General features: G+C 38.9%; 3 protein-coding genes across 3 annotated transcripts in view; all 3 read right to left on the bottom strand.

The window, feature by feature from the left end:
- LOC130101295 (uncharacterized) overlaps window positions 1–587 on the bottom strand; it is an 11,656-nt gene extending 11,069 nt beyond the window's left edge. The window contains exon 1 of the mRNA XM_056266968.1: window positions 1–587. This exon is cut by the window's left edge and continues 1 nt beyond it. Within this exon, the coding sequence (XP_056122943.1) occupies window positions 1–218 (218 nt within the window). The 5' untranslated portion in view covers window positions 219–587.
- A 38,201-nt stretch (window positions 588–38,788) lies between these two features.
- Window positions 38,789–43,892, bottom strand: LOC130099850 (uncharacterized). The gene is made up of 10 exons (XM_056265612.1): window positions 43,772–43,892; window positions 43,515–43,629; window positions 43,360–43,422; window positions 41,903–41,957; window positions 41,635–41,726; window positions 41,351–41,468; window positions 41,116–41,223; window positions 40,863–41,030; window positions 40,519–40,683; window positions 38,789–39,630 (listed from the first exon to the last, which is right to left on the bottom strand). The coding sequence occupies exons 1-10, from the start codon at window positions 43,837–43,839 to the stop codon at window positions 39,431–39,433; spliced, it is 1,152 nt and encodes a 383-aa protein (XP_056121587.1). The 5' UTR covers window positions 43,840–43,892; the 3' UTR covers window positions 38,789–39,430.
- Window positions 43,872–53,553, bottom strand: LOC130095800 (uncharacterized). The gene is made up of 8 exons (XM_056262542.1): window positions 53,207–53,553; window positions 50,589–50,745; window positions 50,373–50,486; window positions 48,920–49,002; window positions 44,548–44,726; window positions 44,322–44,418; window positions 44,091–44,229; window positions 43,872–43,897 (listed from the first exon to the last, which is right to left on the bottom strand). Exons 1-8 carry the CDS (start codon window positions 53,519–53,521, stop codon window positions 43,872–43,874), a joined length of 1,110 nt encoding a protein of 369 aa, XP_056118517.1. The 5' UTR covers window positions 53,522–53,553.
- Between the last annotated feature and the right edge of the window lie 18,536 nt (window positions 53,554–72,089).

The following is a 72,089-nucleotide window of genomic DNA, read 5'->3' as shown; positions in this document are numbered from 1 at the left end:
TCGATAACTGCTTTTGCAACTTCCATCTCAAGCTGGGAATCTTGCAGACGCTCTCTCTGTATGCCATGTTCAGCACAAAATCGACGTATGCTCACCTTTGAAGCACCCTTTGACACTCCACATTCAAATTTTAAAAAATTTGATATGTACTCATCCGAGCATCCACTTATTATCATGCTTTCTATCGTGTTTTTATAGGGAAATAATGTAGACTCCATAAAGACTAGACAGTAAAAGTTAGATACAGACAGGCTGCAGAAGACCGCCAAACTGAAGAGCAGACTAATGAATATTCATATTCTTCTAATGCTTTTTCTAACTGTACGGTGCGTGTAGCGCGCCTCCCCCCGACAACGCCAAAAATTGCGTTTAGGACAAAAATATGATTCAACAACACAAACTCTGTTTTTAGGCTACTCTGTAAATTTATTTTCCTTTCAAGTGCTATAGCCTACAAATTAGCCTGCTTTTTGCCATGGCTTGTCATACTGGCCAGAATAAACAATATTTCGGTAGTTTTTGTGAAGACGAGCAGTTCCAGTTTAGGCTTAAAGGTTTCAGTTCTGTTTTAGGCTATTGTAGTTTGTTGCATGTACCTAAATCCATCCATCCATCCATCCATCCATCCGTCCATCCATACATACATACGTTAATGCGTCTCTATAGCATGCATTGTGTATTATCGTGTAATTTATAAGCGAAAATTAGTTTTTACGTGCATTTGATACGCAGTTCATTTGCGTGTAATGCACGCACCCCACACTAATACCCAAACGGTGCGGGATGCATTTCATTATGTTTAAACTTGATTTTTTAAATAGATAATTTCTTGAATTTTCTAAAAAACGACATTTAGGCTACTTGTATCTTTAAAGTTTTTAGGAGGAAAAAGCTCAGTATAATAGAATAAGCAAAAAAGACTTCACATATTAAAAGAAATATAACACAAAACACAAGGTTAGATGCCAAATGCACCCTCCGACTTTTTGCCCCTTTATTAAACATTTAAAATATTCACAAATTAATATGGGAAATAAAAATAGATTTTACTGGTTTTCTAAGGCCAATGTAGAACCTGGAAATAATATTTTTCCCGCAGTGCTGAATGAGAAGAGCCGTTTCTGGAACAGAGATATGATTTCTAGGCTAATGATAATAAAGGTGTCTGAAAAAATAACGAGCCATTTTAATTGTTCGTTAAAAGTAAACATTTCAAGCTTTATATGTAGGCTATATTTAGTTTCAGTTAATTTATGAGATGCGCTCCAGTTCACGGAGATCATGAAAGCGTGCCTAGCTGATTGTTTTATTGTATTTTTCAAAAGCACAACGTTTTCTTGTGAGTTTGGACAAATAAAAGTAGTTGCGAATGCTGTATTATTCTTTTCTGTATGACCAGAAAGAGTATTTTAAGTTGTTTCCACTGTTGATAGTAAAATGCAAGTGTTCGCGCCCGCGCCTCCGTGCCATGCGCGCTCCACACACACGCATATGCGCCAAAATCTTGTGTTTATTTGTGATAATCTTAGCCCTGTATTATTATTGTCTAACCTGTATTATATGACTGACATTTGACGAATTGCTTTGTTCCTTTTTTGGATAAAAGCGCCTTCTAAATATGTAAAACCTAAATGTAGGCTACTAATAATTATATTATATTATTTGCGTTTATAACTATATGAGTTCACTGAAGACAGTAATATGTTAATCATAAAATAATTTATGAATGTTTTATTTTTATATAACCTAACCTTGTGTTTGTGTTATATTTCTTTTTTATATGTGAAGTTTTTTTTTTTTGCTTATTATATGAGCTTTTTCTTCCTAAAAAAATGGACTTTAAAGATACAAGTAGCCTAAATGTCATTTTTTAGAAAATTCAAGAAATTATCCATTAAAAAAATTAAGTTTAAACATAATAAAATGCATCCCGCATAAACAGGAGGCCTGGTTGGCACAGACTGGGGGTTTACAAACCCGTGGGAACGGATTGCAAAAGCGTGGGCACGGTTTATGAATTTGTGGGTATGATTGCAAAAACTGAAGGCACGGTTTACAAATCTGAGAGCGCGGATTAGGAACTCATGGGTAGGCTACGGTTTATTAATCCGTGAGCACGATTTGTTGAACCGAGGGAACAGTTTGAGAATTCGTGAGTAGCCTACAGTTTATAAACTGAGCGAACGGATTGCAAAACCGTCGCCACGGATTGTTTTTTTTCCACCAGGTGACTTCCCGGGCTCCGTACTCACGCACCCCACCACACCACTAAACCTGCCCTAACCAACCCATGCGTATCCTATGCACGTAAAAACTAATTTTCGCGTATAAATTGCACGATAAAAACACGGCGTGTCTGTCTGTCTTTCTGACTGACTGCTCTCGCTATATGAAAAACCTGAATGCAAACATTTATGCACAAATATCTTAAATAACAGTTTTTTAAAAAGGTGGTCTGTTATATTTCACAAAGGAAGCGCGCCGTTTGTGCGGTCGTTCGCGTTATATGAGAAGGACATTCTGAATATTAGCCTACTGTAAAATTAGCTGTCTTAAAAATGCGGATTGATCATTGCAGTTATTCCAGACGCCTCCCGGTGCTCGTATTAGAATTGTGTAATCACAGATTATGAACAGATGTTTTACACAACAAGGATTGGGTTGTTGGGTTTTCATGTTTTATGGGAACTTAATGATTTTTATACTGTACAAACGATCCCCTAACTCCAATGTAACAGTTATGGGTAGGTCATCTACGGACATCTAATGTTACGGATATATTATGGTACAGTTCAGCCTATTATTGATTTTTATTGCCTCTTCCCTTTGATCCAAAGAGACGGAACTATTTGCACGGTATTTACCAATGGAAAATACATGCTAAAATAATCTCAGCTACTGTCTGTGGCTCATATTAATGGGGTCGCTTGCAAGTCGCATTACGTGACCAGCAACATATTTCTGCTTCAAATATTGTGCGTAGTTAACAGTGAGTGGTGGTTTCAGACATCGTTTTATTAAAGTGCATTTGTCAGTGCCGCACTTGTGCTGACTCTTATTCTGCCTGACAGAAAGAAAAGCTCGTAATGAAGGCGGAGCGTTTTGACCAATCAGATGAAAGGGGCGTTTCAGCGCCGCCCACGTGTGCGAATGAAATATCGAACCCATAAACCGATTTGTAAACCACAAATTAAAAATTAAAAATCGAGCCAAAATCTAATTTTTCGTTTTTTAAACTAAACAAAAAAACGAATAAACGAGCTGGATTTCATTTCTTGTTATTCCATTCCAAACAGGAAATGAAATGACCAAAAGATACACGGACCCTGGAAGTAACGTTAGCTGTGAAACAGGGTTGCCGAGTCGGCATAACAAAACCCTCCCACAATTGCTGATCAAACTAGCCACAAAACGGCCATCATTATCCCAACTGAATTCCTGAGGTGTTCCCCTTCTAAAATAATAATAATACAAAAATTGTACTAACTTTCCGAGGGGTAAAATTTGCGTTTTTGTATGGTAAAGCGCGTTCCACTTCCAGGGAGGGAAGGAGGAATATTCAAGCGGAAAACCGTATACCTGGCAACATTAATTAGAGCGCGCGCACGACAATTGACAATTGCACGACAATTCGCCTTTGGCTAAGCTCCGCCCCCCTTAGTTACTGTTGCTACGTCCGACAAACAAACTTCATCTGGGCTCTGGTATCGACATGGCTTATGCTGTGACGGCTCTTCCTGCTGAAATTTTATCAAACTTTTATAAAGCAGCAAATAAAGTGTCCGATAGAAGTAGGCAAAAGCGGCTGCAATATACGTTCGAAGGCTATATTCGCGACATACAGGTGAAACGCAAGGAACAACAAGGCATCCAAATAGAGGCAAAAGCATACCGGTCACAGTCAAAACATGAACCACCGCATATCCTATTAATGGAGACGGAGGCTGGGACTAACAATATCAAGGAGGAGCGACACTGTTCATGCAAAGCTGGAGGTCTCTATTCACTTCTATAATCGTTATTACAAAGCAAACGGACTACGCGAGTATAACGTTATATTTATTAGAAGCGTGAGCTAGACGACACTTGTCAGGATTTGACTTTGGTTTTGGGAAGGGAAAAAACGGACACCCCCCTCCAACCTCTCTGGTAAAAGCGTATCTGTGTTACAAATGCCCCAGGCACAACGTTTAGCATATTTTTGATAAAACTATGACGGTAAAAGCCTGCCGAGACCAAAAATATGAGACGCCTGTGTTAAAGTCAATGGAGCGCTGTGAAAAAGTGTCGGACCTCTGTGGGAGCTCGTTCTTTTGCTGTGCTGTGATTGGTCAATCTACATTCTAGGGTGTGGCTTAGCCAAATGCGAATTGCATGACAATTGACAAAAGTCTGACAATTGCACAACAATTGACAAAAGTCTGACAATTGCACAACAATTGACAAAAGTCTGACAAGTGACAATCAACAGAGACAATTTATATACAATCGATCACAATGGAGAGTTTTGTGTTCTTTAGAGTGAACAAGCGAATCACTTTGAAAGAAAACGACCTAACAACTGACAAGATTGGCAGAATCTTTCAGGTAAAGTTACTGTAGACTCAAATACAAATGCCAATTCACGCTGCATTGTTAAATTACACCTCAAATTCCAGTGGTCTGGTAAATATCCTGAACTTGTTTATGTTGAAAATAAATATTTTAAAGGTCCATGCCCCCAGTGTGTACATTACTGATGACAACAATGTGGCTCTGTTTCCTGCCCTGATGGCCACATCAGTGTTCTTGACCTCACAGTAAGAGGGCATTATGAGGTGCACGGTGAGAGCATCAGCGTGGATACACCTGTAACGCCCAACCCTACTCGCTTTTCGTTCCACCGGCCAGTCAGTGCAGCAGCGGGTTCTGCAACTGGTTCTTCTGCAGTTCCAAGAGCAACTACGCCAAAAACTTTTCAAAGGTAATCAAATTAAACAATTGCTCTTTGTAAAAACTTGAAACAACTGAATATGTTACAACTAGTACATAATTTAAGCATAATAGTATATTAATGCTTTTTTTCCCCCAGTGCATTAGTTACTTTGTCATCCAGTCACACAAGTTAATTGCCAAAAACATAAAAATGCTGAATGCATGTAAATATATACCCCTGGTTTCATATACAATTACAATTATTCAATACAATTTTACACCATTTTTTTTTTTTTTTTTGCAAAATACAAACTGAAGCAAAATGTTTAATATAGTAATGTCTTTGTATTGAAGAGTTTGAACAAGTAATTTTAAATACAACAAAGTTCTTGGCAAAAAATTTACTTGTCTGTTTATTCAACTGATATTTGAGCATGGTGGCAGCTAAATACATGCATACATAAATTGAATCCATTATTTGTATACCCAGGCTGATTTTATAGACTTCACAGTAGGCCTACTACATGCCTAATTAATACTGCCAAATTAAGACGTCACTGCTTAAAAAAAAGAAGAAGAGAGAATTGATGTCACTTTTCATACATGTCTTTGGGTTACATTTATGAGGTAAAGCAATGCATCCTGAAAAAGGCTATATTCACTGTTCACTGCTTGATTGTAAAGTAGAGAGATGTCTGGATACTTTTCAACAAATTCCTGCCCTGCATGACATCTGTCCTCCTCGGAGGAAAAGGGGTCCGTTCCAAAGGTAGACATCCAGGTCAGTGACGATCCCAACTCCTGCTCATACATATTTGCCACAACAGAGGCATTAGGCAGCAGCTCATCAGAAATTTGATGGACATCCACTTGCTGCAAGTTCATTGGGTATTCCACGACCTAAAACAATTAAGCATGGTAAACAGCTATCAAAGTGAATGGCAGTGATTTTAAAGTGCCTATTCAGAAAAATATTGTAAAGTCCTCTGAGCATACCTGGGATCCTATGAGCATTCCCTGCCTGCACTACTCTATTTAGTCCAAATTGGCTTAACTGACATGCCAGGTTTGAAGTGCAGAATTTAGTTAAACTGTCCTCCATGTTGATGACTTCTTGGTCTTGCAGGTGCACCAGGGCCTGTTTTAATGGGTAGTTCACCCGATTGTTCACTTCAGGCCAAATCCTTTCAACTCTAAGATTCTGAAAAACAATATTTCATATTATATAAAACACAATGAAGAATGTATGAACCAATAAGGAAAATAAAGTGCCAGTTTGAAATGCACATATGTATTATTAATTACATATTTTTATATTGGTTGTAGTAGTCTAATAGTTGTTATCAAAATTGCAAAAACCTCACCATTGTTGAAGTTGTTTGGAGGTATGGTTGTCTGCTGAGGTTGTGTCTGTGTCTCGACAGCTTCTCTTGCATGTATAGGGACAAGTAAAATTCCCATGGTCAACCCTGAGCTGGTCCCACATGCCATAGTTAACTACAGCAGATCTGAAATAAAAAGATGTAAATTTGTTGTATGTGCACATGACAATTCTAAGGAGAAATGCAAGACATTAAATGAAAAGACGATTTTTAGTTGTTGTTTTTTTTTTGACAGCAATGCATATTCACTGGGTAGCTAACACTTCAGTATGGCAAACACATTTAACTTTTAGTCACTATTAATTATGCCTTTTAACTAGTTAAAAGTGAGAATTGGTCCCCATATTGAAATGTTACCATTCACTGCTTGTTACTTCCTCTGAACATGCTCACCTGTAAACTTCTTCATATATTACGAGGTTGTTTTTCAGTAACACCAATCTATGGGAAAGGACATGCCAACTTCCAATAGAGGTAGAAATCAGGAAGAGAAGATGGGGTTGGATAGGGCAAACCCTTCGCAAACCGCCAACAAACATCACCAGGCAGGCTCTCAGGTGGAACCCTCAAGGCAAGCGGAAGCGAGGCCGCCCAAAAAGCACATGGCGACGTGAACTCGACGCAGACGTCAAAAGGATGGGCTTCAACTGGAGTCAACTAGAAAGAATGGCCCAGGACAGAAATCTCTGGAAGTCTATTTTTGGCGGCCCATACCCCGGGAGGGGTGGAGGGCATAACTAACTAACTATTGTAGCATTGGCAATAATTTTGCTGCTGTAGCCAACAACTGCCAAAACGTGTGTTACACCGAACATCACAAGCTTTTCATTTTGATCCATATGTAGTTTGTGGCCCATATGTTCGGCATGAAATGGGACTGGGTTAAGATTACTTGCACCCTAAACAAGGGGGAAACATTTGGTTATTTCAGGCTTACATTTTGAACCCATAGCTCATGTATTTACAGAATGTTTTTTTTTTTGCTACAAGATAATTCTTATAAATGCTGGTTATATTTAATTAAAGGGTTAGTTCACCCAAAAATGAAAATTCTGTCAGTAATTACTCACCCTCATGTTGTTCCAACCCCGTAAAACCTTCGTTCATCTTCGGAACACGAATTAAGATATTTGTGATGAAATCTGAGAGCTGGATCACTCCTCCATACTAGTCCATAGACTTCTTCAGGGATTGAACTTGCCGGCCTCGAAAAGTTATTAAAGACATCGTTAAAATAGTCCAAGTGACTACAGTGGCTCAATCTTAAGTTTATCAAGCGACGAGAATACTTTTTGTGCGCAAAACCCCCCAAAAATAACGACTTTATTTCAACTATTCATTTCCTTCTCTGTGGGCCTCGAGTCAGTTCACTAGTGTAATAGCGTAAGCTTCTGTTGTTGTACGTCACACGCATCACGCACATGACCAGCGTCGGCCAATAGTGAACCTACGTGTGAATACAAGTGCCTTCTGTGTGAACGCAAGGTCATGTTGTGCCACTGAAGAAGGAGTTCCACCTTCAGATGAGGTGCAAAGTTGCATGTTATCTACTTGTTGGTGCCCAGGTGAGGGTTTGCACTGGAGTGCTGCCAGCCAGAGCAGGAAAAGACGTGTGCACATGGGTTCCAGGATGAACAGGGCTGAGTAGAATGGGGGTATGGTAGAAGGCAGGAACACTTGGAGGTGGTACCAGAGACATCAGAGGTCGCAGTACAGGCGGCCATACTGGAGTTGAGATGTCTGGTGGAGGCTCCATTTCCACAAAAGTAGATTGGGAAGGAGGGGTATTTGCCATGAGTGTTGGAGTGTAAGAATGTTGGGTGTAAAAAAAAAAGTAAAATAAATGTATCAGTAAATGAGATGTGTGTCAGTTTGTTTGTCCCCCCAAATTTTTCCAAAACAACAAAATACAACTTCACAAATGTTCAATCAATATTTTCAACACACACAAAAAAACATTAAGTCAAAAACAAAAAGCATTCAAAGTAAATCACCTTCAATTATCTCAATTATTGTGACTCCTTAGAGATAACACTCTAATTATTCACTTAACGTTCACAATTTACACACACAAACAACTAATTTCAGAAACAAACAATTTACAAGATTAAGTCAGACAATTTCATTGTTTCACTAGTTTTCCATCAGAAAATAAAGTTTACAAATCACAATGTTCCAGAGTTTTTTTTTTTTTTTTTTTCAAATGTTCAATAGTTCACAGGGATTTTCAAAATCAAATGCTCAAGTTTCAAGTGTCCAAGTTCAAATGTCCCTGTTCGGGCGCCACTCTGTAACGGTGGTGGTCGCCCTAATACTAATAAATGACTCTAAAGAAAAGTTTGGGCGCCAGACAGTATGAAAACCTGTCAAAAAATTCAAAAAACCCAGGATAGCCAGCAAAATAACCACCTGTTACACAACAAAATTCTAGTAATAATCAAGAAAGCAAAATCATTTCACCATGGATATTTATTCATAATACTACTATTAACACACCATACGTTCCACCCTAGCGGTAGATCTCATCTCTCACTTTCAATTCCTGCAAAACTTCACACGTCACATATAAATCTGAGCAGGACATCACTTCACAGATAAATCCGTGCAAGACTTCACTCGTCTTCAACTTCAACGCATCCCATCGCGTCACAACGCGTCACTAATCCACGTTGGCAGATTCATTCACAATTGTTCATAAAAAAGAAAAAGAGAAATAAAGTAACCAACTCATTCAGTTCGTTGTAAATCACCAACAGCACAAAATATCATTTTAACAGACAATGACAATTTATGAAAACAAACAAAACACACTGAATGTGCAAAAGTGAAATGCGAGGGGTGTATGCGTGTGTAATGATGTGTGTGTGGCGGCATAGAGGTACTGACCACATTCGCAGGCAAGAAACAGTTTTTTAGGGAGATCGAGTGTCCTCTTCAACACTGGATAGGCGGATGAAACAGCTTGGCTTGTTTTTACAACAGTTCCAAAATAGTTTTCCTGGGAATGCACCGACTTTCGCGACGCACCAGGGGCCTATACCATGAAGCCGGTTTAGGTGGCTAGCCAGCTATGTTTCAGCTTAGTTTCGGCCAACCCTGGGTTGGTTCGCTCTCGCTCTATCCATATCGAACGCGATTGGTTGTTCGGTGCCAACGTCACTTTGGTATGTGCACGCGCTCGTGGAGTAATCATAGCTTAAGATCAAAGCCTGAGTTGACAGAGAAAGTTGATGAGCTTCACATGGTACCCATAAAGCCTGATTGCATCGGTTTGGTTTTGTCAACTCAAAACTAATCCTGTAACTCCGAGTTTGTTCAGCTACCTTCATGGTACAGGCCCCAGACTTCAACCATATGAAACAACAGATCGGCAAGCGGCAGTTTCTCCCCAATAATCCATCATGATTCCCCTACAAACTTCTCAGTGCACAAACGTGTGACGCGCTCTTTCCAGGTATGACACACTTCCTTATATTCAATTCCCGTCCGTGATTAACGCTGATTTGATTGACATACTCCTCCCATTTTGCGTAACGTGACAGTGAAAGTAAACAATCAATTATGTGACTCGCGGCACAGATTTTCTTCATTGTCACAACACGACCCGGGATTGATGCCGGGATCAATGCCGGGTTGGGGACCTAGTAACATTGCCATGTTCAGACGCGGAACGCGCGCTGTGTGAACAAAAGCCAGAACCAATGCCGTATAAGGGGTGTGTCGAAGTGATGATTCACGAGCCTTTGCAATGACGTAGTTATCGTGCGGCTCAGTTACTCTAGAAGAAAGTTTGTGTTCGTCATCGATACAAGAAAGAACGAAAAAATGTCTGCAAACTGGACTGGTGCGACACTAGGATGGTTCACATCACAACACAAACGTCCGTGTGCTCGTCTGATTCAGAGATTTCGTCCAGGAGAAATTGCCATCGTTGAAATTCTCTGCAGCAGACGAACTCTATCTGTGTCCGTAGTGCACAGCGAGAGCACAGGCACCAGCAGTCCGCCCAGCTCGAGCCAGCCCGGGCTCCTCGTCCGCCTCCTGTTCCTCCATCAGCCTCAGCTGCTCTTCACTATATTGCGGCTCGTAAAGATAGCCACGAACACCGGATTCGAGTAGCAAATTCAAAATCCTCTTCTTCCATATCATGTTTTGTTTCTTCCGTCATTGTCATAGCTTCCTATCTCCACAGCGCTTGTTAGCTTAGCTTCCAAACAATATGGCTGATATTGCTTTCTGTATCTGCAAGTGAAGTCCCACCCACTGATCTGTAATAGGTCTGTAGCGTGAGTGGGTCCCACACCCTAAATAAATGATGAGCTTGTGTTTGTAGTCTCTACACTTTTCAATGAAATGTGACTTCCTGCTTATTGTGACGCAAAATGACGATTTTTACGTCACAATAAGCAGGAAGTAAAACACTTAAATCCTTATTTCTCCCATCTCAGGGAAAAATAAAGGAAAAATCCACGATCATTATAATATATGACTAATATATGACAAATATGATATGATAATATGATATGAAAATATGATAATATATGACAAAGCTTAATGCAAATGGGTGAAGTGTCCCTTTAACACAAACGTCCGTGTCCTCGTCTGATTCAGAGATTTCGAAAGTCTGATGCTCAAATCAGATGTTCGTGGCTACCTTTACGAGCCGCAATATAGCGAAGAGAAGCTGAGGCTGATGAAGGAAAAGGAGGCGGCTTCTGAAAACCTGCCTGTTAGAGTTACGGACAAGCTGCCTGTGCACAGGCACCACCAGTCCGCCTCAGGTCGAGTCAGTCTCCTTGGCTCTCAGTGGCTCCTTGTCCACGACAGCCGGGTCTTCCACCTCCTGTTCCTCCATCAGCCTCAGCTGCTCTTCCCTATATTGCGGCTTGTAAAGGTAGCCACGAACATCTGATTCGAGCATCAGACTTTCAAAATCCTCTTCTTCCCATATTGAGTACCTTCCGCCATTGTCATAACTTCACATCTGGCTCCACAGCGCTTGTGCAAACCAGTACATTGCCGCTTTAACTATTCTAACATTGTAATGATATTAGAGTATAAAGTAATTTACAAACTTGCCTTGCGCAGTTTGTCCTGCAACTCTGGGTCTGCCACCTCTTCTACGAAAGGGGTAAGCGATGGAAGGCCACATTATTTGCCTGAAAAGCCGATGGGAGAAGTGTGGAGAAACCCCTCCCTGAATTAGGCAAACTGGAAGCATTTGGCCCACAAGCCTATATATCCCGTTGTGCAGAGCTATAGGAATAAAAATGTCAAATTTAAGGTCTTGATGCATTACAATTGATTTGTGTTCAGGGCTAGCGTAGCATACTTAGTGACTAATGACATAATATAATAATATTAAAATAGTGACATTTAAGATGATTGTGTGGAAAGCAAACATACCAACACTGTCTAGAGCCAAAGCTCGTGATTCGGAAGGCCCTTCAAAAATATGGTGCTCCTGGAGCTGGCCCATGAGGAGGCGACAGAACTCCCTTATCGGCCCACCTTCATCAACAGCCCCTTCACCCACTCCACTCTCATCCACAAACACCTGGACTGAGGAGCAAACGTGGACCGACTGAAAGCTCTCACCACACAATCAAATTCCTCCCCACGGAGGACATTAACTTGATTGGCAGTGATAACCCTCTGCCTCACCCTCGACTGCAGGCAACGCATCATGATTCATTTGAGAAATCACGTAAATCCTACATACATTTATTTTTCAGTGCAATTAAAAAAAAAAAACTAAAGCATGTTCACTAAACTTAACCGGTTAAATTACAGGGAAGCAATTCCATTGATTTATTTGGACTCATTCAGTTGTTTTGTCACAACAGTACATATGAAAGCGCTATATAAATGCCTCATTCATTCATTCAACACAAGGAGCTTACATAGATTAAAAAAATGTCATTAATGTTAATAAAAAATAATTTGCTTGTGTGAAACCACTGTCGATAATTTAATTAAGTAAGTTTAAAGAGTAATTTATTTGAGTGTGATAGAGCGCGGCAGCAACGAAACAACTGATCAGCTTACAGCGTAACAACCTTGAATGTACGGGACATTCTAAAACGCTTAACGTGAAAAACCCTTAACGTGGCTTACTGCACTAAGACAGTGATATTAAAAGACCAAACTCAGTGCTGATCCACTTGTCCGACACGACTGTAGGGATGGGAATTGATAAGATTTTATCAATATCAATGCCACTAACGATTCTGCTTATCTATCCGATTCTTTAACGATTCTCTTATCGATTCCTGATAGCACTGTGTGGAAAAAAGTAGTCATATGCTTGTGGTTTAAAAAAAAAAAAAAAAGTGGTTTTATTTGTTTTAAAGCTATACACTTGAGTAAGCAAACTGTACTTTTTATGTAATAAATGGAACCTTATTGTAAAGTGTTACCGATTAGTTATACACCGATTAAACGTCCCGTGAGTTCAGTGTTGGAAAGATCAGTTGTTTTAACCATTTATTAAAACGAATCGGTTCAAATGAGTCATTAGTTCGCAAATTAGAAGTGTCATTATCGGACGTGTGCGCGTTGTGTGATTATCCTGGCGGTTGGGACATCCCACAAGATGTGTGTCATCACAGAAAACATTTCATCACTGGATAGTTTTTTTTTCGTTTATTAAAAGTGTGGTTTATGTCAGCTGAATGTGCGGAACGCTTTTCAGAGAAGATAAGGCAACGTATTTTAGCACAATTCACACCCAGCGGTAGCCTAATTCAGGAAAAACAAATCTCCGAATGCTCCACATGAAACTTTAGTCTCCCGACCTTACCATCGTGTCGTTTATTTTGATTAATATGTGCGAGGGAGAGAGAGCAAGACAGCGCTTAGTTTTGAGACGGTGAAGCCATATACTTTCGTCTTGCTCCGAAGAGAGAGAGTGCGCGCGCGTGACCGGGGCTCTCTCTCTCTCTCTCTCTGCTCTTTCAGTTAAACATGCGCCCTGTCACAAGCGCAGCAGTTCATCTACATTACTCACCGATCAAATAAGACTTTGGCGGTACAAAAATTCGCTTTGGACGCCGTGCTATGGTGCTTGATAAAGGACAAAAGGGACAGTTGTGAGTTCACGGTCTGTAGCCTACATACTATGGCTGACTCAGAGCAGGAGCATCGATAAGAGGACTCGTTAACGTCGAGGGCATACAATATCGATGTATCGTAAAACTTAGAACCGGTTCTCGAGTGGAACTGGTTTTCAATTCAATTCCCATCCCTACACGACTGTCGCGACGCCTCCCTACATTTGTACATGATGGGCGTTCCTCTGTTTGCCGCTATGAGCGTGGTTTTGACCGAGCGGGAAATGTTACGCATTTAAAACATTTGGTCGAGGAAGTGATCTGATCTGAATCAGATTTTAGTTTAGTTATTTATTAACTAAATAAAATAAAGTTAATTTTATAGTTTAGTTATTAGTTGTACCTCTGAAGTTTCTATTTTTTTTCATGTGGGTATTAACAGGATTCATCCAAACCACATTCTATTGTACTTGTACAGTTGCAATAAATCTATTTATCTACAGTACCTATCCGTCTATCTATATCGGCTTAGCAAATGTGCACAGCAAGTATAAACCCTACGGAATAATGAACACTTGAGAACGATAGTCATGAACACCATTGAAAAAACTGGATTATTTATTGAACAAAAATTGACTTCATTGAACAAAATATAAACTTATTGAACAACATATGAACTTATTGACCAAAATAAACGTAAAAAAAAAATTCATTGAACAAAATATTAACTTAATAAATATAGGTATGAACTTTTTGAACAAACAGCTGAGGGGGTAGGTGCTGGTGGGGGGTAGGTGCAGCTGGGGGTGTTGAAAATAGCAGGGTGGGTGAAGCTGGAGGGGAGTTAGCCAAAGGGATGGGTGCAGTGGGAGTGTGGCAGGGGTGCCTTTTCTGAGGCGTGACACATGTTTGATCTCTTCTTATGTTGGGTCAATTAAAGGTGAATAATGATAAGGGCGACTTTCCTTCTGAGGTATATCATCGCTAAATAATAATAGACGTGATCTGATGTCTTCTTAAGTTGGGTCAATTAAAGATGAATAATGATAAGGGCGACTTTCCTTCTGAGGTATATCATCGCCAAATAACGCTAAATTACACTGAGAAAGAAAAAGAGAGAAAGGTTACAAGAGTACAGATGCTACACACAAAAGAAAAACTTAGTCCACACAAATTTACAAGCAGTGGATATTTCATATTTCAACATTTCATATTCGTTTGAACTGAAACGATCAGAATATACAAAATTCACTTACTTCCGTGCGCCTTTTTTGTGCAAGCTCAGCCCTGATGCCGTATCGTGGCTCTGGACACAGGCCTGTATAAAACATCACATGTTAATATGGTATGAAGAAAGTTATGTTTACTTCATATTCAAGTGATATGTTCTGAATTCAAATGTAGCAAACCGGTTTGAGATTGCTGGACTAGCTCACCTCTGGGCTGGGAAGAGCCGAAGACAGGAGGAAGCTTGACCGACTGCGCTCGGCTGGAGGTCGGGGACTTTTCTCTCAGGATAACTCTGTTCTGGCAAGCGAGCTTCTGTTGATGATACATAAGAATAAGAAAACACCTTAACCCCCTGGGGTCGGCTATCGCGCCGGCGCGATTGTCTCGCTTTTTTTCTTATCAGTGCAAAAGAGACTCAAAATACTCGGTTGATTTTGATCTTACATATAAGTGTGATACATCATTAGATCCTGTTAAGTTTCTATTTTTTTTGTGGATACTCACAATAAAATCAAAGTGTTGTGCTTTTCACCAAATAAAGAAAAACAAACATGATGCGAATTCTGCGTTCTCTCTGTCAGTGAAGTCCATTCTGAAACGCGTCCTAAGATTAACTGTAACTCCGCGATTACTTGTCACACAGGCACGAGAGATTTTTCTTTATGAAGCTTGAATTCTCTTCTTTTAAATTAAGTAATTTATATAAAAAACAAATATTCTCAGTTTATGCAATCTGTATGAAAAGAGAGTGCTGTCAGTATTTTTTCCCCAGCTCATTACACTTCATTACGCGTTAATCTGACACGCCCACGGAGGACGCGCGCTATTCAAACGCAAATGTCGAGGCAAGCCATGACAATGCCCACATCAGCCGTTCCACCGCGGCGGTAAAATGTGTGGTGTATTTGCTGCCTTTTACCGCTAAGAGGCGCTAAAATCATAGACTCTGAAAAGTGTTCGTTTATTCTGGTTTATTCTCTCTAATGCGTAATCTGCTGCCGCACCGCGCTGATTCAGAGCGATTGAAAGCTGGTAGCAGATGAATTCAACAAGTGAAACGTAGTTAAAATAATTCATAATCACAATACTGAAATTAGGCTACTGAAATGTAATTGAATAAATAATGAAAACATTTCAACATCAAGGCTACATCAATGAGGCTTTACAACTGTAACAGCGTACAGACGGTAGCTCATGATCAACGCAACAACACGAGCTTAGGAGCTTCATTCGACCCGAGATCGAATCTCAATGTAGCATAGGCCTACATGTTGTTAACCGATGTTGGCCTACAGCGTTTATATTTTCCCACCTTGATGCTTAAATAGGTAACTGTTTATAACTGTTTACTTATTTAAAGTCAATAGTTTTGTTTAATTATCATTACAACATAAATTTGCTACATTCCTGTAGAACCGCAGCCGCTGCACAAACGACAAAAACTGATGAAGGAAGATTGTCAGCCGATTGCGTCAGAAAATGAAAATGAAGAAGCTCGTCTTTAGTCTGCTAAATTATTGTGTAATGTAAAAGAACACTAAAATTACTTAAGTTTGAAACCAAGTTCGAACATTTCAAGGTTTAAATAAAGTGTCGGGACAGTTTTTTTAAATTTAAAACAGGGTTGCATCGGGTTTAGAGTTTATTTATTTTGCGATGCAAAATAAGAAACACTAGGCTAATCTTATTCTTGCGTCATTTTAAATTTGTATTGCCAAAGAAATTACAGCTAAATTAAACAATTAAAACAGTACAAAACGAAAATTGTCCAAAGAAACATAATTAAATTAAAAACATGCGTTTCTCTTTGCCTCTCTCGCGCTGGATCTCTTTTTAACAAGTTTATTTAGTCTCCCTCGCTGCGCGCGCCGCGTCTCTCTCGAAATTAATCATTTTCAGGGTAAAAACACATCATACAGCTGATAATACTGTATATGTCGCTGCGTGTCAGCCATACAAATCACGAAAAAATTATTTAGCCTTTAATTGTTGCTTCAAAGACACAGCATGCCTTGTTGAATTCACCTTACAATAACTTCAATTGAAATTTTGTGTGAAAAAAACTTTAAATAGGCTACAATAAATAAACTACAATATTTATAATTTAATAAGATATTAAGATAATAAGAATTTCTTCTTCTAAATAACAATAAGCGTCATTAATAAAAAAATCATAAATGATAATGGTAAATGGTAATAATTAGAACAATATTACAAATTGTCATGCAATTATTAATGTGAATGAATGGTACTCCACACAATAGCACTTATTGGGAGCACTTCGACTCGGCGCTGTAATATCTTCACTCGTGAAAAGTCCTCTCCCCCCTCTCCCTCTCCCTGTCATTTCCGTCAATATCAACGTGACCTGCACGCCTGCAGTAGTAGTAGTTCCCTTTCAAGGGAACTTCGAGCTGCGTTTGAGACGCGGTGGGAACGCTCTGCGTGATTGCGTCATGAAGCACGTGTAAAATCAGTCCAATGGAAGCCCGATACGTCATGGGTGACGTCATAGACCAGGAAACTATAAATCACCCTTGAAAACAGACCGCGACAGCTTCTGTAGTCTTCAGCAAGCGCTCTCTGTGATTCTGTCCTTGTCTATTTATTGTTGTTTGTCAAGCCCAATATATATATCACTATCTATCATTATGGCGAGCAAAGCAATATTATAGACGTTGTGTTGTTCCCTGCCCTCGTTACATCACGGGTGGGGACACACATCAGCTTTTTGTTGCTGTTTGGGAGTGGACCATGCAACAGTCATTTCTCGAGGGATCTGACTGTGCATTGCGAGAAGCTGTCCGTGAGGACGCTCCGCTCTCGCCGGGCGTTCTTCGAGGAGGACGGTTCGGTTCGCGTTCCCCGAGCGGGTCTCTCTGTTGCCGAGGCTCGGAGACGGCTCGTATTTAGGGGTTCGAAAACGGATCTGACAGCGGGGGTTGGGACGGGCTCCGCCCTTTCTCAGCTTTCACATGCCAGATCTAGTGTGCTGCGATTTCCAGTTCCGAGGAATTGGTATCGTTAGTGTTTTGTTTAAAAAGAAAGAAAACAAATACAAATCTTTATAAAAAGGCAGATGTTTGAGTTTTCAATGAATACATTTTCCAGCTCATAACTCTGTTGAATAAAGAGGAGCTTTTTTAAAGAAAAAAAGGAGGTTTTATCTAGTGCTGTTGCCAGTTAAATATTTACTGGCCAGCTGAACATTATGAGATTGAAAATAAAGAAGAGTTTGTTAGATGAACTGTATCTTAAAACAGGGAAACTCTGTATCTCAGCCTCCTCGTCGGGGACTGTGGTTTTTCCCTATCTCCACACTGACGTGTCGAGATCGTGGAATAAACCGGTTTGTATTTTATGTGTTTAATCCCCAGATGTCTGACTATAGTAATGTTTGGGTATTAAGTATCATAGTATGACATTGCCTCGGGTTAAAGAGACGCTTGCGAGCTTTCTCTCTCCCGAGTCGGCGTTATCGTTATTAACCCCGACGTTACCCACCAGCCATCTTAATAATGAATACATTTTTATTAGGCAGCGCTGGTGGGTAGAGTATATAAGGACATGGATGAATGTGAGGGGCGACTCTCTGAGGAGGGTCGCAGCGCTGCCAGTTCGGTTGTTTCCTGCTGGTGGCCGCAGAGTGATATATATGTATATATATATATAAGTTTTTCTGATATAAAGATAAAGGAAAATAAAGATATAATTATGTCTGTTCTTCTGGACGCTCCGCTTTCAAGAAAACTAAGAAATAAACCATTCAGCGGCGTTCCAGAGGTTTCTTCCTCACCAATCTAATGTTCCTGAGAACTATTATGCTCCTCTCAGCACAAAGTGCAAAACAGAGCGTCGCCATTCGGGCTCCTCCGCAATTGAGGGGTACCTGGGTGGCGGTCGCAGTCTAGCCAGTTAGAGACATGCAAGATCTGAGGACTGTTTTATCTCTAAAATAGCTTTGACAAAGGAGAAGCCCTGACGCCGAGGCGATCTGGCTTCTAAGGGTGGTCCCCTCTGGGGTAGGGACGGTTTTGAGAAATCGTTTCTCCTCAGCACCCTTTGGGGTGCGACTCTCTGAGGAGGGTCGCAGTACTGCCAGTTCGGTTTCCCTGCCGGTTCGCCGTTTCAGGGCACCAAGGTGTCAGTGTCCCCAAACGAGCCTTCAAATAAGAAAAAAGAAGAGCAGTCAGTTCGGTTTCCCTGCCGGTTCGCCGTTTCAGGGCGCCGAAGTGCCTGCTTTTTTCAACGATCCTCCGAGGAGGGTCGTAGGAACTAAGCTAGTTAGAGGTAGGCAAGATCTGAGGACTGTCATCATCTCTAATAAAGCTTAGACAAGAAGTCCTGTCGCAAGAAAACGAGGCTATCAGGCTTCTGAGGGCTCCTCCGGGGCAGGGACGGTTTTGAGAAATCGTTTCTCCTCGGCGACCTCTGGGGTGCGACTCTCTGAGGAGGGTCGCAGCGCTGCCAGTTCGGTTGTTCCCTGCCGGTTCGCCGTTCAGGGCACCGAGGTGTCAGCGTCCCCATACGATCCTCCGAGGAGGATCGTAGAGCGGTCAGTTCGGTTGTTCCCTGCCGGTTCGCCGCTTCAGGGCACCGTAGTGACTGTTCAACCAAGGGACGGTTTTGAGAAATCGTTTTTCCTCTGGGGTGCAACTCTTTGAGGAGGGTTGCAGCGCTGCCAGTTCGGTTGTTCCCTGCCGGTTCGCCGTTCAGGGCACCGAGGTGTCAGCATCCCCATACGATCCTCTGAGGAGGGTCGTAGAATGGTCAGTTCGGTTGTTCCCTGCCGGTTCGCCGCTTCAGGGCGCCGTAGTGACTGTTCAAACAAATCCAGAGGCCAGTCTTGAGAGACTGGTTCCCCTAGTAAATTTCTGGCAGCGTGGAAACTACTGCCACATATTTCTCAGTGGGTCCTGCACACTATAGAAAAGGGTTTCAGAATTCAGTTAGGTTCTCGTTCGCCCAGATTTCTAGGGGTCCTCCTCTCATTGGTGGACCCCGAGCAGGCTTTGGTTATGGAGCAGGAAGTACTGTCACTTCTGCAAAAGGAGCTGTAGAAGGGGTTCCTCCTCCCAGCAGACAGCCATTACTTCATTGTTTCCGAAAGAGGATGAGGGAGGTTCCCGAGGTTTGCTTTCGGGGGCGAAGCGTACCATTATCGGGTTCTTCCATTCGGCCTAGGTTTATTACCCCACACCTTTACAGTATGCGTGGATGCAGCTCTGGCTCTTCTGAGACTCCAGGGCATTCGCGTATTATACTACATCAATGATTGGTTGTTCCTAGCTCAATCTGAGTTTATGGCAGTTCGGCATCGAGATGTCGTTCTGTCTCATTAAGGATGTTGGAGTTGCCTCTCAACGCCAAGAAGAGTGTGCTCTGAGGACCACTTTTCTAGGTGTAGCAATTCTTACAGCCGTAATGGGGTATATCTAGGCCAGTCACTCACTGTGAAACAGTTTCAGACGGGTGGGTCTCATGGCAGTTGCGTCCAACGTATTACTTTTGGCCTTCTGTTCATGAGACCCCTGCAGTGGGGGCTCAGGACCAAGGGGTTTTCTCCGAGGGGAAATACGTTTTCGCATGATCAAGGTCACGCGGCTTTGCCTTCGTGCTTCGGTCATGTGGAAGAACCTTGGTTCCTCGCCCAGGCCCAGTGTTGGGGGCTTCTTGTCGACGCATATTGCTATCGACGGATGCTTCCCTCACAAGTGGGGGCGATCATGAGTGGTTGCTCGGCGAATGGCGGACAACACACTGATGGTTTCGTATATCAGAGCAGATATCCTGTTGAGGCAGGGGCTGAGGCCCAGGGGATTGGAGACTTCACCCCGAGGTGGTGGAGCTTCTTAGGGAGAACTTTGGTCTAACTAAAGTCAAGTCGACCTTTCACATCGTTTGTACAACGCATTGCTCTATATGGTTCCCCCTCACGCAGCCAGCTCTTCTAAAAAAAAAAAAAAAAAAAAAAAGCGGACTGGATGCGATGGTGCAGGTGTGGCCGAGGCTGCACCTGTACGCATTTCCCCCGATATCTATGCTCCCGGAGGTTCTGGAGAGGGTTCGCCGGGAAGGGGCTCATCTGCTACTAGTAGCCCCATACTGGCCGACTCGAGTTTGGTTCTCGGACTTTGTCTCTTCTGGACGGCTCTCCCATGGAGATTCCGTTCAGGAGGGACCTGCTGTCCCAGGCAGGGGGCACGATATTTCACCCTCGACCGGAGTTGTGGAAACTGTGGGCCTGGCCTCTGAGGGGGCCAGGCTCATAGAATCCAGTCTCTCGACTGAGGTCGTTGAGACATTCTCCATTCCAGAGCTCCTTCCACGAGAAGACTGTATGCACTGAAATGGAAATTATTCTCCACCTGGTGTGGTGAGCGTCAGTTAGATCCTGTTAACTGCCCTGTTGGTTCAGTTCTCGATTTTCTGCAAGACCGTTTCTCTGCTGGATTATCTCCTTCCACCTTAAAAGTTTATGTGGCGGCTATTTCGGCCTATCATACCCCTCTGGGGGGTACTTCTTTTGGGAGAGATCCTCTGATTACTCGTTTTCTCCGTGGTACATTGAGGTTGAGACCTGCACTGCACTCTAGAGCACCGGCTTGGGATTTAGCCATTGTACTTGAGGGTCTGGCTCTGGCTCCCTTCGAGCCTATTGAAGAGGTTTCAGAAAAATTCCTCACTTTGAAAGCTTTATTTCTCCTTGCTATTTCATCTATCAAGATAATTGGAGATTTGCATGCCCTGTCGGTTGCTCCGTCATGTCTGGAATTTGCACCTGGTATGGTGAAAGCATTTCTATACCCTAGACCGGGTTATATTCCTAAGGTCCCAGTTAATGTTAGGGGCCCAATAGTGTTGCAGGCCTTTTATCCTCCACCTTTTAATACCCCAGATCAGGAACAACTGAACCTGTTATGTCCAGTTTGGGCATTGGATGCCTACGTTCACAGAGCTGCCCTGTGGCGTAAGTCAGAGCAGTTATTTGTATGTTTTGGGTCACTCAGAAGAGGGTGCCCTGCATCTAAACAGGTTATGAGCAAATGGATAGTTGAGGCTATATCATTGGCTTATGAAGCGGCCGGTCAGCCTTCACCTATGGCTGTACGGGCCCATTCTACAAGGAGTATGGCGGCCTCTACGGCCTTAATATCGGGTGTTTCCCTTCTTGACATTTGTAATGCGGCAGGTTGGTCCTCTCCACATACATTTGTCAGGTTTTATGACCTTGACCTCTCCACTCCTGGGGCGAGGTTGCTTGCTTCTTAGTGTGCGCAAGGACTTCACACAGAACGGGCATTTGTCACTATGGCGTAGTGGGTATGGGGTTCCCACCGCGTCTCAAACGCAGCTCGAAGTTCCCTTGAAAGGGAACGTCTCAGGTTACGTATGTAACCCTGGTTCCCTGAGAGGGAACGAGACGCTGCGTTTGCCTGCCATACTTCCTGCATGCCCTGATCGACTTGCTTCAGACTTTTTCAGAAGCTGTCGCGGTCTGTTTTCAAGGGTGATTTATAGTTTCCTGGTCTATGACGTCACCCATGACGTATCGGGCTTCCATTGGACTGATTTTACACGTGCTTCATGACGCAATCACGCAGAGCGTTCCCACCGCGTCTCAAACGCAGCGTCTCGTTCCCTCTCAGGGAACCAGGGTTACATACGTAACCTGAGACGTTTTTTGTGCAGAGTTGACGAAGTATCAGGGAGAGGGAGAGGGAGAGGACTTTTCACGAGTGAAGATATTACAGCGCCGAGTCGAAGTGCTCCCAATAAGTGCTATTCCGCCATACATTATAGTTATCCATTTTACCCGCTTATAAAAAGCGCCACATTTTATTTAGTGTCACCATACTTGGTCGTGTAACTACTCGTGTAACTATATTTAAATAGAGAAAACGTGGATGTGTTTGGTCGCTTCTAACTTCATCTCTGTTTGGCCCATATACAATGAATGGGGCTAAGCTAACTGCTCTCAAAGCTCTCCGCCCGACAGAGCGATTAAGTGCACGCACTGAGACGAGAGAGGTATGTATCAACTCGTCTTAGATAAGAGAAAAACATAGTTTAATATGAAAAAACGGTGGAGTATCCCTTTAAAGAAGGACATTAAGTTAATCTGGTTTACAGAAGCCTGTGACTGCAAATAATAGTTTTTCATAGATGTATATTTTTACATCTGAATACAGTTATGAAAGACCTGTTTGTGAAAGTTTTTTATTTATTTATGTTTATTCTTTGTTAAAACAGCACCTGCTGTTATTTAATCTTTGATTAAATCTTTAATCTTTTATAAAGTTTTGTGAAGAAATATGAAAGACTATGCGTTAAAAGTCAGATGGCACTTAAGCTACTTTATGATTTGCTGTATGTCTGAATAAAATAAATAAAAGTTAACTATCTATACCATATTGAATTGCATAGCATCATATTTTTCTCCATTGCATCGTATTACATTGAATCGCATCGCGTTGAATCGGATCGCACCGCATCGTAGAGTAGTGAATCGTATTGCATCGCATCGGTAGCTGCTTATATGTATCTTTAATGTATCGTATCGTTGGCTATGCATCGAGATGCGTATCGCATCGGCCTCAGCTATGGAGATGGACATCCCGAGTACCTACCTATTTTGCTTGACATTGTTTACTTAAAGTTCTGTGTATATATTTTGTAAAATGAAAAATGTTGTCAATTACCTAGCATCTGTAAATACCAAATTTATCTGTCCTGAAAATGTTTATACATCTGTGGTTATAAGCCTACACTTGTAACTGGCGGTATTGTTCTGCATTGTCAGCTTATTTATTTTGTTATAAACTTGTCTTGAAGTACTTTATTTCAGTAAAAAAGTGATTTTTCTAAATTATAAATGTTTCTCTTAATTTGTGACACATACCAGACTTTTACTGATAAACAGAATTTAATAATAAATTGCATATATGGGTGATTCTCACGAAAGCTTGGTTTTAAAAATTTTAAACATGAAAATTAAAAAAGGCTTGAATTAACAAAAAAAAAAATCAGACATTAGAAACAAAGTCTGGAGAATTTGTGAACATTCATTTATAAACATTTACTTACAATTTAAGACCTTTTTGAGCATAATTTCCTAAACAAGTCCTAAAAAATCGAATTACCGCAACAGTCTGAAAACATCAACACTGTTACAAAATAAAATAAAATTTCTCATTTTTAAAAATGGATTATTAACAGTCATGCACAGTTACTTAGAAATCTGAAATAATATTTATTTTTAAATCAACATTATTTAAATTTTTTGTTTAATTTCTCTCATTACCGCAACACCTTCCACAATTTACAACCTTTTTTTATATATATTTTAATGAAACCTGATACATTTTCAAGATGATGTGAAAAACCTGAAAGAACATAATGTGTAGATACTGTACATGCATTTAAAAGAAAATTACAAATGTTATATCAATTAAATTAACATTTAATGATCACCTGTTGCGGTAATGAAACATAGGTTTTGGAAATGAGGTTGATTATTTCGGTAATGATAATACGTTTACTAGATTTAATGAAGAAAAATGTATAAAATCTGCAAAATCATGAATTCAATTTCAAATCTGTTTTATTTTGTAGTGCTTCAATACATAACATTAGCAACAACAACAATACAAAAATAAATAACTTTAATATTTGTCAAACAATAACTTATAACTTTAATATTTGTCAAACAATAACTTACAACTTTAATGTTTGTCAAAATGTTTCAGAGAGGGGAAAACCTCTTCATTCTTCAACCTCTTCATAACTAGGTAAATGCCTACTGTTAGAAACATTTGTCAATGTATACACCTGGCTGCACAGAATAGATGATTAGGAGATGAATGAGAGGAAAATATTGCCAAAAAAGAAGAGGAGAACGTATTTACAACATAAAAAGTTATTTTTTACTGAATCTTTCTTTTTAACGAATGTAGAGGGAATAGTATAGCTGTTCTTAAAAATGGAGAAGCATGAAATAACATACAAGCATCCACTACATTACATGAGCTTGGCATTTACTATAACTTATTTTGGTTTGGTATGCTGATTGGATAAATGGTCTAATTCTTAGGATAAGGAGAAAAAGAAAAGCAAAATCATTGCACAAATGTAATTGTGCCATGTGTTGATACTCTGTTTGACCTCAAGGATAAGACAGGAAGTCGTAGAAGCAAAATAAGTGTGTTATGCTGTGCATAAATGCATAAAGTCAGACTCTCTTTAAGAGGGAATTGGTGTGTCAACACAGTTCAATTGCTACAGCACAATACAAATTAAAAAAAATGTAACAAAAATATTAAAACAGGAATAACATGTGCCTAAAAAACATTAACATTTAACATGGCACTGAAAAAAAGGTAGCTGTGTAAGTAGGATGCAACTTGCTACCCTCTTTTCACAGAGCTTTTGTTTTGTACTTATCCCAGATCTCAGGCAACACACAGAAGTGACGAGCTGAGGATGTTGCAGGTTGAGGCTCTGGAATAATGACTTTTATGTCATCAAAGTAGTACCAGACTTTTTCTCCCTCATATTTGATGGACGGAATGTAGAATTTATTTGGTCCAGCACAACTCATTGTGTCCACCTCATATTGACCATCTACAATCTAGAAGGTAAAAATAAATAAAAATGTAAGCATTTTTCATCAACAAAACCACATATCAATACCACCAAATATTTATTTATACCTGTGTGATTGTGCCAGGGAACAGTTCTCCATCATACTGTACAAGGACCCACTTTCCTACATCCAGAACTGACTCTGCAGTCTCCCTTTCTGGCTCCACATTGTTTCGAAAGTCAAACTCTTTTGGACTGAAACAGCCACAGGCAAAATCACAAAAGCAGGACACTTCTCTGGTGTTGATAAGGCCTGGTTTTGTTGATGTTAGCTTAAGGAGAAAATAGTAATTTTAGATGTATTAAAACTCATTTATTAAATACAGACATACTAATATCAAATGACAGAATGTGTATGTTTAACATATCTTTTAAACTTAAACATCTCTCTTTTATAGTTTACAGGAGATTACCTCAATGAACCCAAATAACTGTTTCTTTTTAGTTGCATCCATACTCATAGCATGTACAGTAATTTTCAGTACTCAGTTTACTTTAGTTCTCCTATTTACAGTTTTAAGGATATTTCATCCAGCAATCCAGAAATTTGACTTTTTCTGGGATATTTACCTGCTGAGACAAGAAAGGTTGTTCTTTTGGGATGGCTTCTTGAAGATTTTCTTGAACTTCATTTGCTTCTTGAATAAGCTGAAGTGAATCATCTTCCTCACTAGATGGTGTTGTGTCTAGTACAGCTTTAAGCTGTTTCTTTCTTTTATAATAACACTTTGAGTTCTCCCGCCATTGTCGTTTTTTCTTTTCATGTTGCTTCTTAGTCAGCTCTTCAGTTTTCTTTATTTTACCAGTTTGTTTTCGTTTTTGATATCTGGAAGCGGAAAGCAAGACATTAAATAAGCAAGTCTCACAACATGGGGAAGAAAAATAACTTTTATGTATACATCATCCTATAGTATAAACTTAATGCTTACTGTGTGTGTGTGTGTCTATAGGGCCTGAACTTGTGGGGTGGAGCTTAATTTCTATGTACTGAATTTACAAATAGTTAAAGAAAATAAAAAACTAATTACAAACAGAAGCACAAATAAATACAATTGAATGAAGATACAACTGAAATAAAAGAGTGCTTCAGGTTTTCAAGAACAAGAATACTATCAACTATAATTATTACAATATTATTACAAAATTATTAATTAAAACTATTGAAGTTTTTTATTAATATTAATGACAGAATGCTGCAGATTTATTTATTTATATAGCCCTGTTATAGTAGTGGCTAAAAGGCTGTGTGTGTGTGTGTGTGTGTGTGTGTGTACGCTCATGTACATTTCCTAATACTGTAGTAGAGTGTTTATTGCTGATTACACCTGCAACATCTCCAAACCTAACCTCTCTCTCTCCTTCCTTCTGTACTCCTCGAGCAGTTCTGGGTTGCTGTATAATTTTTCCCTGAACTTTGTCAACCTGGCCTTTGCTAAAAAAAAATTTTTCTCACTTGCTGACTGCCTACAATGAAACAAATCATGAATTTATATTACATTCATAAGGTATATTTAAAAGTAGTACACAATGATTAAACAAATGATATTCTCATTTCCGAAACAGAAGTTCTCTCTACCGCAACTGGCCTTAAATGGTTGCAGTATATGAGAATGGTGTTTCGGAGGATGAGGTGCCTTGGTATGTTTTTCTAACAATAGAGAATCCATGATGACTTTGCCAATCTTTTACTCAGTGCATATAATTAGACATTAATGAAGTACAATTTTATAAAAAATTGTAAATCTAACAATTTTCTAAATGTAGAAAACTACTTGTTTCGGTAATGATAACCAATATGTCGTGTACTGATTCTGACAAGTGAATATTTTACATTTAGTTGGAGAAATATAAAGAGATCTTCTTACCTGGTAGCCATCTTGAAGGAACTGGCCCATGTGCTTCTTCATTCAAAATCAAGCTTTATTTAAATTCTGATTGTGCATTTTAACAGTCCTCAAAAAATGTTGTGGAGGATGAGAAACGCAGTCATGGACACATCATTTTCCTACTTTTTTACATTATTATTATACATGAACATTCAGTAAATTATTGTTCTGTCATCTGAAATAATCTAGTAGAACATCCATTTATTTTTTTTCTGATTTTTATTTTGTTTTATTTTGTTTAAATTACAACATAACATACATTCAGTTAAGTTGGACGCATTACGGTAATGAGAATTTTCGCAGAAAATACAGTAAAATAGAAAATAAAATGATTCCAATGTTAAAATTACACATTGTGCAAGGTAGACATAAGTATTGTCTTTATTGTGATGCTTTTTTATATTACTAAATAACATGTTTAATATTTAAAATCATTAGTGCCGTGGTGTTTTAATGGTTTCGTGAGAATCACCCGTATATACAGAATTACCAATTTCCAAATGTCTTGTCCAAAACAAGAAATACAGCCAAAGTCCTCTGAAACATTAAATATAAATTAAAACATTAAATATAAATCAAATCACTCAATTGTGTTAACACAGTGAACACTTACACAGGTACATCAAACAACAAACAGAACAGAACTAGATGCAGTAAGTTATTACTTCTCTGTCATGTGGTCAACCAGCTTTCCAAATAAATCTAACATCCTGTCCATTTGCTGATGAGATTATTGGAGCCAAGCATTATCCCTTTCATTTTCTTCCTTCTGTGTTTTCTCTAGCCGCTCACAGAAGTCTTTAAGATAATCTACATTCTCACTCTTCCTCTTTCTCTTTCCTGGTCTGACATCAGTTGATGACCCTGGTTGATCACTCTGGGGGTCTGTGGAGTCTCCTTCTTGGAGGTCTGCTGTCTCTGTATCTGTGGAGGAGCCTGTTGGAGAATTTGCTTCAACCTCAACCTCACTGACAGGTGTCTGGGCTCTCTCTACTCTATGTGCCCAGATGAGAACATATAGACTGGCCTGACTGAGGGTCTCTGGCCAATGGCTTCATGCATGGCTGCATAGAAAATCCATGAGGCAGCAGTGACCTCTCCTGCATCTGTCCCTGACCCAGTTTCTGTCAGTGTTAAGTCCTTTGTAAATTGCCGGCTTTCTTTTTCTTCGGAGTTTGAGTTTTGCCGCTGCAGCACCGTAGCAACCGTTTTGCTCCCCCATTGGTTAGCTGTTCGAAACGTCACGACACTACAAGGATTCTGGGTAATAGCCCATAGCAAAGTGAGGTCTGATGCGCACTTGCGAAAGGGGTGCATTAAGTGCCCTTATGATCACCCCTGGAGAACACTATTAGAGGATCGGTCTTGCACCCCTTAGCGAGAACGCGCATTGAGAGGCACAAGGGCGCAAGTGCGGATATTGGGACAGGGCCATCTATGACAAAAGCTTACTACTTACGATCGCTTCCGGGTCACGAAAAAATACCAATGCAGAATTAAGGATTACGACTTATACATACGTATTTTCCTTTCCGATTTCCATTTATTAACACATCAAGGACAATCGGATAACAAGATTGTTTTTCGTTTTCCGTTTTTGAATATCAAAACAAAAAACGAATAATGGGTTGTTTTCCGTTTTCCTATTTACTAATGGTAATTGGGAAACTGGTCGTTTTTTGTTTTTTTTCCTTTCAAAACGAAAATCCGTTGGCCGCCAAGTACACGGACCTTGAAGCAATACATGTTCAAATTAAACCTTTAATGTGAGCTGTCCGGTTCGCTGGGGGTATAGCCTAGCCCTAGGCCGCTGTTGTGGGGGAAACGTTACTAGCACGTGAAATTACTCCACTTGACGCTAAATAAAAAAATAAAAAAAGTTTACATGGCCATACTTGTACTTTGTTGTGGATTCTAGATCACTTTATTGTGCAAAATGTGCCTTTGGGTCAAGGATTTTCGACAGGCCAATTCTAAAATACAAAAAAATTATAATATCTATTGCAATTGTTCTAACATTAAGGCTGTTGTGTACACAAATACATATTCCAATTTTAAATGATGTGATTGAGTGTTTATTCATCTAGATAAATTAGCTGTAGCCTTAAAAAATGTCATGTGGTGCGAACGTGATTTATCTTAATTTATTTCCTTAACATGCTAAAAAAAATGTTTTACAAGTTATGGTAGCAATTTACAATACGGGTGCACTAATAATCATGAGTTACTGTATGACATAATTATTACTGCATCAGACAGCAACTAATAAAGAGTCTATATGATTAATAGATGAAGTAATATATAGTAATTAATTAAATGTGTCATAATGTATTAATTCCTTAATAATATACTTTATTAACTAATAGTGTAAGGCCCTGTTTACACGAGAACGCTCGCGGGTGAAAACGTAAAAATATTTTATCAGATGTGCCTTTCGTTTACACGGCCACGGCGTTTTTGGGGCTTAAAACCGCAAAAAAGTGAAACTACCCTCCAGAGTGGAAATCTTAAAAACGCTCCACCATCGCATTCCCGTCTAAAAGGTAAAAACGCAAAAGTCTGCTAGACAGTGAAGGCACAGATCTGGTTGTTTGCAGGCATGCGGACTTGGTGTTGTTGTGTGGCAAGGCTTCACATTGCCACCTATCCGCCTGGAGTGCATACTACATCGAATTTCACACACTTTTGCGTCACCATATGCACGTGGATTTTCCACCCATAACGCTCGTCTAAACGCAGAATAGTGATAACGCAATGCCACACTGTAAAAAATAAAGTGCCATTTTTACGGTAAAATACCGGCAGCTGTGGTTGCCAGAACTTTACCGTCAAAAATATGGTAGAGACGTTATTGGTTTTACAGACTTAACTTAAAATTTACAGTAATAAACCATAATTCATTATCTGATATAATGATAATTTACCAATCTAATGAAGTATTAATAACTGTTTTGTACCATTGCAATACACTGACAACCAACAATCATCACAGCAGTGATGAAAGTCACATGATAAATCAAAGCTCATCACAAGCAATCTTCCACAAGAAAGTTAATAGTATTATATTGAAGCTGCACAGTGTCATTCGCACAAACATTAAACACCATCATGGTGACACACATGAAATTTTAAAAAATGCAATAAACAACAACATTAAATGTAACATAAAACTCTAATGTACATAACTGATTAGAAAAGAACTAAGAAAACTAAGAAGAAACAGTTATTTCAACAAAAATACATCAAATGTGAAATGTCACACAGGGAATTGTGGGAATGTCAATTTACGTTTTTTCACTGTAAATTATACAATGAGTTGTTCTTTTTCACTTTCAAAAACTGTAAATTTAACGATATTTTACAGTAAAATTACATTAAATGTACCGTTAGATCTATCACAGTTATTTACCGTGTATAGTAAGTAAAGTTTCTGTTAACCAATTAACAGTTTTGCACTGTAGCATTTTTACAGTCTTTTACCGTTAAAATCACGATCATTTTTTACAGTGCACTTTTGCGTTTTCTTTTCAGATCGTTTCCGTGTAAACATAGCCTAACTTTAATGTGTGCATTACCACAATGGGTCAAAGCTATGTACTTCAACTTCCAGTTGTCTGCTTTAATGAATTATTAGCTAATGATTTGCAAAGGTATAATTATGTGACTATTAACTAATTAAGTACCGGTATTAATCATAAACGTTTATTGATCATCAAATCATCATATTAGAGTGATTTCTGAAGGATCATGTGACACTGAAGACTGGAGTAATGATGCTGAAAATTCAGCTTTGATCACAGGAATAAATTACATTTTACTATATATTCACATAGAAAACAAATAACTGTTTTAAATTGTAATAAAAATTTAGGATGCACCGATATGAACATTTTGGTAGAAAACTTTAACCACCCTCAGAATTGGAAAATTATTGCATTGATATAGTCCTAACTGTTTGTCTTTTGTGTAGAATATGGCATGTCTTATCTGAAACGCTGGAGAAAAATCCGTTCAGAAGCTGCAGAAATTGCATTGGAATGTAATAGCGAAGATGATTGCCCTGAAATTTTGGATCCTCCCAATCAGTGTGATGTAGATGGAGGTGAAAATTTAGCAGCAGATGAAAACAGTACTTGGATATAAAGATTTTGTCAACTGATTCTGAAGAAGGCACAGATTCTGCAAAAGAAGATAAGCCAACCTTTCAAGAAAAGCTTGCTTCCTGGGCTAGGAGAAGTAAATGTTGAAGAAGCCAAATTGATGAATTGCTTGGTATTTTGAAGGATGAAGGTTTAGAAGTACCGAAGGATTCTAGGACTTTATTGAAAACACCTCGTCAAATCCAAACAGAAGACAAGTGTGGTGGACAGTATGTTTACTTGGGTATTGAATGCTCTGTTGTGAAAATTATTGCCCGGAACATCAAGTTTTTGGAAAGTTCAAACTCTGTGGACCTATTAGTGAACATTGATGGAGTTCCTCTTTTTAATGCCCAATTATGGCCAATTATCTGTCGTTTCAGTGACTTTGAACCATTTGAACCATGGCTTGGGTAAGGGCAGTGTGGCAAGAGAAGAAAAGGCAGGAGGAAGGGATGCTGCCAGACAGCTGGGTAGACACAGAAAACATGTTAGTGTTCTGGCCAAATGTTGCAAATGCAACAAGACATTTGAGTGAACGCCGGCAACCATCTGAAAGGTGGAGAAAGTTTCCACTTCTGAAAGTTACATACATATGTGCATGTGACTAGCCATATGATTGTTATTTATTGACAAGATTTTTGCCTCTTTTTGCCGTTATTAATGATTTGTAGATGACTTAAAAAATGTGACAACTGTTCACAAGTAGTACAGAAGCTGAAGATGGTGGACTTGAAGCAAAAAGAAGAAAAATAACTGAAGACTGTATGACTAGTTCTTTTTACTTTGCAATTGTCAATCATTTACTGAGTTATTCAATTATGAATCAACCAGTTCTTATTCCAGGGATTAAAGTTATCCATCGCTACAATGGATTTTTTCTCAATTCCAGGGTTCCTCCAGTGTTTCTTATGGCCGTAAAAAGTCTTACATGTCTCAAATAGTGTAAACAATTTATTTATTTTAGTTTGTAGAGGTCTTACATTTAGGAACGGACAGACAGGCGACGAGGTAGATACACACTGCTGAGAGGGATCTGATCAAAAGTGGAGTGACAGTACTCTGTGAAGAAGGTTCTGTAATCACTTCGCTCCTCTTTTCCAGGTTTTCCATTCCCGCTCACAGAGAAAACCTGCTCCATGATAAGTCTAAAGTTATTTTAATTGTTTGTATTTACACCAATCAGGCATAACATTATGACCACTGACAGGTGAAGTGCATAACACTGTTTATCTCTTTATCACGGCACCTGTTAGTGAGTGGGATATATAGGCAACAAGTAAACATTTTGTCCTCAAAGTTGATGTTAGAAGCAGGAAAAATGACAAGAGCCAAATTGTGGTAGCTAGAAGACTGGGTCAGAGCATCTCAATTAAGGTCAGACAACTATGTGATTTTATATACAAAATGTAGTTGCAGTGTTGTCATTTCTACCACAACGCTGTAATGTCCTTTTGAAAAAGTTTTTTTGAAAGATTGTTTGGGTATTTTCTATGGAGATGAACAATGAGATCACAGCACATGTCTGACATGGAGGAGATTTTGAATTTCTTCACCAACTTGGAGAAGAAAACTCAAGGTAAATATTGCTTGAAATGAAAATATTTTTATTGTATGTAATTTCCAAACATGGCGTAACATCAATTGAGTTTGTAAATAAATAGATTTTTTAACATAAATAGATGTATTTTGCATGCATGCAATGCTAGCTACCAATTCATAGCTAATCTGTAATACTAGCTTGGATTTTTTTTACAAAATACTGCTGGATTGTCATCAGTGTTGTGTGTAACGCGTTACAAAGTAACGCGTTACAGTAACGTAACTACTTTTTCGGGTAAAAAGTAGTGTAACGCGTTACTACTGAAAATTTGGTAACGAAACGTAGTTCCTTTTTCAATTTCGCACAACGTTACTTTTCCCATGGACAGATTTGACAGCAACACTGTCTCCTCAGCTGCGCGCTTGCAATAGTCACAAGCTCCACATGGTACGTGACAGAGGCTGGTAGCAGAGCAATCAATTCTGTGAATTACACTGCGCAAACCAAAAGTAATACTCCCACCGGATGAAGAAGGGTTGGCTCTCCACAGAACATAAAATATTAATTGTATTGAATTTTTCGTGTTCGCATTTATGAGGAAAGAAACAATGTCATGGACGTAACAGTTCTTCGGACTTGACCGCTCTGAAAGCGGCACTAAAAGACTGCTTTAAATCTTTCACAGAGACCTCAAACAGGCATTTAAAACACCAAATATTAAGGATTGGCATATCAAGCAAAATAATATTCGATGATTGCTCGAAAATCGTACCTCTACCCCCACATGCTTATAAGACGGCGTTCGCTCAAATCCCGCTCCGATATTAAAATGTCTCTGTATAGACCTGCGTGTTGTAGCCTAGTCATTAAAGAAAAAGATTTAGTTTCATATTTATGTTTAAATAAAATAATTTATTTTTTAATTTCATCAATGTTGATTATATGAAAAGTGAAAAGCATGAGTAAGAGCATATGCGCAATCGGGAGACAAATGGAGTGGGCAGACATGATTTTGACCACTTCATTAAGTTTGTTTTTGTAGAAAGCCTTTCTTTAAAGTGAATTTCGTTTTTTATTAATTGTATCTTAATTTTAAATGAAGTTCCTAAACGTAAATTAGGGAGGAGCGAGCCCATCCAATCTTTCAATCAACAAACAGAGTATATAAGCAGCCGCTTACCTCTCCCTAGTATCAGCTGTTCCAGTATCCCTCCACCTCCCCAAACTCCACCTTCATCTTAGGTACCTTGCCCTTTAATTAACAGGTCCTACATTTAGCCACTGGGGGGTATATCAGAGCTCGAGTTGAAGCTGCTTCATCGAGCCCCTCTCCAGCGGACAGCAAGCCAAATAAGTTTAACCTAATATCTTAAAGATTTTATGGGCAAACGAACTCGTTAATCAATGTTTCATCAACCAATTGTCTTATTTTAAGCAGTAACTTTAAATAAGCAGTAAATATAGCAGGCAATATAATCAGGACTTCTCAGGAGCTCCGTGCCGGCGCGTGGACTGAGCTCGTCCAACCTGGTCTCACAGGATTCCGTGAAATGTCCACGTGCCCTTAACTCAAAATCCGTCGAAACAACACGGAATCGCCGCGAATTCCGTGATGCGACCACGGATAACTCCAACGCAAGTCAATGACACTCATCTTCCGTGGTCCACACACGGATACCCGTTTGAATGACGGAGTACCGATCTCACCCAACGGACGTGCTTTCTCATTTGGAAACGCAACATTTGAAGTGTTAGTTTATTTTCCAACATCAAAAACCATAATGAAATATTGTTGCACTGTCCTGCCATCATACAAATTCCGTTTGTTTCAGTTAGCCTAACCGAAGTCCCGTGATGGTACCACGGACCTCAACGACCTCATGGACGTTGTAATGTGGCTGGCTTGTTTAGAAACTCAAGCTTTATGTCGACTCTATTGCAATGGCATGTAATTAACTTGACGTTTTGTCTCGTCCTCATAAAATCCAGGTTGATGGCGTTTTACACCTATTGCTCGCTTGGCTACGGTCAGAACTGAAATCTGTGATAGGGGCACGGAGTGAGTCTGTGCTGAGACCACGGATAACTCCAGCGCAAGTCAATGACTCTCATCGTCCGTGGTCCACTCACGGATACCCGTTTGAGTGACGGAGTACAGATCTCACCAAACGAACGTGCTTTCTCATTTGGAAACGCAACATTTGAAGTGTTAGTTTATTTTACAACAATAAAATCCATAAGTACGTTAACCTCTCTGTTATTGTGGCTATTGCACTGTCCTGCCATCATACAAATTCAGTTTGTTTCAGTTAGCCTAACCGATGTCCCGTGATGGCACCACGGACCAACAACCTGACCTCATGGACGTTGTAATGTGGCTGGCTTGTTTAGAAACTTAAGCTTTATGTCGACTCTCTTGCAATGGCATGTAATTGACTTGACGTTTTGTCTCGTCCTCATAAAATCCAGGTTGATGGCGTTTTACACCTATTGCTCGCTTGGCTACGGTCAGAACTAAAATCTGTGATAGGGGCACGGAGTGAGTCTGTGCTGAGACTACGGATAACTCCAACGCAAGTCAATGACACTCATCTTCCGTGGTCCACACACGGATACCCGTTTGAGTGACGGAGTACAGATCTCACCAAACGGACGTGCTTTCTCATTTGGAAACGCAACATTTGAAGTGTTAGTTTATTTTCCAACATCAAAAACCATAATGAAATATTGTTGCACTGTCCTGCCATCATACACATTCCGTTTGTTTCAGTTAGCCTAACCGAAGTCCCGTGATGGTACCACGGACCTCAACGACCTCATGGACGTTGTAATGTGGCTGGCTTGTTTAGAAACTCAAGCTTTATGTCGACTCTATTGCAATGGCATGTAATTAACTTGACGTTTTGTCTCGTCCTCATAAAATCCAGGTTGATGGCGTTTTACACCTATTGCTCGCTTGGCTACGGTCAGAACTGAAATCTGTGATAGGGGCACGGAGTGAGTCTGTGCTGAGACTACGGATAACTCCAACGCAAGTCAATGACACTCATCGTCCGTGGTCCACACACGGATACCCGTTTGAGTGACGGAGTACAGATCTCACCAAACGGACGTGCTTTCTCATTTGGAAACGCAACATTTGATGTGTTAGTTTATTTTACAACAATAAAATCCATAAGTACGTTAACCTCTCTGTTATTGTGGCTATTGCACTGTCCTGCCATCATACAAATTCAGTTTGTTTCAGTTAGCCTAACCGATGTCCCGTGATGGCACCACGGACCAACAACCTGACCTCATGGACGTTGTAATGTGGCTGGCTTGTTTAGAAACTTAAGCTTTATGTCGACTCTCTTGCAATGGCATGTAATTGACTTGACGTTTTGTCTCGTCCTCATAAAATCCAGGTTGATGGCGTTTTACACCTATTGCTCGCTTGGCTACGGTCAGAACTAAAATCTGTGATAGGGGCACGGAGTGAGTCTGTGCTGAGACCACGGATAACTCCAGCGCAAGTCAATGACTCTCATCGTCCGTGGTCCACTCACGGATACCCGTTTGAGTGACGGAGTACAGATCTCACCAAACGGACGTGCTTTCTCATTTGGAAACGCAACATTTGAAGTGTTAGTTTCTTTTACAACAATAAAAGGCATAATAACGTTAACCTCTCTGTTATTGTGGCTATTGCACTGTCCTGCCATCATACAAATTCAGTTTGATTCTGTTAGCCTAACCGAAGTTCTGTTACTCACTGGAATCTGGATGTTTTAATGCGTTTGCTCATTTAATCATTAAATAATTAAGTCTTCAGGTCGACTGTTTTACAATGGCAATGCAGCCTACAACATTTACATTTGCTCCGTCATTGTAAAATCCAATTTGATCACGTTTTCCATTTAGCATATCTTTACATTTCAGAGAAATGTTGTGCCTCTTGTGACATTACCACGGATCTGGAATGGATCTGTGGTGGACCCACGGTCAACATGGTCTTGTTCTATGAGTTGCTTTTGATGTTTACTCATTAAACTTGAATACTTCAGGTCAACTGTGTTACAATGGCGCTATTGCACTGTGCTATTATTTATTCTGTTTGATCCAGTTAACCTTCCATGGTCGACACACAGATTCCCTCAATAGCCTGATCTGGATGTTGGTTTATGCTGTCTGCTCATTGGCTTCAGGTCGACTTTACAATAAAAATGGGAAATGTAAGTGAACTGACATTTTGCCTGTCAAAATAAAATCCATTTTGATCATGTTTTGCAGCCATTTCTTTGAATAGATTAAAAGAGAATTTGTAATGCAACCACAGATTCATCCGTGGGGAAAACAAGGACTACAAACTCAGGTTTCACTCAATTAAAATTTATTTTGTTTGTTAATTTCAAAATAATTAATTTTCATGGCGTTATTTTTTTTTTTTTTTTTTTTTACTGAAATCGTGTGATGGACCCATTAATCATCCTTGTCAAATTGAGTTAAATAAGACTATATGGTCACTGTCTAAAAAAAGGACATTGTTATTGTTTGGGCTTCTCATGGATTACCAATGCATGAACATTCAGTCGGCGGAAAAGTGACCCTAAGCCTATGCACAATCCACATTAACAGAAAACAGGCAATCCATCCATAGTCATTACCTGATCTGGTTAAATTAGGCAACATTAAAAGCATGGAATGCTTGTACAAGGGATTATTATTTGAGCAGTAGTGGTAGTGTGCTCATCCCCACATGTGTGGTGCAGGGCAAAAGGGGGCTGGATACAACTTAAAATAATGAGATGCCCGCACTCTGCTATTTTTCCCATAAATATTGTGCTGCAACGTTTTGACCCCGCATTTTTGCACAATAAAAGTATGAGAGAAATAGCAAAGTGCGGGCATCTAATTTTTAAAATGTATTACTCATGGACAGAGTTGTCAAAAATACACACTTCCCATACTCAAGTAGGAAGACTTTTACATTTCTTCTGAGATAACAGGAAATCATATTCAAGGTGAATTTTCTATTTATTTCCTTAAGACCATAACAATTTATCCTCTATAATATTTCCACAAAACATGTGAACTAGTCAAGAAGGAATGAACTTACAGAGAAACAAGCATTGTGATATACAAAGTAGACAGGCCAATAATGCAGTGTAGACAGAAGTATACAGTTGGTTTACCGAACATGGCTGAGTAATGAAAATGAACTATAAATATGTGCAGTGAATTAGCAGTTACCATATAAGAGCAGAATATGGATATGTAATATGAACAATGCATGAACAACATGATATGTGAAAAGTAGTATCTGTAACATTATAATAGTAGTAAGAATAATGTGTAAGAAAAACAAAATAAATATGGATATTCAGTATAAACCATATAGACATATGTACAGCTATGTGCAGTGTGGTAACAGTACCACTGTAGTGCAGAAACATTATGAGTAGTAAGAATAAGTGTATGTTTCAGGATGAATAGTATGGAGAGCAGTAGAATACGGCTAGATATGTATAAGTGTAATTACAGTGTAAATGTACATAAACAGAACACAATGGGTCTCATTCATGAGACACGAGGAGGAGAAAAAAAAAATTGTGTAAATCGTGTGTAAAGTGGTTCTTGCGTAAATTTTCGGATTAATTAAAATGTCCGTATTTTCCAAATGTTAGTTCGTACGAAAGAAATCTACACCTGCTGCCACGCGTAAATAGTGCGTTTAACATCAGAACGTTTAGCTCATAAGGCAGCATTTTAAATTCACCTTAATCGGGTACATGTTTACACATCATTAAATAAATAAAATAAATAAATATATATATATATATATATATGTGTGTGTGTGTGTGTAGTAATTGCGTACGGTTTTTCTTTTTACTTTTATGACGAGAGCCAGTAATAGCATCTGCAAATGGAACACAAGTCCGTAAGTCTTTTTTTATTATATTTTTTAAAACATTTTTTATATTCAAGCTGTTTATTCAATTTTATTTATTTTTTTAAAACTAGTCTGCAAGTCACAAGTGTTGCAGCCAAGCTTCATGTAGAACCATTTTCTTTTAACTTCTGGGACTGTTCGATTAACAGATGAAACTACATTAACTACATCTGTAATGTGCTGCCAAGCATTTTTACCTAAAGCACTTAAGTAAAAGTATTATTACCTCAAAAAATCCTTTTTTTTAGGACCCGATACACCACTATGTACGCTTGAAAATAAAATGTGGCGTTTTGAATAAACTTCTGATAATAAAACGCTTTTGAGATGACATTGAAATCCTTCCTTTGGTGTCATAATATGATGCCCATATATAGTTGTCAGTCGGTTTTAATCGGCAGGATTTATGGTAATTGAGAGAATGAGCGTGCACGCACGTCCAATTTACAACATATTGGAATTCATTAACACACACACACTTCTGTGTAATCTGACGTTTTCAAAGTAGTTGTGAATCAGGAGAAGAATTTTCTGCAATGTCTCTTTATGCACAAATCACTCACATATTTACTTGTATATTTACGAACGTTTCATGAATGAGACCCTATGAGTGGGATTGGGCTAAAAAAAAAAAAAAAAAAAAGGAAAATGGAAAATGAAACACAAAGTTGACAGATTTTAAAAACAAAACATAGAGTGGTCTCTTTCCTAATCTTCTGACTCTGGACTACTAAGGTCATACTCGTCATCAGTGTCCGTACTGCATTCTGTGTCCTGTATCTGGAGGTCGTCAACTATAGCACTGTACGTGCTCACAGCATTTTGGAATAAACTCCCCAGTATGGAGGACCTCCGCATGAGGACACTTTTCCAACCAGATGCAGCATCCTCTGACATGTCACCAAAATCTGTAACATACATAAACATAAGAATTACAAGTATTGTTCCAAAATCATAGCATGTAGAGCCACATAGACAGAAACATTTGGTTGTTTGTTGCATGAAATCTTTAACAAGTGAAACAAGGACATTTAATTGTCATATACTGTGGTTACTGTGGGGGTTGAGGTGAGGATAGACCAAACAAAGTGTGAGGGTGGAGTATGGCTAATATGGGTGTGATGGCAGTAGGACAAAACTAAACAAATAGACTGTTACCAGCTCAACATGACTTTTTAGCACTCTGTACCTACCACTTTTGGTTACACCTCTGTTGAGGTTCCAACGATGATATGTAAATATTGGATATTGCTAAGTTGTCATTGTTATCTTCAGCATCGTAATGTCTGAGCATGCCCTCAGCAGCTATCTGTCAGTGTTAGCACGGACAGGACGGCTGATAAGAGTAAATATTGCCATCTCCCCAAAAATGTGTCTGTATTGTGATGAATACAGAATGCTGTTGATTTTATCTGCTATAGTCATTGCTGTTAACATCTTTTCCACGTTGGTGATGTTTACTTTAGTGGCGCTATAGCCACCAGTTACATTAAATGGTACTTTTATGCAGTGGTAAACAAAACGTCTGTAACCAGAGTACCGTAATTTCCCAACTATTAGCTGCAGTTTATATTGATTTTGCAAAATTTCTTCAGCTATGAGGTTAATACACAGGTTAATATGGAAGTAATATGGTTTTGTTTCTTTTAACTTGCATAAAACACTGTCCTGCGGCTTATACACAATGTGGCTAATACACAGGAAATTACTGTAGTCAAGTTGAGGCGAGTTGAGCAGTAGGAAAGGGACTAATATAGTGAGGGAAAAAAAGTAAAAAAATTCAGAATTTCACTTACAGCCCATTCTGATGTTCTCTTGAAGCTTATCCACTGCCTTTAACTCCTTTCGTAGAGACGTGATGTGCTGAGACATCTCCTTCACAAGGATGCTCTGCTCCTCCTCAAGCCGTCTAATTAGCATTGTTTGGTCAAAAACAGACCGTTTTAATCTGAAGGAGTGGCCTATGGGTAGAGGGAATTGATGGAAATATGAAAAAGTGATTTAGTATTCACAATTAAGTTACAAAACCAAACATACACATATAGATAGACAGATTGAGAGATAGAGAGAGTTTTTCATTGCTATACCATAGGCATGTTGGCATACATTTTAGAGAACATGTCAAGATAGGCTACCATACCATCCTCACTTCTCTCCCAAGGCAGGATGTAGTCCTCTGTCAAATTGGAAGCCAATTCCCCATCAATCGTATCCTCTGCAATAGTATTGTAGAGTCCAATCTTTTGTCTTAGTTTGTTTTTTAATTCTCTTATTTTTCTTCTCTTTCTTTGTCTGGTCTGGTTGCTATCTGCAAAGTGAAACAATAAAACTCTAAGGAAAACAGAGTTTTTGTTTGCATTTGCAATGTGCCATTTCAATATTTGTCAACCAACCATGCTGACGATAGAGGTCCTGCTTCTTGCGTAGCAGGGCCACTATGATACTTTCTATCTCAGCCCTGAGATCCTCTGTTGCTCCCTGTTGTGTTGTGCTACCTGGCTCTGAATAGGCAACACAGTCAAGCGATAGTTTCATTTGAAAGATTCTGATCACCTTATGTAGTTCATATTTGAACAAAGTAATTAACAGTTGTATTTCTGAAGAGTCCGAGCACTGTGCATGATTTACCTGTGATTGCCCACTCCTGAACATCACACACCCACTGCTGTGCTGTTTGTTCAGTGATGCCATTCCTCTGGCGGAAATCACTGAAGCTGGCAGCTTCCAGCTTTGCCCTCTCTGAGATCTTTAAATCACACACACACAAATTCAGGATCAAGAAATTCCTTAATCTACAGTTTAGAAATCAGTGTATGAATGAGCTTATTACAGATGGCCAGACTCCAGCTACACTGTTTGTTATCAAAATTTATGTTGTGTCAGGCTAGAGGAACATAGCAAAATGTCCTTACCTTGATGTATCTGTTGGCCAAGACCTTGTGAAGGTTTGCTGTCTTTTTTTTGTTCCACCCCATGGCCTGTTGAGTGAGCATATTTTCTCTCCCTGATTGAAAAAATAAATCTGTATGAGTGATTGGATCAGTTTAAATGGGAAATACCATTGCAGTTAGACATGACTTAATACAACAATTACTTTAGTGAGAGGAGAACAGGAAAATGACATTTTAGAAGTCAGAAATACCTCATCACAGTGTATGGTTTGTAATATGTCATACCAACCTGCCTTTGTCATGTATTTAGTGACAAGAGCTGCCCTGGAGAGGAAGCTGTTTACCTAGATGTAAAAACAATACAGAAATTAATGTATTCCCATTACTTAACAAAAAAAAAAAAAAAAAAAAAAAAAAAAAACACGTAGCCATATTATTAGTATTTTTTTTATAATATCTGATTGTCAATTAGCTCTCCCCCTTGTAATGCCATGGAAACTAAAACGAACACACCCTTTCAGTGGTCTCCATACACAACCAAATTGGCAAGATCGAGCCGGATTGGGAATTGGGAACAACCTTGGATATTATAGTGACATGCATAGCCAACTGGGTCTACATTGGGGGCTGGGGTGTTAACAGTGGCCCAGTGGTTAGGGCCTTTGGCAGATGACTGGTTTGAATGCCGACCAGGATGAAAGTGGTTGTGCGGAAAGTGAAATTTGTCGTGGAAATCGGTTAAACATCGCTGGCCTGTACACATCCACGGTTAAGGTGCCCTTGAGCAAAGCACCAAAACCTTTACTGCTTTCCGGACACCTTAACAGATGACTGCCCACTGCTTTGAGTTAGTGTGTCACCTCACTGTGTGCTGTGTCACGCTCCACGGATGGGTTTAAAGCAGACACTGAATTTCCCGAACAGGATCAAATGTGTGCAGTCTATATACTTAAAGCAGGGATGGGCAACTTCAGTCCTGGAGGGCCACAAACCTACAGAGTTTAGCTCCAACCCTGAAAAAAAAAATCACCTGCCTGTAACTTTCTAGTAATCCTGAAGACCTTGATTAGCTTGTTCAGGTGTGTTTGATTAGGGTTGAAGCTAAACTCTGTAGGACAGTGGCCCTCCAGGACCGAAGTTGCCCATCCCTGACTTAAAGGGATAGTTCACCCAAAAATGAAAATTCTGTCAGTATTTACTCACCCTCAAGTTGTTCCAAACCTCTATGTGTTTATTTGTTTTGCTGAACACAAAGGAAGATATTTGGAAGAATGTTTTAATCAAACAGATCTCAATCCCCATTGACTTCCATATAGTAGGAAAAAATACATACTATGGTAGTCAATGGGGATTGAGATCTGTTTGATTAAAACATTCTTCCAAATATCTTCCTTTGTGTTCAGCAGAACAAATAAACACATAGAGGTTTGGAACAACTTGAGGGTGAGTAAACGATGACAGAATTTTCATTTTTGGGTGAACTATCCCTTTAAATGGTGCAGCTCAGAAGGAACATAGCTTGAAATAGTGATACAACATTTATACAGCTACACTGCTGACTTCACTTTTTACTCAGACATAATGGGTGTTGCAACTGCAGTTCAGAAGATGCCCTGATGGTCACTCTAACAAGCATAGATCTTTGTTTGATATCCTGATGTACTTTATCCTTCACACTCTGCTTATCTCACATGTATCAGTGAAGTCTCCTATGTCCACATAGTTACTAAGTCAGTAATAACATACCTGCTCAACTTCCTCTCCGACAGTGTTCCCTGCTCCATCCTGATTCCTGCCACCCCATCTCACCTGTAACAGTGATTTATCATTACCTTCTAATGGTAAAAGTGTAATGTAATGTATTGTATTAAACTTACTCCATTTACAGTCATTTCAGGTACCTCGCATTTTGCTGTGTGCGCTTTGGCATGCATGACACTCAGAAATGGCTTCATTTCCATCAACGGCTGCATATCAGTGAAATTATCAGCCACCTTGCTTAGGTAGGGCCAGTACCTAGAAAACAAGAGCATCATTATTGGTATTATCAACACAATTTGCTTGGAAATCAATCTAAAACTACGACTGAGACTAAAACATTCAGGTATGTGTCATTTGATATACAGTAGGTTTACCAAATCTGACCAAGAGAAGTTACCTGCAGATAACATCCATTGCAAAGAAGGTAACATTTGCCCTCTCTGCCATGTCCTTTTGAATAAACATTGGATATGCGAAGATTTCTCCACGGTAGTGGTTCAGGGCACGCAATAATATCCCGTGTCTGATTGATAAGAGACAATGAGGTTAGTAATGATCAACATACACAAAGAGTTGCTCAAAATCCTCACGCACACACTAACACACACTTTCTTCTTCTCTCATACACAGTCACATTTCTTGTTTTTACTTTACATCAAAAAATTACATTCAGATGAATAAATAGATTAGTGTCCACAACATGAATGACAATGTACAAGAACACTCTCCTGAAATACGAACACACCTGCAAACTGCCACCTGAATACCCTCTTCATCAATTTTTGAGGAGGATTTGTTGGATGTCTCCTTACTCGCCTTGAACCTCGACACCCCACACGTCCCACTGTCATTTGCCTGTGAAGTCAGCAGTTACTCATTTCAACAAATATACACACACATCTTACACACATAAATAAACAGATTATGGTATGCAGAATCAAACTTACTCTTGCCCCGCTGCTTCCTCTGATTTTCTCCAGAAAGGTCAGAACTTCATCATCTTTGGCTATAAACAAGCCCTCATATAAAGACGGTTCCTCGGTTCTGTACAAATGATCACAAAATACCTAATTTAACTAACGCAGTAAACGCACATTACTCTACATGCAACTATTTCAATGACAATGTTCTTGTTAAATATAATTATAAATCGACTGTGTAGTCTTTACATACCCTCTTGATTTTCGGAAGCGGTAATGTTTTCGGTTGCCATCACAACACACTGCCAACATGTCAGGTTGACAGGCTGGACAGCAAAAAGAGTCAACTTCTGACATCATGTCCTCTGAATGTTTGCATAGGCAATATTCAAAATAGCTCTTTTGAAACATATCCGCACAGATTTTCCCCATCTATGCAATGAAAAAGAACAATGGATTTAGAAAAAAAAAAAAAACATACCCACAAAATTACAAATACAGTCATAATTGTGTGTTACAATGTGATTCAGGCAGACTAACCCTTCCTCCTTGAACAGACTGGTGCTCCAACAGCTTTAAAAAAGCATGTCTTGAAAGCGAGGGAGCTGACAGCTTCATGTTAGAAATATTACTATAACCACGAGAACCAACCTGGGAGGCTGCTTGACACGCATAAATACACACACACACACACACACACACACACACACACACACACACACACACACACACCTACACACACTCCCACTCAGTTCACTCTAAATGATCAACTCCAGGACTCAGTCTATTTGTGTCTTTTTGTGTCAGACTTGTGTTTTTTGTGCTACCTCAGGAGGAGGTGTAGATTGGGAGTGAGGAGGGCAATTATTTTTTGAGCACACTTTTATTAGCCTGATGTTGTCATACTCAAAATTGCACAGTTGCATTTTTAGCTCTGAAACAAACCATTTAGTATTTTTTCTGTTCTGAACCGCCCTGGTTCACGCATAGTTGCTCCTCAACGAAGCAATGCAGACAAAAACTTCCCGACCTCAAATGTTGTGGGTGAGCCTATAAGTTTGGCTGGCTCCCAGGCTACTCTTTTATTGGATTTGATTGAAATTCTTGCATCTTTTTAAATTCATTGCAGTCATCTGATCTTCTTTGGGAGGCCAGTGAGCACAGTATCCTAGGCCTAGTCAAGCTTGGAGAAGAACATCTTATTATAAGCCTATAACTCATCTTATGTGTCTCGATCAGATATCACCTTTACACAATGGCTGAGACAGCCTAATTTGTGATGCAATAGTGTCATAAAAGAGGGGTAAACATGAACTCTTTTGTCAGCAGTGGAGATTTCTTTAAGATTGCAAGGAAAACTCGGCGTCCCCTTTAATGTAAAAAATAAATAAATGGTCAAATATGTAGCCGTCTATTGTGTTAACATTGTATTGACTAAAAATGCGTTAGAAAACGTTATTCTCAAAGACAAGTTAATTCAGAATCAGCAAAATTCAGCAGGTCGCGACGCGATTTCCTTCTCATACATTTCCCGCAGCTACAGTGTGCATCCCTGTTGAAGCCCAGCTTCCATTGACTTCAATGGGGCTGCTTTGTACAGTTTTTTTTTTCCAGCGCTTCGAAACTAGACGGTCATCATTAGAAAAACGCTGTGATTACCGTATGTTCCTCCCACGCCACGGACATGTACCGTTGGGGGTGAATGAGGAGTGGGCTGGTTGGAGGGTCTATGCTGCATCTCCTTTTGATTGACAGCGATTTCATTCCATAAAAAGTCGCTGATGCTGAAGCTCTGTCCCATCGCGGATTTTTCAAGATATAGTCGAAAAACAAACTGCTACCTATTTCTTGGTATTTGCTTGTCGAAATTGTTACTTATACTTAATTAAAACAATACTTGTTACTTATACTTAATTAAAACAATAATTATTAAACTAATCAATTATTATTAGTAGTAGTAGTAATATACTTTATTATATAATTATTTATACCTTTATTATTATTACATTTATACAATTTAACTCTGCTGGTCATTGAGAGGACACTGGTCAAGTCACTGGAAAAGACGCCTAGTTGGTAAGACAGGGTCACAGACCATTTTCATGGAAAGGAATGTTGAGCAGAATTTACATATAAATGGACAATTTTTATGATGTAGGCCGAAAATGAGCTTCCACTCTTTGAAAGACCAGCAACCGCCACTGGTGTGCCACCACCTCTCCCCAGCACACAAATCAGCTTAAACAGCATCATGCTAGGATAGGTGCAAGGTTCAAAATTGTGATGTCATTTCAGTATTAGCATGTTTTTTACTTAGAAATTAAGATTGCAAAAGAAAAATACTCAGCATAACATTTTGTTGATTTTATTTTATTAGAGAGAAATAGAAATAGAAAGAGAAAGAATGAGTGAGTGAGTGTGTCAGGCAGCTTCCCAGGTTGGAGGCCAGGATTTCCCGCTAGGAAAAAAAGGGTAAGGGATGATTAGTAAAAAAGTCAATAATGAATAATCACTTGATAATCAAAGCTGTAATGTTTACATTGTAACCTTTTTTCCAGTTTGATTTGTAATTGTAGTGGAGGGACATTTAGATTAACCAATGTCATAATAATACCAATTAAAAACACTATGATGAATTTGTATATGAAATGGCACCAATGATGACAAAATTTGGTGTATTTTGAAAAAAAGAAAATGGTGTTTAGTTAGCAAGGTGACAGCTGGTCAAGCATAATTCGAAAAAAAGTATGCACAATGTAACAACTAATCAAAGATCTGAATAATCCACAGTATGGAAATATAAAAACTAGCACCTGACACTCTGAATTTACAAAATGTTACAGCATCAACATTTCAAATAACCATATTTACTACTTCAGAATACATTTCTGCATCAACAATAGTTAATAACTTACAATCACTCCAGACAACACTCTTCACCAATTTCCAAACGCATACTGTGCACATCCAATAAGGAAGCACGTATAAAGTTGTGTTACAATATATAGACTGAGTTGTGCTCTACAGTATCTCACAGAAGTGAGTACACCCCGCACAGTTTAGTAAATATTTTAATTTCTCTTGTCATGGGACAACCCTGAATAAATGACACTTTGCTACAATGTAAAGTAGTCAGTGTACAACTTGTATAACAGTGTAAATTTACTGTCCCCTCAAAATAACAACACAAAGCCATTAAAGTCTGAACGGCTGGCAACAAAAGTGAGTATACCCCGAAGTGTCCAAAGAAAAGCTAAATAAAAAAATGTAAAAAAAATGTGAGGGGTGCACTCACTTCTGTGCGATACTTTATGTGTGTACATGTAGCCTATAGTATGTAATTGTTGTAAGTTATGTTTATGTCTGCTGAAAAAACGTAATTTTGTGGATAATTGTATCTGGTGTGGAAGACAACCAACACACCACAGTTTGCAGGGGAGCCAATCAATCAGCTTCTCCATCTTCCCCTGGGAAGGCAAACAAAGACATATAAAATCGGTGCCTTGCTTAAGATAAACATTGCTCTCAACTTTACATTTCATTTAGTTACACTTAAAGGTAGTATTAGCCATTCAGAGCGTTTTGTAAACATATAACACTTTTTGTAATGTTCAGCTAATCTCCTCATTTTCCACTCACTTCCCATTCCCATTATGAGCTGTAAAACATTACAGTCATTTTACGCAGCTCAGTCACCATAAATTAGAGCATAACAGGGGTGGTGATGATGGCCCAGTGGATAAGACACATGCCTTTGGTGTGAGAGACCGGGGTTCAAATCCACTGTGAGACACCAATGTGTCCCTGAGCAAGACACTTAACCCCTAGTTGCTCCAGAGGCGTGCGACCTCTGACATATATAGCAATTGTAAGTCTCTTACATAAAGCGTCAGCTAAATGAATAAATGTAAAATGTAAATAACTGCAGGAAAACATTCTGGGGTTGGTAGAATCTCTAACAATAACAAAACATGGCTTGATTTTGTTCACCCTGAGAGTACTGAATGTGGGGGTGAGTTATCTCTGGTGTCTTATCGAGTGTGACAAGAGAAATTTTTAACATAAACACCAACATAAACAAATACAATATCTGGTAGGATCACTGGTACAAATTTTAAATTACTGCCATTAGCCGATTAGTGACAATATCAATTAAAACAAGTGATCAATCAGTATTGGTAAATCACCCATTGTTTTCTTTGCAATTGTATTATGTATGGGAATACCTTTCTCTTTCTTGTTTTTAACACGCATCTATATGCGTGCACCTCTTGGCTGTTGTGGGGACAATCCATTTCTTTTTTAGAAACTGTTTAGAAACATAAGCAAATAGTGAAATGTTAATCCAAATGTTAACATACAAAAAAGAAAACAAAAGTACATCATATAACTTATTGTAAAACAGTCCACAGATTAGAAGTATTTGCTGTGACCTGTAACTCAGTAAAGAGGGAGGGGTATATTTGACATCACACATATTGATATTATGCGTACAATTCACATGTAAATTAAGTACATCAATAATGTTAATGTCATAACGGAGACCTGCATAGCAAATTAAATAGCAAACGTAATGGGAATAAAGTTAAATATGGCAGAATATCAGCTTTGAGTTTATTAGGTACACCTTTTGTCCTTTGACGTCTTTTGTAATTTTTCCCCCCCTCGTTGGTGTCGGTGGCAGGGCTGGTTGGCAGAAGAGCTTCCACTAAAGTTTAGACACAGAATATACAATATGCAAGAAGGTCAGATATAGACGTGTGGCTGCTCAAGCTCATTCTACAAAAAATTAAAAGAAGGCACGAAAAGTTGAAGAGCAAATTACTAGGCTAAGCACACAAAATTTTGGTGCGATCATTGCCACTTGGTGGGACTTTGGGTTACCTTGCCGGTGCCGAGCAGTCTGTTGTCAGATGTAGCATTGGCCTATGCCTTATCAATGGGGACCCTTTCCTAGATCTTTCTGTTCCGGCACCTGTTGTTCTAGTTATTTATGACTATCTTTCTGTATAACACTGGTCGGACCTTTTGGTTCGTTGAGAAGATGATTCGGCGTACGAGGTAGGACGTAGCGTAGGAAACGTCACGACGGTTCCTACGCTACGTTCGCCGACTTCAATCACCCGTGAACGTACGTAGCGTAAGAACCGCCGCGACGATCGTTGCCGGAAGTCAGATATTTTCATTTATAAAGTTTTAAATATGTATATTTTTACGACAAAACCGCACGGATTACCCTCAGAAGGCCTTCGTTTATCACCCTGGAGCCGGATGGATTACTTTTGTGAAGGATTTATGCACATTTTTGGGACTTGAAGGAGCTGGACCCCATGTCTTCACATTATATCCACTGAAGGGTCTAAGACTTTTTCTAAAATTACTGAAAATGTGTTCGTCTGAAACAAGATTGACATATGCATCTCGAACGGCTTGAGGGTGAGTAATGCATGGTTTAAATATCATTTTTGGCCGAACTATCCCTTTAAGGCGGAAGAGAAGGTTATGTGCGGTCCACTCTGCTGCTTCTCTTGAGCTGCGCCAGAGCGATCTCACGCCACAGCGGCAAAACGGTAATTGTGTTTTTGAATTTCGTAAGAAAATGAACCTAATTTAAAATCAGAGACTTTGTTTCATATCAATAATAACAAAGCACAAAGATTATTGCAATTTATTGTATGGGATGCGCAAAACAATGCCTTGTCACCATGCCCTGAAGAAGGCTCCATGCCGCTATGCGTGGGCTTTTTAAATTTGTCCGTTTAGGACATGTCATTTTTTCAATAAAGAAATTTTAATTAAGGAGTGCCTCGGGGTCATCAGAGATTTCTTTCTCTACTGTCTCCTAGATGCGCAAAACAATGTTCCATTCATTCATCAACTGAAAACAGGATGACAAATCGATTCTTGGGATTTTAGAAACAATATTTTTCTTAAAAATGAGAATCGATTAAAATTGATAAATCAATCATTTTTACCCAGGCGTAAATAACATACTACAATAATGATGATAATAATATGCTGGTAAAGAACACTGTCATAAAAATATGAAAGATAACGATAAAGCTATACTAAGCACACCTTGTTGAGGTGGTGGGTCTTGAATGGTCTCCAAATTTAAAACGACAATGGTCTCCTCTTCTGGATCACGTTGCAGATTTCCGGTTGCTGAAGGGTCCGTCGGCACTGTCTTTCCTGAAAGAATACAAGGAACACAAAGAATATACTTAGTTTTTAAAAAATTTCTGAATTTGGATTGTTTAAAGATGTTATAATGTATAGAAAATGTGGAATCACCTTGAACTATCATGCTGTAGATAGTGTTCATGTTGTTTAGGCATATCTTTTCCCCTGAACTTAATTTGAGCCCCTCCGGCAGCAGCGTCTTGACTTTTTTGTTTGGGTACTCAAGAAAAAGCATGGGCCTCCAGCCCACTGCATTCAGCTTCTCAATCTGAAAGAAAAAACATACTCTAAAAACAATAATAAGGGCTTTATGTCTACGATAAAACTGTGCTAGTGTTATGTGTAACAGACACCAGCTCCACAACAGTATGTTTCAGATGCAACTCAGATACACACTTTTTAACTTATGGAAGAGCTGATGTATACATACAGTAAGCTGATATACATATATAACAGATGATACATTGGGGATGTGGGGAAGGTGTGAGTATATGTGGGTGGGTTTGGTGTGCCTGTCTACATCATGTGCATGATGCATGCATGAACATCTAAGTACAGTAGCATAGTAGGGGTATTACTCTTATCTGGCTTAGACTGTTCTACAGATGATTGCATGATTGAATTGAAACTATAAGCCTCCAAGAGCATCTTCATGTAAAGATCCCTACTAAGAGATTGGTTAAAAGTTTTTGGTCTACCACACATCGCATTAACTTACACACAACTCACATCATATTCTGTGCAATGAGAGAATCTCACTCAGTAATGTGGTCGGATGGTAGCAGCATGTCTTGGTTGAGGGCCCAGTCAGTGCTTCCCTACAGCTGAATACACGTGGTCAAACTGGAGCCGCTCCCACCACACCAAACTGATTGACACAGCCCTCAACAATAGAGGGAATGCGCGTGACGTCACCGTCGGCCGGAGTGCCTGCAGTTACTATGGTTACTAAACAGTGAGTGGCAAAAAGACTGAGCGGCTGTACATGTTTTCAGCACGAATGCCGCGAAAAACAAACACAACACATATAAAGTGGGAAAGAGCTTTGCGATTGACTGTAGGCCTACAATAGATTTGACAAAACATCGGAGGTATATTTTTACAGACTGCTATAGAAAGAGGAGCAAATGGATCGCTGCAATTCACAGAAACAACTGGACTCCAGTCAGCGAAAGGTGGATTTGCTGTTTTCATTTTGTGTCAATATGCTGAATTTAGGAGTAAAACCATACCCATATATTTTGTACGGTTATATACATTAACAACTCATCAATTAAATATTTATCATTGCATATTCTGCATTATTGGATGTTTTTTTTTTAATAAACACTGACCAAAAAAACGTATATAGTTTAGGGCTGGACGATATGATATATATATAGGCTATATATAACACTGATATAAGTGATCACCCGGATACCTACCTATATTATATTTATATAAAGCGTTCACAGGCTTGCTTTGTGTTTAGGTCTATATTGCTTTTATTTCCCCGCGGTGAAATCAGGCAAAAATAAATGTCAGGCAACACGATTCCTGGCTGCATGTCAATATCCATGGATCACTCAATCTTTAGTGAGGAACACTTGAGTCCAACATTTAGTTTAAATTGATAAAATTGTTAGATTTAGTCGCATTTCCGCAGTTTCCCCTATTAAATCCAGTCACGCAGCAGATCTTTTGCCACTCGGTCAGGCTGAGGGGGTTGTTCCGGCGGGAAAGTGACGTCAATGCATTCCCTCTATACCTGCCGCATTATCACGGTATGCATAAAGACAACGCCAGGCCCGTGCCTCTACAACTAGCTGGCATTGCTCCCTCCCATCCCCGCTCCCCACATGCCACATAAGATGCAGCCCAAGACAGCACAGGAGAGCACACGAGATTGACACCTGGCATCCCCTTCATGGACAGACAGCACCTCCACCACGATTGAAATCCAGATCCAGTTTCCTGCAGACAGTCCCACCTCCAGACAACCAAGAAACAGCATGGACAACATCTGGAAAGATAATGGAACCAGCTACATACACAAGCCCAGGACTGGATGGAGAGAGGAATCACCCCTACTGAATGTCCCACCAGGGTGGCTAACCTGGAAGACCCTCAACAGACTACGAGTGGAACAGGAGAGGTGCAAAACACTTATGAAAGCACGGGACCACCAGACAGAAGACACATGCAGCTGTGAAGCTGTACAGACAATGACCCACCCCCAGCACCAAGCTGAAATGACCCCATCAGCTGTGACCAGATAGTGACAGAATGACATCTAAGGTTGCAACAGACTCGAAGAAGAAGAAGAACACGCAAGTGAACGCTATGTACTTACATAATTGGGCATGAACCACTCAGTAGGGAAGAGTAAACTGTGGATGATATGGAGAGCTCTGACGTGTGTTACAGAACTGCGGGCTATCACCTACTGTAGGTGAACCTGGCGGTTTCTTGCCTGTTTCCTTACACTTTTCCAATTATAATAGTTTAAAGTTAAGATGCTGAAACTGATCAATCAATCGCCTTTATTAAAAGTTTCATACAATGTGCAACTGAAAATATGTGCTAACCTGACGTGCTAATCAACTCATGGTCTATGTGAGTACATCTATAGCATAAGTACAATAGAAAAATAGTCGGTTATAATGTAACATACCACCTGTGTCACCACCTGGACCAAGGTAATTTTGAAGACACATTAGTACTATGGTAATGTAGCACAAGTTACTTACCAAAATCACGGCATCATCCATTAAATGAGATGTTATTTGATTTTTCTTTTTCTTGGACACCCAAGACTCCTTCTCCATCTGGAATTTTTCCATTTTTTTTTTCAGCCTTAGATGTTGCGGCTGTGCTGCCTTGCACATGGGGCAGACCTTGCATCCATTAAATATTTGTTCTTGGCATGCAGGGCACGACTTCTTCAACCCTCCACCAGGCATGCTTTTGTTATTCTGTAAACCATACAAAAGAAAAGGATGATTAGAATAACCATTGTATAAAAATATAAATTCCTTAACTGCAAGAGTTGTGAAGGTTTCCATAAAACACTTTCAGTCTTTCCACTACAATTATCTTACAATTATCATGTAATAGACAAAATTACAGCTATGTCGCGACTGATATGTGTGACCAATCCAGGGTATCTAGCATAACACTATGTGACCTGCTGTTCCTACAGCAAAAATGCAAATCATACATCATTATAATGAAACAAAATACAAGACTATCTTTAAATAACCTAAACTTGTGCTGTGTAGAAAATAAAAATCTTGGGATACTTACTGTATGAAATATGAGTTGAGTTATGGTATGAGTAAGTATGAGTGAGTGAATGTGTGTGAGAGTGTGTGTGTGTGTGTGTGAGAGAGAGAGAGAGAGAGAGAGAGAGAGAGAGAGAGAGAGAGAGAGAGAGAGAGAGAGAGAGAGAGAGAGAGAGAGAGAGAGAGAGAGAGAGAGAGAGAGAGAGAGAGAGAGAAACAAGAAAGAGACAAAAATAGATAAATATGAAAAATGTGAAAGAATGGCTCTTAAAAGTGCCTTTTTTGGTAAAGCTGTCTTGTATCTGTAACAGACAGAAAATATTATTAGAATAACCATTAGAACAAACATTTCTACATGCATATTTCATACATGAAATTCACATTTCATTTCTACATGAAATTCATTCACGACATGAATCTAATTTTCTTGTGAACCGACAAATTGCTTCATAAACAGTCTTGTTCTGTAGTACACCAGAATGAGTGAAGCACAAGGGTGAACTTCCCAAAGAAGGAAGGGCAGTAAAACTGATTGGCAATACTGTGGTTGAGAATGCCATCTGGCCACATCAACATGCCTAAGTCTTTGATGCAATCAACCTGTTTCTGGGCTGTGTTTTTTTTTTACCCTTTTGTGTTTTTTTTTCTTCACCCTTTTGTGTTTTTTTTTCTTCTTTAACTAATCTTTTACATGTTTATTGCTTAAGTCAAAATCGAAATATTGTGAGCCCCTTGGAATTATTTGGTTTTCTGTTTGTGTTGCTCTTGAAATGATATTAACTAAATCACTAGCAGCCTATTGGCAAATAAAATTATGCTGACACAAAAGGTCTGTCTGTGAGTATGTGGGTGTCCCTCGCATATAACTGACCACTCATCGCATTGACCCAAGATTTTAGCTGTGGCTTGCAGGGCACGGGGATGTCCTCGATTTTACAAGCTACCAGTACCAGTACTAGGCCTGGCCTACAGTAACACATAGAGGAACGCGGTGCAATGCATTTCAACACATAGCCTATATTTAAAAATATATATAGGCCTGTATACATAAAAAAAAAATTAAGATATTCTACATGACTACAGCTAGCAAGAAACGTTGCGTACACTGGGTACCTAGTTAATGCAACTTGAACTTCTCCTAGCAACTATGGAGAAATTAACAGCGAAGCAATTAACAGGATTACAGGCCCTGTGCAACCGACACTGGTGTAAAAAAAAATAAAAATAAAAAATAAAAGATAGGTAGGCTTTTGATAGCAATTAACTTAGTCTTAGTCTTAACTTTAGGGTGCTTCGAAGGAATCAACAATTCACATAACACAAGCTGGAAATAGTGTTACTTACCGATCTGATGACTGTGAACGTCGACCGCAATAATAGGAAAAAGGGCGCAATTCTGGGATGTAGCCTGCATGAGGAAGTAGACCTATGACGCGTCGCAGCAATGACATAATTTTCTCGATATTAATTAATAAAAATAATACAAAGAATCCTAATAAGCCTACATTTTATGTTAAAATGAGTAGCCTATGCCTAGAAATAGTATCAGATTAACAATATTTAATATTGTTACGTACAACAAAACTTTAATCCATGGTTTTGGATATTTTAATTCCAAACTTAATAGCAATGGAACACATTGACATTGTTACACAGTCGACCTGAAGTTTTCACATTTCTAAATGAGCAAACAACAAAAGCAACGCAGAACGAGACCAAGTTGGCCGTGGGTCCACCACAGATCCATTCCAGCTCCGTGGTAATGATAAGGCATTTAATTCCCTGCAATGTGGAGAATGTGATCAAATTGAATTTTACAATGACAGGGCAAATGTCTAGTTAATTAGGCTGCATTACCATTGTAGGATAACAGAGTTGACCTGTTGAATTAATTTAAATGAGCAAGTTCATTAAAACATTCAGTGAGTGATGGAACTTTGGTTAGGCTAACAGAATCAAACAGAATTTTTATAATGGCATGACAACATAGGCCGCCAGGTTAACATGGCATATGGTGTATAAATCTAAGTGAAAAGGCTATTTCAAATGCTGCATTTCTATTTGAGAAAGCACGTCCGTTGGGTGAGATCTGTTCTCTTAAACGGGTATCCGTGTGTGGACCACGGAAGATGAGTGTCATTGACTTGCGTTGGAGTTATCGGTGGTCTCAGCACAGACTCACTCCGTGCCCCTATCACAGATTTCAGTTCTGACCGTAGCGAGCAGTAGCCTAGGTGTAAAACGCCATCAACCTGGATTTTATGAGGACGATACAAAACGTCAAGTTAATTACATGCCATTGCAATAGAGTCGACATAAAGCTTAAGTTTCTAAACAAGCCAGCCACATTACAACGTCCATGAGGTCAGGTTGTTGAGGTCCGTGGTGCCATCACGGGACATCGGTTAGGCTAACTGAAACAAACGGAATTTGTATGATGGCAGGACAGTGCAACAATATGTCATTATGGTTTTTGATGTTGTAAAAGAAACTACCACTTCAAATGTTGCGTTTCCAAATGAGAAAGCACGTCCGTTGAGTGAGATCTGTACTCCGTCACTCAAACGGGTATCCGTGAGTGGACCACGGACGATGAGAGTCATTGACTTGCGCTGGAGTTATCCGTGGTCTCAGCACAGACTCACTCCGTGCCCCTATCACAGATTTTAGTTCTGACCGTAGCCAAGCGAGCAATAGGTGTAAAACGCCATCAACCTGGATTTTATGAGGACGAGACAAAACGTCAAGTCAATTACATGCCATTGCAAGAGAGTCGACATAAAGCTTAAGTTTCTAAACAAGCCAGCCACATTACAACGTCCATGAGGTCAGGTTGTTGGTCCGTGGTGCCATCACGGGACATCGGTTAGGCTAACTGAAACAAACTGAATTTGTATGATGGCAGGACAGTGCAATAGCCACAATAACAGAGAGGTTAACGTACTTATGGCTTTTATTGTTGTAAAATAAACTAACACTTCAAATGTTGCGTTTCCAAATGAGAAAGCACGTCCGTTTGGTGAGATCTGTACTCCGTCACTCAAACGGGTATCCGTGTGTGGACCACGGAAGATGAGTGTCATTGACTTGCGCTGGAGTTATCCGTGGTCTCAGCACAGACTCACTCCGTGCCCCTATCACAGATTTTAGTTCTGACCGTAGCCAAGCCAGCAATAGGTGTAAAACGCCATCAACCTGGATTTTATGAGGACGAGACAAAACGTCAAGTTAATTACATGCCATTGCAATAGAGTCGACATAAAGCTTGAGTTTCTAAACAAGCCAGCCACATTACAACGTCCATGAGGTCGTTGAGGTCCGTGGTACCATCACGGGACTTCGGTTAGGCTAACTGAAACAAACGGAATTTGTATGATGGCAGGACAGTGCAACAATATTTCATTATGGTTTTTGATGTTGGAAAATAAACTAACACTTCAAATGTTGCGTTTCCAAATGAGAAAGCACGTCCGTTGGGTGAGATCTGTACTCCGTCACTCAAACGGGTATCCGTGTGTGGACCACGGAAGATGAGTGTCATTGACTTGCGTTGGAGTTATCCGTGGTCTCAACACAGACTCACTCCGTGCCCCTATCACAGATTTTAATTCTGACCGTAGCCAAGCGAACAATAGGTGTAAAACGCCATCAAACTGGATTTTATGATGACAGGACGAGACAAAATGTCAAGTTAATTACATGCCATTGCAACAGAGTCGACATAAAGCTTGAGTTTCTAAACAAGCCAGCCACATTGCAACGTCCATGAGGTCAGGTTGTTGAGGTCCGTGGTGCCATCACGGGACTTCGGTTAGGCTAACTGAAACAAACGGAATTTGTATGATGGCAGGACAGTGCAACAATATGTCATTATGGTTTTTGATGTTGGAAAAGAAACTAACACTTCAAATGTTGCGTTTCCAAATGAGAAAGCACGTCCGTTGGGTGAGATCGGTACTCCGTCATTCAAACGGGTATCCGTGTGTGGACCACGGAAGATGAGTGTCATTGACTTGCGTTGGAGTTATATCCGTGGCCGCATCACGGAATTCGCGGCGATTCCGTGTTGTTTCGACGGATTTTGAGTTAAGGGCACGTGGACATTTCACGGAATCCTGTGAGACCAGGTTGGCTCGTCTCATAAATGAACCGAAACTTAGCGCAAGCTACTTGCCTCAAAGATCTGAGAAATATATAGAAAGTTTGAAATGTGTACTTTAAAACAAAACTATTCAAAACGAGAGAAAACAGACTCTCTGCTTATGTAATCCATATGAAATGTGCATTTTCTCTCTGGCGCGTTCACTACTGTGAAGATCGCGAGTCAGCATCGTCAACTTTATATTTGCAGCCGACACTGACTGACAAAGAAAACACTTGTTTATTAATAAACAATTAAAATGTCTCCTTGCTATATTTGATATTCGATAATCATTTCTTTTGCCGGTTCTTTGTGACATTTTTCATGAACGCGTGCGTCACCACCGCTCAATAGTTAATATTGTGCTTTGGTGTTCAGTTTATACAGGTTTTTCAAATGTTATTTAAATAAATATATATTTTTTTTCTATCTCAAAATCTCTCCTTTTTTTTAGTTTTTTTTTTCTAGTTTTTCAATAAGTAGCCTAGAGTTCATGGTAGAATTTTATGTAGGCCTACACATTTAGGAACAGATATTGGGTTCTGCCCAAAGTCAAGCAACATAAAAGTAACGTAAAAGTAACGAGTAACATAAAAAGTTACTTTCCAAAGGGCGTAACTAAGTAAAGTAACGGATTACTTTTTTAAGAAGTAACGAGTAACGAGAAAACACTACTTTTTAAAAGTAACTTCCCCAACACTGATTGTCATTTCCACCACCGTCATTTCCAACACATTACCTTCTTGGGTGGAAATGACATTTATGCTTACAAGGTGCAATTCATAGATTGTGTGGCTAAAAATTTATATTTTATTTATTGAAATGTACAATGCTAATGTATTTATTCAAATATATATTTGTTGAAATGCCTTTTCATCTATGTTTAAGGTGCGGCGGAAGTCAACTGCAGAAAGGTCTCAGTCCTATAGGGACAGACTAAAAGAGGACCCTGTAAAATATGAAGAGAGGCAGAGGCTGAAGAGAGACAGGGAGAGATACATGAGGAAAAAAGAAAGAGGGGTTGTAAAGCCAATTGCAGATTTGTCAAAGCGAGAACAACGCAAAAAAAGGAAAAGGTTTCAGCCATGGGATGAAGCTACCCCCACAACCAGTACACTTCCTGTCACATCCCCAGATGGAGGTCTGCAACCAATGTTGGACGTGTATGATGGAGATGTGTACCCAGGTATTATTCAGGATGTTGAGTTATACAGTGGTGCTCAAGTGAAAACAATGACCAGTATTGGGTTCAATCGCTTTTATTGCCCACTGAGAGATGATGTTATCTGGTACCAACCAATGGATATAATAGGCCTCATCCCTGAGCCTGTACCAGTGACAAAACGGCACAAGGAGATTAAGACGGAGGTTTGGAAAGAAATCTGCAAGATTTGGCCTTGAATCACATTGCCACCCTCTCTCTCTCACTCTCTCTCTCTCTCTCTCTCTCTCTCTCTCTCTCTCTCTCTCTCTCTCTCTCACACACACACTACCTCACTTTCATGCACATTATCTCTCACACACATACCGTCTGGTCACCATAATTGCCCTCTGGACAAACCTCCATGCTTACCCCTTCTCTCTCTCTCTCTCTCTCTTCCGGTGTGAGTGTTGGGAGTGTGTGATGTGAGAGCTGAGCACGTTGCTCAGAGTGAGTGCGGAAAAAGTGGTTTATCTTTGTGGAACAAATGTTTTCTTGAGTTTTTTTCCCCTCTGTAGTTAAAAGTTGAGAGAGGTTTTATTATATAAAATAAAATAAAATATTTTTAAAAAAGAGGTTGTTTGTTCGTTATTTTAAGACGCCGATATGGCGTCTGTTCCCAATCAAGGAACGCAAGGCCTGTCGCTTCGGAATGGGTGCAGGTGTGTACCAGAACCTGGGGTGACAGTGGAGGAGCTGCTCCTAGTCGTTGGAGAGCAGGTAGGGTTTGAAAATATAATTTCGGCTTCACGAATGAACAAAGCTGTAGTTGTGTTTTTAAAAACGGAAATGTTGATCAATAAATTGACCGTGAGCGGAGTATGGGTAAAAGGAACTTTTGTTACAGTAACCCCTCTATCTGCCCCGGCGACGAAAATAATAATCTCAAACATCCCGACGTTTATCTCGAATGAAGTGATTATGAAGGAATTGCAGAGATTCGGAAAAATTGCAAGCCCTGTGAAACTTATTTCACTGGGCTGTAAAAACGCTGCACTAAAACATGTGCTTTCCTTTAGAAGACAGGTCTATATGTTTTTGAGTTCGCCGGAACGTAACTTAGAAGTGTCTTTTCGTGTAAACCATGGAGAAAATTCATACATGGTTTATGCAAGCGCAGAGAACTGGAAATGTTTTGAATGCGGAGAAATTGGGCATAAACGCGGAGTATGCCCGAAAAAAAACGAAAAGGAAATATCCGCAGCTCAAAATGAAATAAAAAAAGCTGATCGTCAGAGTAATGATAGACAAGAAAATGAGGAGAAAGATGGAGGGATAACAGAAGAGGTGAAGGAGCAGAATGAGGTGATTGAGAATGTGCAACCTGGATGCAGTGCTGCTCCAGATAGAACTGAGGATGAAGCTACTGATGTTATTGATGACAATGGGGAACAGAGTAGTGTTGAAAATGTACACGAGGTTAATGGTGAATCAGGAGGCTCAGAGGAAAAAATAGATGAGGAGGTGGATAACTTGTCTCAGTGTACTGAGGATGGAATGAAAGAGAGTGAGGAGTGGTTAGACAAAACGGATGAAAAAGACTTGTATACTGTTGAACAAATTAATAATTTTCTTGATGTAACCAAAGGAAAATCAGGAGTAGAAATAGGTGATTTTTTCCCTGATATTGACAAATTTGTTGTTTCTGTGATGAAGGCTAGGAAAGTGAGCAGTTATGAGGAGCTCTCACAGCAAAAAAGGTTTCGCCTTAAAAAATATATAACCTCGGTAAGACAAGGCAAAAACAAAGGGAAGGGAGGACTAAAGAGGGGAAACTCATAAGAAATCATGTTGTTTAACAAAGCTCTCTTTCATATCTGTCCTATTTTCTTTTTCTCTCTATTTTTCTCATGAAGGGTATGCAGGTGGGATCCCTAAATGTGAATGGAATGAGGGATGGGAAGAAAAATAGTGTATTGTCAGAATTAATTCGTATAAAAAATGTAAGTGTTGTTTTTTTACAAGAAACTCACAGTGACCAAAGTAGTGAAGTTGACTGGGATTTGTGGTGGAAAGGAGAAAAAGCTTTTAGTCATGGTACTAATGTAAGTGCTGGAGTAGCAGTGTTATTTTCCCCGGCGATAAAAGCAAAAATAATTTCAAAAAAAGAGTTACAACCAGGAAGATGTTTAATTGTAAGGGCTGTAATTAGTAATCTCCATTTTCTGTTTATTAATATTTATGCACCAAATATAGGAGCAGATAGAGTACAGCTTTTTTAAAAATTAGAACACTTTCTAAAACAGCAGCAAGATGATGACTTTATTATTATGGGTGGTGATTGGAATTGTACCTTAAATTTTACTCTAGACAGAAATGGGGAAGAACATCATGCACAATCATCTTTCTGTTTAGATAGTATAATTCAAAGTTTGCATTTCTCAGATGTGTGGAGAGAATACAACGCTGCAACTCGGCAGTACACATGGGTGAAAGTCACCAATAATAGAGTTTTTGCTGCACGATTAGACAGGATATATGTATCACCAAATATGAGAAATAGAATTTTAAAAACTGCTATAATACCAACATCGATTTCTGATCATAAACTCATCACAGTTGAATGCACATTAGAAAGAACAAATTATAAAAGCTGCTACTGGCACTTTAATATAAAATTGTTAGAAGATATAAAGTTCTGTGAATATTTTAATGGTTTTTGGGAGACCTGGAAAAGAGAGAAGAATTATTACGAAGATATTACTCAGTGGTGGGAAGTAGGAAAGGTGCATATAAGAAATTTTTGTCAGCAATACACTTCTCATTCCTCATTAGTTTTAAAGAATACAATAGATTGGCTAGAAAAAGAAATTATGGAGATTGAAAAAGACATGATTGAAAGTGAACCTATAATTTTAAAAGAATTGTGGGGGGAAAAGAAAAATCAACTGAGCTCAATTCTTAATGAAAAGGCAAAAGGAGCGCTTGTGAGGAGCAGGTTCACTGAAATAAGAGATGTGGATGGTCCGACAACTTTCTTTTTTAATTTAGAGCGTAAAGCTGGGCAAGAAAAACGAATGTACTGCTTAAAAGACACTAATGGACATGACACCTCAGACCCAGTGGATATGAGAGGAATTGCTGTTGATTTTTATTCTGAACTGTATGCTGCTGAAAATACAGATGAACAATGCAGGAATGAACTGTTGCAAGACCTTCCTATTATAACTCAAGGAGACAAACTTTCTCTAGAAACTGAACTTAAATTTGAGGAAGTTACCAGCGCTGTCATGGGACTCTCCTCAGACCGTGCGCCAGGACTGGATGGATTGCCTGCTGATTTCTATAAGACTTTTTGGAATATTATTGGGAAAGACTTTTTTGAAGTATTGCAAAATTGTCAAAGTAAGGGAATCCTTCCTACAAGCTGTCAGCGTGCAGTTTTAACGCTGCTCCCCAAAAAAGGAGATTTGACACTGTTGAAAAACTGGAGGCCGGTAGCAATTCTGTGCTCTGATTATAAAATTTTCTCTAAAGTTTTAGCAAATAGATTAAATGGTGTACTGAATGGAATTGTTCACAAAGATCAGTCATATTGTATTAAAGACAGATGTATTTCTGACAATCTACATTTAGTGCGGGACGTTATAGATTTTGCGGTCATAAATGGCACTAATGTTGGTTTTTTATCCTTAGATCAGGAAAAGGCCTTTGATAGGGTTGATCACATGTTTTTGTTTAATACGTTAAAAGCTTTTGGTTTTGGGGACAATTTTATTTCTACAGTAAAAATGTTATATACTGAAGCCACATGTATGGTGAAAATGGCTGGAGGCTTCAGTTTTCCGATAAAAGTGCAGAGGGGAATTAGGCAAGGTTGTCCTCTGTCTGGTCTTCTTTATAGTATAGCAATAGAGCCTCTGTTGTGCAGACTGAGAAGAGAATTAAAAGGGTTGAATGTCAATGTTAATTTTTTTCAGCAACCTATTAAACTTTCTGCTTATGCAGACGATGTTACTGTTCTAATTAGAGATCAAAATGATGTAAAATTGCTAGAAAAGGCGTTAGAGTGATTTAAAAAAGCATGTTCAGCTAAGGTCAATTGGGGCAAAAGCGATGCTCTGTGGTGTGGTCAAGAACCTCAAAGTCCAATACTCCCGGGTGATTTAAAATGGGGGAGGGCAGGTTTTAAATATTTAGGTGTTTTTTTAAGGACAGAAGATTTTAGGAAAAAAAATTGGGAGGGGTTAGTGGAAAAAGTGTGTGTGAGGTTGTCTCACTGGAAATGGGTGCTGCCCCAGTTGTCCTACAGGGGAAGAGTGCTTGTCTGTAACAATTTGGCTGCAGCATCTTTGTGGCACAGAATGAGGATTCTGGAACCTCCAGAGGATTTAGTACGAAGACTACAAAAGTGCCTGGTGGATTTCTTCTGGTCAGGTCAACACTGGTTGAAGGCATCTGTGCTGTACCTACCTATTCAAGAAGGAGGACAAGGTCTAGTAGACATAAGATCCCGAGTCAAAGCCTTCAGACTCCAGACCGTGAAAAAACTCCTGTATGGGGAAGATGTGAGCTGGGCTGAAGTCGCCTGTACCTTGCTGAGGAGAGCGGGTAATATGGGACTAGACCGCCATTTATTCCTCATGGACATTAACCAGGTAGACCTGTCTGGATTAACAGTGTTCTACAGGTCAATTTTAACATCTTGGACAGTTTGCAGAGTTTCTCGAGAACAAAATGGTGTGCAGAGAATGTGGAGGAAAGAAGAACCGATTCTTTTCAATCCTGCATTGGAATTGAACATTTTAAAGTCAATATCTCTAAGAAATACTCTAAAGACTGCAAATTTATTAAAAGTTGGACAATTCTTATCTGAGGAAGGATGGATATCTGCGGAAGTTTTGGCGGAAAAACTGGGAATGAGATCAATTCGGCTCGCTCAGAACATACTGACTCAGTTAAGTAAAGCTCTACCTTTGGATTACAGACTGTCTTTAGGAAAGCATGATGAAGAAGAAGAGTTTTTTTCCTTCCCAGAGTTGTCTATTACTGCAGAGACTGGATTGTGGAATAATTCGGAGGGTGGACTGCTGTCTTTTGAGACACCCCAACTTGGAGTTTTCAGGAGTGTAGGAAAAAAAGCTCTTTATGTACTGTGTGTCAAAGTTTTACACCTTCAAACGTTGGACAGTGTAAAATAATCTAAATGGCAGGAGGTGTTTGGAGCAGGCGCTTCCCCTAAAGGTAGCTGGAGGTCCTTGTACAAACCTCCTACTGAGAAAAGGACTGGAGATCTTCAGTGGAGGATTGTGCATGGTATAATAGCTACAAACAGACACAGAGCACATCTTGATCCAGAGGTAGGGGAGGGATGCCCTTTTTGTGGGGTACAGGAAACTGTTTTCCATTTGTTTTTTAATTGTGGGAGATTGCAGATATTATATTCTGAATTAGAGAGGTGGTGCCAAACGTTGGGCATCGTTTTTTCCCCAATGGTCTTTATTTATGGGCCAAAATATATTAAAAGTAAAAAGGAAATACTTGTTTTATTAAATTTCTTATTTGGACAGGCAAAGATGGCAATATGGTTGTCACGTAAAGGAAAATTAAATGACACGGGGTCAACTGATGTTTTATTAATCTTGAAAGGATTGATAAAAACACGTGTTAAAATAGAGTATGCTTTCTATAAGCTAATTGACAATATTGAAAATTTTAAATGTAAATGGGAAGTAAAGCAATGTGTCTGTGAAGTTGATAATGAGGGCAATCTTAAATTTAATGTCTAAAGTGTTTTAATGCCTATGGTATAGTATGTTTTTTATTTTTTATTTTGTTATTTTAAAGAAAAAGAAAAAAAAAGGAAAATAATTCTTTAGATTGTAATAATTTTTTTCCATATACATGGAAGGAAATATATTTTTGTGAAATAAAAGAGACCCTAAAAGTCAAAAAGTCTCTCTCTCTCTCTCTCTCTCTCTCTCTCTCTCTCTCTCTCTCTCTCTCTGGTTTAGGAAATTTGATGAGGAGTTTTCAGATAGGGTGTTTATTGGAGGAATAAAATATATATTTTCAAAAAGGAAAAAAATGTGTTTATTAAATTACCTGATTGGAACAGCTAAACTGGCAGTTTGGAAAACAGAAAAATAAAGGTTTACAATTGGCAACTATAGATCCTGAATAACTGTGCAAGCGGCTTGTAGCAGGGAGGCTTAAGATTGAATTTGCATATTATAGGTTGACAAATAATTTATTTGTTTTTTTGTGATATATGGTGTGTTGATGAAGTGTTATGTATGTTACATGAGGATCAGTTTGTTTTAAAATTTTAAACATTTTAAAGAAGGTTTTATAATAATAAGAGTACAAATGTATTTATAGTGGTTGTTATATTGTTTATAATTGTGAAGTAAAAAATTTATAAATAAAGGTATTTGTTAAACCTCTATCTCTCTCTCTCTCATGCACGCACAGCCCTCGTGATCAAGATGCTTTACAGTTCATGTTATGTTTAAGGTGTCTTTTAAATGTTCTCTTCAGAACAGTGTTCATCCAAGAGACCGATTAGAATTTTACAATACCAAACTCACAAACTGTGCATGCTCAAGATGCTTTATAGTTCATGTTAGAATGCATTGACATGACTAAAGTTTAGGTGTTTTTTTAAGTATTCCAAAATTAAAAACAGTGTTCATCTAACCAATTAGAATGTTACAATTTTACAATCACAATTTATGCGTAACTTAAATTTTTCATGTGACTATTTGTGGTTAAAGTTGTTTACAGTAAGACTGTTACTGTTCATCTGGTTATGGAACCAAACAGACTAATGACTAATGAGACTAATGATTTGTTAAATGGAATTGTCTGCTTCAGAAGGTTTCAAATAAATGTCTTCTGTTTTTCTACATGGACGTCCATTCATTGTCATTTCCACCCCCTCATAACTTTTTTTAAAATATTTACAAAATTCTAATCACTCATTAAAAACTTCTGCATAGTTTATGGTCCACTTTATGTAATAACACAAGTAGTTATTTTTCTGAAATGTATCTAACCAATCCAATATTATATTTCAGGTTGTGGTGGATGTATGCTTTGTGTTTGGGCCCCATGACAATTAATTTACTTAATCCACAAATCTATGGTAATTTCAATATAGGTATAAACTGCTAATACTATGTGTGAAAGTGGTCTTACACGGTTAAGAAAGTATGTATATCATAATATTTTTTAAATAATAATCCAATATTTACATGTGATGGAAATGTAAATTCCATAAATTTGTTCAGTGCGGATCGGAAAATATGTCAAAAAACACCAATTTGTCTTATAATGTAAGTGCGTTCTCTTATGGATCATTAAACTAGACTAGTAATTATGGAAGCCCGTTTCTGCCACAGTTGAGTAAAAAAAAAAAGATTACCTAAGTCATAATATAGAGAAACTTTTTCATAATTATGACTTAGCATCTCATTATATTGAGAAAGTTTCTCATAATAATGACTTAGTATCTCATTATAATGAGAAAGTTTCTCGTAATTATGACTTAACATCTCATAATACTGAGAAACTTTCTCGTAATAATGACTTAATCCACGCAGGCCCAATGTGCATTGTGCACATGCGGTCAGCAAGCGACTGAAGCCAGGTGTGATGCGTATCATGAAGAACTGTTTTGAATGTAAGTATGCTTGTACAACAACAGTTGAACACTTTTTTAAAGCAATTGTAAGTTAAACCGTAGTATATCATAAACGTTTGCATGTTTTATCTATTACGGTTGCGTGAACGGAGGGCTAGGTTGTGATTCTCTTAATTGTTTTTCCCATTGGTAGATAAATGGTCGATTACCAAATCTCTTTGATTATGTCGCGTTTGTTAATCATCGCACACTAAACACGCAAGTGAAAAGCGAGACGAAAAACTGCTGTTTGAACCGTGCGGCGCGAGCTGTTTTCACCTGCAGACCAGGTGCGTTTAATCATGGAACGTAATCAACAGCATAGCGCAGAACCAGACATTTTAAACACTGCCCGAACTAGGGACTGTACCTAAACTCTCGATACAGACCTCATTGAGGCCTTTTTGAAGCAAGTTCAAAACAGCCCTTATCTAAACAACATTTTCAGAGAAAACAGGACAAAACATCCTGTTAATTATACATGTGCACATATAAATTACGACTTAAATCTACGATTTAAAATACACCAGCCATAAAAAATGCTCATGAGTTTACGGTAGTAACTATATTTTTTTATATACTCGTGTGTGTGTGTGTCTTTTAAATGTATACTGGTAATGGTAATCAAACTTGTCATGTGGGTGAAGGCCTAGAGAGGATAAAAACTTGCATATGTATGTCTACAGGATGGATGAACTAATTGAGTTTCTGCGAATTTGGAATGTTCCAGAGGAAACCGTTGAGAAACTGGAACAAGAAAAGGTGAGACAATGCTGCTGGACAAAAATGCGGCATAGATGCAAGGCAGGTAAATAGTCAAGGCCAAAGAGCCCAACTAAAGCAAACACTGACCTCCAAAATGGTGACCAAACTATTACTTTCAAACAAACTTCTTTTAACCCCCTGGGGTCGGCTATCGCGCCGGCGCGATTGTCTCGCTTTTTTTCTTATCAGTGCAAAAGAGACTCAAAATACTCGGTTGATTTTGATCTTACATATAAGTGTGATACATCATTAGATCCTGTTAAGTTTCTATTTTTTTTGTGGATACTCACAATAAAAACAAAGTGTTGTGCTTTTCACCTTTCACCAAATAAAGAAAAACAAACATGATGCAAGTTCTGCGTTCTCTCTGTCAGTGAAGTCCATTCTGAAACGCGTCCTAAGATTAACTGTAACTCCGTGATTACTTGTCACACAGGCACGAGAGATTTTTCTTTATGAAGCTTGAATTCTCTTCTTTTAAATGAAGTAATTTATATAAAAAACAAATATTCTCAGTTTATGCAATCTGTATGAAAAGAGAGTGCTGTCAGTATTTTTTTCCCAGCTCATTACACTTCATTACGCGTTAATCTGACACGCCCACGGAGGACGCGCGCTATTCAAACGCAAATGTCGAGGCAAGCCATGACAATGCCCACATCAGCCGTTCCACCGCGGCGGTAAAATGTGTGGTGTATTTGCTGCCTTTTACCGCTAAGAGGCGCTACAATCGTACACTCTGAAAAGTGTTCGTTTATTCCGGTTTATTCTCTCTAATGCGTAATCTGCTGCCGCACCGCGCTGATTCAGAGCGATTGAAAGCTGGTAGCAGATGAATTCAACAAGTGAAACGTATTTAAAATAATTCATAATCACAATACTGAAATTAGGCTACTGAAATGTAATTGAATAAATAATGAAAACATTTCAACATCAAGGCTACATCAATGAGGCTTTACAACTGTAACAGCGTACAGACGGTAGCTCAGTGATCAACGCAACAACACGAGCTTCGAGGAGCTTCATTCGACCCGAGATCGAATCTCAATGTAGCATAGGCCTACATGTTGTTAACCGATGTTGGCCTACAGCGTTTATATTTTACCACCTTGATGCTTAAATACGTAACTGTTTATAACTGTTTACTTATTTAAAGTCAATAGTTTTGTTTAATTATCATTACAACATAAATTTGCTACATTCCTGTAGAACCGCAGCCGCAGCACAAACGACAAAAACTGATGAAGGAAGATTGTCAGCCGATTGCGTCAGAAAATGAAAATGAAGAAGCTCGTCTTTAGTCTGCTAAATTATTGTGTAATGTAAAAGAACACTAAAATTACTTAAGTTTGAAACCAAGTTCGAACATTTCAAGGTTTAAATAAAGTGTCGGGACAGTTTTTTTTTTATTTAAAACAGGGTTGCATCGGGTTTTTAAACAATTAAAACAGTACAAAACGAAAATTGTCCAAAGAAACATAATTAAATGAAAAACATGCGTTTCTCTTTGCCTCTCTCGCGCTGGATCTCTTTTTACAAGTTTATTTAGTCCCCCTCGCTGCGCGCGCCGCGTCTCTCTCGAAATTAATCATTTCAGGGTAAAAACACATCATACAGCTGATAATACTGTATATGTCGCTGCGTGTCAGCCATACAAATCACGAAAAAATTATTTAGCCTTTAATTGTTGCTTCAAAGACACAGCACGCCTTGTTGAATTCACCTTACAATAACTTCAATTGAAATTTTGTGTGAAAAAAACTTAAAATAGGCTACAATAAATAAACTACAATATTTATAATTTAATAAGATATGGGGCCTACTTTTGGACACAGATTTATCCTTACAATAATTTTGCCTGCTCATCAGGCTGGCTATCCGACACTCTCCATATGAAAGAGGAACATTAACACCTTTGTCCAGCAACTGTCCCTCCAAACCCCCCACAGGCTATCGGAGTCTGAGGCTGACTTAACACAAAGAGAAGTGGCAATTCACACTTAAATCGCTATTCTAGACAGTGTTGATAATGAAGGAATTAAATGATTTAAGTTACATGTAGCCTAGTGATATTTCTGTCATAAAAGTTTATTACTAAATATTTCATTATTTCAATAATTGATGAAATAAAACTGGTTTGGGCCAGCTTTTTCCAAGCAAAACTAAATATAATCTGAAAAATCACATGTTAATTTGTTGTCATGAACAAAATGTTCAAATCAATATTAAAGTATACAGGGATCTTTGGATCCTTACAACCAGGCATGCAATTTGTGAATTAAGTTTTTATTTTATTTTGTATTATTCAAATAAATATCGAAACGCGGTGCTTCGTGGTAATGCTGCTAAATTAAATAACATTTATAGAATAATTATGAACTTAAATGAAACAATATCGCAACATTTCGACAAATACATTATTTGATCTGTTTTTACATTTTAATTCAGGGTGATTTAGCCTACATTTAATAAGAGCGAGATTTTCACCCTTGTCTTGTCATTTTCTCATTGGGAAGCGCTTCCATTACATATTTGAGTAGATCCTCTGTACCTCTCGTTTTCATATGGATTAGCCTACATAATCAGATAACATTTATTAGCCTAAATATTTAGACATTTAAAGGCTTTAGACATCGCCGATTTCTTATCGTGACTGAGCTGAAGTGGCTTTCGGTTCATTTTTGTGACGCGCAGTTCCCGGAGACAGAGACGACAGATACTGTTTTTTCGTTAGCCAGGCTAACTTAGCCTAATATGAATAAAAGTTTACAGTTTTGAACGATGTAAGCTACTCTACTCTTATCTGTATGACCAAAAAATTACGGAGTCGCCTATTAAGTTATTTTAGCTGTAATAATGAGAAAAATAAATTAATCTAAATGAACGCGCCGCCGCGTTTGTCGAACACTAACTCACCATGCCAGAATAAAACCCGACTTTAGAAAAATGCATAGGGCCACTCGGCGTGGTGTGCCAAAACACTTAATTATAAACTTCAATATTTCATTCAAAATAATCTCATCAACACGCTTTGTGAATTTTTGAAAAGCCGTGCATGCATTAGGGCCACTGGAACTAATGAACAACTGAAACGCTGGTTTTGATTTTATTGTTTGTCGTTTAAACGTGCCTGTTGCATATCTCTATTTTATATTTGATATTGGTGAAGTAGCCTATAGCATTGATTAGCTGTGGAGGGAGGGGTGTGGGGATTAAAATAATTCAGCAGAAGCAGGGATGTTTAGACCAGAAGGAAATCCCAGTCCCCCTGGCAAATCACACTTTACTTAAAACCATGTTTTTTAAAACTCTAGGTTGTAGGGAACAGACCTCTCTGCCATGCGCGCGCATGGTTTGGAGCACAATATCTGTCTCGCATGCACGCTCGCTCTAGATAGATTACGGGATATTTTAACTAATTTGCGGTATAACTAGTCGATCACGAGTGGCTCAACAGGTAGATCTATAGATAAACTATATCTTTTAGGAATTTGACCGACCGGGTTGACACTACAGCGTGAGAGTTGGCAGCCCTGAAAAAATATATATATAGTATATATAGGCTATATATAATTTATTTATTACAGAACTGCTTTTGAAATTACGATTGGTAGCCTATTATTATACAGATGCAAAGTCGTTCTGTTGGGTACTATTTTGTGTGTAAAATGGAAATGCATGATAATTGTATTTTATTTATATAAGCAAAAAAAACTGTATGGTGTAACAGAGTTTTAGAGCTAGACAAATCTAAATAAATATAAAACTTACAACAGACCAGGCTTGTGCGGGATTTGAACCCGCGTTATCTTGATGATGAACCGTAAGTTCTACCGCTCGGCTATAAATTTTCTCACTGAGAAATGAGCGAGAAAACGTTTTGTCTTTAGCCTTATTTGGAAATTACCATAACTTGTAGTATTTCATCCTTAGGCTACAGACATTAGCCCCACTTACGTTTTGCTAAATGTCCCTTTGCGCCACCTGGCGGTCATTTCGCGAACGACTTTGAAATGCGACTGGTTTATTTTTACCGTGGTGGATGGCTAAAAATGGTATGTGGATGGCTAAAAGGTGACTAAAAATGTGCTTTTGGCTTTCATTTATATTTTGATTGTTTGTATATATATATATATGTGTGTATAAATATTTATTTATTTATATATATATATTGTCCTTGCATTCTTTCTTGTGTGACACCCCTGAATGAAAGGCTCATTAGTATGCAGTCTGCTCAGGTGAGAACTGCCTAATTATTCATGAGGGGGTTGGGTCGTTCACGCCCATCCGCATATTGCCTTTGCAAACAAAAAATGTTTTTCACAATTTAAAACAATCTATTGTTATCTGAATGATTAGGCAGAATGATTTTCAGATCAATTTGAAGCAAAAACTCTAGGCAACAACATCCACTTGTCAAAAGTCTTGTGGACAGATATTTAGTATGTTATTTGTGGCCTTATATTAGAAACTTTATTTTTTAGTTTTTTCAATAACCACGCATAAACAATATTCTCTCAAAAATACAAACATGTATATTAGGGGTGGAACGGTACATGTATTCGTATTGAACCGAAACGGTACGGGCGTCACGGTTCGGTGCACGAATTTGCACGCA

This window comes from Rhinichthys klamathensis, unplaced genomic scaffold (assembly GCF_029890125.1).
Source record: "Rhinichthys klamathensis goyatoka isolate OS25496 unplaced genomic scaffold, OSU_Roscu_1.1 h1tg000011l_1, whole genome shotgun sequence".
NCBI classification, from domain to species: domain Eukaryota; kingdom Metazoa; phylum Chordata; class Actinopteri; order Cypriniformes; family Leuciscidae; genus Rhinichthys; species Rhinichthys klamathensis.
The sequence above is the reverse complement of the archived record's forward strand: the minus strand, read 5'-3'. Positions and strand labels throughout refer to the sequence as shown.

Bases quoted from the DNA above. Each gene is read 5' to 3' on its own strand.
- LOC130099850 (XM_056265612.1), bottom strand. From the start codon at position 43,839: ATGTTTATTCAAAAGGACATGGCAGAGAGGGCAAATGTTACCTTCTTT. The intron at 43,630-43,771 runs GTAACTTCTCTT...CTTGTTTTCTAG, and splicing joins GCAATGGATGTTATCTGCAG to GTACTGGCCCTACCTAAGCA. The intron at 41,031-41,115 runs GTTGGTTGACAA...TTCACTTTGCAG, and splicing joins GGACCTCTATCGTCAGCATG to ATAGCAACCAGACCAGACAA.
- LOC130095800 (XM_056262542.1), bottom strand. From the start codon at position 53,521: ATGGAAACCTTCACAACTCTTGCAGTTAAGGAATTTATATTTTTATAC. The intron at 44,419-44,547 runs GTATGTAAAGAC...TCATTTGTACAG, and splicing joins CGCTTCCGAAAATCAAGAGG to AACCGAGGAACCGTCTTTAT. The intron at 43,898-44,090 runs GTACATTGTCAT...CTTATCAATCAG, and splicing joins TATTTCAGGAGAGTGTTCTT to ACACGGGATATTATTGCGTG.